Genomic DNA, 72089 nt, shown 5'->3' on the forward strand with positions numbered 1-72089 from the left:
CGGCACGGGGGCCAGCCGAGGCTGGCAACGGACGCAAACGGATGGTGCTTTTACGTGCCACCGACACGGTTGCCAGACAGAGCTGGCAAACGGCCACGAACGGACGGTGCTTTTATGTGTCACCGGCACGGGGGCCAGCCAAGGCTGGCAACGGACACGAACGGATGGTGCTTTTACGTGCCACCGACACAGGGCCAGACAGAGCTGGCAAACGGCCACGAACGGACGGTGCTTTTACGTGTCACCGACACGGGGCCAGGCGAGGCTGACAACGAACACGAACACGAACGGATGGTGCTTTTACGTGCCACCGACACGGGGGCCAGGCAGAGCTGGCAAACGGCCACGAGCGAATGGTGCTTTTACGTATCACCGGCACGGGTGCCAGACGAGGCTGACAGCGGACACGAACGGATGGGTCACTTAACCCCTGCTTTCTGATATATGATTTGATTTTGATTGTTCTCACTGGTCTTGCCGGGTCTTCTCACGCACAGCATACTTCCATAGGTCTCGGTCTCTGGTCATTTCCTTGGTGAGACCTAGAGTTCGAAGGTCGTGCTTCACCACCTCGACCCAGGTTTTCCTGGGTCTACCTCTTCCACAGGTCCCCTCAACTGCCAGGGTGTGGCACTTTTTCACACACCTATCTTCATCCATTCTCACCACATGACCATACCAGCGCAATCGTCTCTCTTGCACACAACATCTGATGCCTCTTAGGTCCAACTTTTCTCTCAAGGTACTTACACTCTGTCGACTATGAACACTGACATTACACATCCAACGGAGCATACTAGCTTCATTTCTCGCGAGCTTACGCATGTCCTCAGCAGTCACGGCCCATGTTTCACTGCCATGTAGCATGGCTGTTCGTACACATGCATCATACAGTCTGCCTTTTACTCTGAGCGAGAGGCCTTTAGTCACCAACAGAGGTAAGAGCTCCCTAAACTTTGCCTAGGCTATTCTTACTCTAGCCATTACACTTTCAGCACACCCACCCCCACTACTGACTGGGTCACCAAGATAACGGAAGCTATCAACTACTTCTAGTTTTTCCCCCTGGAAAGTGACGGAAGTTGTTTTCTGCAGATTTTCAGAGGTTAATGCTCCCGAGCATCTGCCACATACAAAAACCATCTTCCTAGTTAGCCTTCCTATGACATTGCTGCACCTCTTATGTGTCCATAGCTTACACTTGGTGCATCTTATAGAGTTTCTACCTACACCTTTTCTACAGATTGAGCAGGGCCATCTACCTGAAGGCGTTTGTGATTTGTCTACCTTCCTACTTATTAGGACTTTGGTTTTAGCTAGGTTGACTCTAAGGCCCTTCGATTCTAAACCATGCTTCCACACCTGAAACTTCTTCTCCAGTTCTGATAATGACTCAGCAATTAGAGCAAGGTCATCAGCATAGAGGAGCTCCCAGGGGCATCCTGTCTTGAATTCCTCCATTATTGCCTGGAGGACTATGATAAATAGGAGGGGGCTGAGGACTGAGCCTTGGTGGACCCCTACCTCTACCCGGAATTCTTCACTGTACTCATTGCCAAAATATATATATATATATGAATGTATATATATGTGCGTGTGTACATATATGTATACATGTATATATGTGTATGTGTGTATATATGTATGTATATAGCGATAATATGTGTATATAGATATGCACATATAGTCTCTATGTGGTAAGAAGTTTGCATCCTAATCATATGGTTTCAGATTCAGTCCCACTGTGTGGTACCTTGGGTAAGCATCTTCTGCTATAGCAGCCCCAAGCTAACCAAAACCTTCTTGATAGAAACAAGCTAATCTAGTGAATATGTATATCTAGCATTTAAGAGGCTATGCACTTCTCACCAGCATGTCTGCAGAGTCATCAACATTTCACAGAGGCATGAAACCAATGGTAGCATTCTGACCAGTTATATGTCATTACCTATAATATATATATATTAATCAATCATCATAGAGTAGATAGAGTAATAAATGTGTTGAATCCAGACCTGAAGATTGGGAATATGTCGATCTAATTGAGTATTGAAACTAGAGACCTTATATCACAAAAATACCGACTTACTGTCATGAAACATGTGTTGTCTTTAAAATGGAAAGTATGAGATTCTGAATAGATATAGTAAGTATCATATTTAATATTTTATGGCTTGGTCGGGTATAATATCTTTAAATATTGATTGAGTTGAGGATGGTTCTGTCTCTAAAACTAATTTTATATATATATATTATGTAGAAGGGTTAAAATCCAAGCTGTGTACTCTTGAAGTTCATGTGCTTGTTCTAATATTTCAAATGTTATATTTGTGTGAGGTATGTATAAGAGTTGAAAATTCTGGAAAATATTTTTGGCAGAGTAATTATATCTCAAAGCAGGAGATGAGAAAAAATTTTTGGTATTATTTATTCAACATTACACATGTTTCATTTGCTAATAAGAGTTACAAAATTGTACATGTCAGAGAAAAGTGTAAGATATCTCCTTCCAGAAATTCTTCAGACAGAAAATCAAATAATACCCTGGCATTATTTGAGTCTGCATTTGAAGAATTTCTAATACACTTTTCTCCGACATGTGCAATTTTATAACTGTTAGTAAATGTAACTTATGCAATGGTGAATAAATAATGCCAAAATCTTTTTCCAATCTTCTGTTTTGATTTATGTATATATATATATATATATATACACAATACAAATAAGAACATGGAGAAACAATTTAGTTGGTTTATCAGCTTTAGGATATTAGAATGTTGACTTATTTATTTAACAAAACGAGAACCATAATAACATATATATATAATTTGTAACAATCAAGTCTGAGTCAAAAATTCTGACACTGGGTATTGCTTCTAAGCAAAACATTATATACACACACGCACACACACACACACACACACATCTAACATAATTATTTTGGGTTCCATATGCAAAATCTTCTTTGAAGGATTTGATCAACCAAAGGATATTGCAGAAGATACTTGTTAGAGGTGCCATGTCACAGGACTGAATATGATACCTCATATATATGAAGCAAACTTCATATATACATACATATATATATATATATATATATCATCATCATCATCATCATCGTTTAACGTCTGTTTTCCGCGCTAGCACGGGTTGGACGGTTCGACCGGGGTCTTGGAAGCCAGGGGCTGCTCCAGGCTCCAGTCTGTTCTGGCAGAGTTTCTACGGCTGGATGCCCTTCCTAACGCCAACCACTCTGCGAGTGTAGTGGGTGCTTTTTACGTGCCACATATATATATATATATATATATATATATATATATATATATATATATATATATATATATATATATATATGCATGCATATGTACACACATACATATATGCATGAATACATTCATACATAGATATATACATAAATGAAGATGATTAGATACTGATAGTTTAATATATGCTACAAATGTTTCAATAGCATGCCAATTTATTTGCACTTAAGGAGTTACATCATTATTATTATATATGCTAAAATTACCATCAAATTTTCTCCATGTGAGGTCTTAAAGAGACATTCTTTTAGTCATTCAGATTCAACTCCAATGTCATTTCCACCACAATATTTCATCCACCAGCACCAAAGTCTTTAGGCAATAGCTCATCAACCAGAAATAGCAGTGAACTCTCACTTGAACCACACCATACTACCTTTGAAAGAGAGGTTCATTAGATATTGTAGCTCTAGAGAAATAATGTTCGTGAGAAGGATAAGATGGTCATGGGTGGAATGCATTCAATGAGACTAAACAACTACAGCATCAGAAGTATTATGCAATCTCTCTCTCTCTCTCTCTCTCTCTCTCTCTCTCTCTCTCTCTCTCTCTCTCTTTCCCTCTCTATCTTTATCACTCAATCTATCTATCTATCTCTTATGGAATCCTTTTGCTTACAATTTATTTATATTCTCCAAGTAACTTCAAACTATCCTTTACCAAACTTTATCTCAAGCAACATTTTCTTCTGAAAAATTTTCTTGGGAGGACATTTCTTAAAAAAACTATAAAATTAAAAATTAGTCTGTGCGGATGTTGTGAAGATATTAGTCATTTTTAATATTATTGTTGTTTTGTGTGTTCCTGATCAGTTCTGTTCAAGCAAAAATCTATAGTATGGTGGTAGGTGGTTTCATAAATCATCCCAACCAACCCTATGTTTATTCATAACCATTTATTTATTTATACATTGTATGTAGGACTTAAAGACACATTCTCATTCAAAAGAGAGTATTGATAAAATCATTTGAGCACTGGACAAAATGTTTGTGGCATCCAGTCACAAGCCCTTACATTCTAAGTTCAAATTACACCAGGGTCTGCTTTGCTTTTTATCCTTTGGTGCAGATAGGGGTGATAAAATTAAGTAATAGTGAAGTACTAGTATTGGTTTAATTTTCTCTAAAACAGCCATGGGCAAACTACAGCTCATGGGTTAGCTGCAGACTTTCTGAATGGCATACCTTTTAGTTGTGCAGCCCACATGATGATGAGCTATATTTCCTGCAGCACACAACTCAAAAAAGGTTGCCCAACCTGTTCTAAAGCTTTCTAGATGTGAATGGAGTTGTAACAGAAAAGAAGAGAGTTCAGTGGTGGTATTATTGCATAGATTGGAAGATGCATTTGGATTTGTAGCCATCTATGTTACAAAATATGTGTCTGATTCTTTCTAATGTCAATTTTTTAGTTTTTCTCAAAAGTAAGTTTGTAATCCATTGGTAAAATCCCTCTTCACATCTTAGCATTTAGGTCAGTTCTTCCTTTCATTTACATTTTCTTTACTTTCTTTAATCCTTATAGATCAAATGTTCTTTTAACTCATTTCTTACCAATTAAAGACTCTGATATCATTAGATACCAGGAAAAAATTCACCAGTTGTTTCTATAAGATGGCTGGCTCATGACCAACTATAGCAGTTGTTGGTAACTTAACTTAGATAACTTAGATTGGTTTTGGCTATTATCAGCCCAGGACATGACTAATGCAATAGCACCACCTGGAAAAGTCTTTTAATTAATTATTTTGGGACACCATGGACCACTCAAGCAGAGAGTTGTTGTTGGCTGAGACATATCCAGGTTTAAGTGGCTTATCCTATATTTCCTGGAGGAATTTTACCAGGTACCACTTGAAAGTTGTTGGGTCTTTTTCTACTTTAATTTCTTTCAGGATAACATTGAAAAGAGCAGGACCATTTGCACTGAAGAAATTGTGTCACAATGTTCTTATGTGATGTGATCTCAACATTTGTAGGAGGCACATTGCACAGGGTCCTAGTCTTGGGTGAATTCTAAACATAATACTGATATCATTTGGATAATATTGGTGGAATATTTTCCACATAGTGCAAATAATGTATCACTCACAATGGTATTGTAAAGAATAGAGCTTCAGCTGTTTAAGTCAAGCCCAATAATCAAGTCCTATCATGCCATTTATTTTTTTAGTGATTGATCTTTGTGGCACTTTGGTCCTCATTATGTCTTGTTTTTTGTAGGGAGACCACAATGGGCAGCAGTATTTGAGGTGGGACCTAGCAAATGTGGTGAAGAGAAGGATGATGGTTTTATGATACCTAAATTGAAAAGTTCTGAAGATCTATGAGCACATTCTGTGGGCAACATCAACATTTTTGTTGATGTGCACACTGCAGCTAAGGTAGCTGCTGACAATTACACCTAAGTCTCTGATATTATCCAACAGTTCAAGTAGGTCTCCTGACAGTAGTGTATATGGTTGTTTGAGTGTGCCCTCTTTTCCAAAGTGGATGAGCTCAAATTTTTCTTTGTTCAACTGCATACTGTTTTTTTTTTGTACCCACTAGGTTACTGCACAAAGATCTGATTGAAGCATTGTTCAATCATATGCTCCCTTAATGACTTTCTGAAGTTTAGAGTCATCTGCAAATATTTTAATGGTGCTATGTTCAATGGAATCTGCAATATCATTGACATAGACAATAAAAAGAAGTGGACCCAGCACAGTACCCTGTGGGATTCCATTGATGACTTTTGCTGGTCTTGAGTGGATGCCATCAACCACAACATGCTGGGTCCTGTTTGTTAGGAAATACTTAATCCATTGAAGTAACTTTCCACCAACTCCAGCATTGGATAGTTTCCTTAACAGTGTATTGAGGTCGACTCTGTCAAAGACCATGCTGAAATTAAGGTATATGACATCAGCATTGGTGAAGGAGCTGTGTTAGACAGTCCCTCCCACCACGCCATGCTGGTTGCAATTGAGATGATTTTGCTTTTGCTCTAGGAAAGCTGTTATTCTTGATCTCAACACTCTCTCAAATATTTTGATATGTGAGGTGAGTGAGATTGGATGATAGTTTACTGGGGGCAATTTATTCCTTTTTTTTAAAGATAGTAACGACTAACTGGGAGAGAAGGTTTTTTATTCTCTTGATGAGTGCTTTTCATTGTTTTGGAATCCTGCATTTATTGTTATTTATGAGGCGTGAGGGCGTATGTTTTGAGCACATGTGGGTGACTGTCTTCAAATAGGTGCCATGCATTTGAGTTTGTTATGGTATTAGAGGAAGCCAGAGTGAAGGACCAGCCCACTTGCAATAAGTCTTCAGTGATCGCACTCCAGTTTGACTTGTATAAATTCATATTATCAAATGGATGCACTGGAGTTAGTGATTTATGCCAAATTTTTGGATGCTGAAGATTGATTGAGGTTACAGAGTACTATGTCATGATCAGACAGGAGGGTTCTTTCCACTGTGATGTTATGGATACTGTTAGCATGATTGCTTAACGCTAGATCCAAGACACTTTGGTTGTTTCTGGTTGGTTCATGGATAAGTTGTGACAGGAAAAAATTATCCATAAATTTGAAAAGTAACTCCACTACTGCTTTGTCTGAGCTTGAGGTGAAGGTTCTTGGTCTAACAATATTAGTGGACCAATCTACAGAGGGTAGGTTAAAGTCGCCCATTATCAGAATATTTCCTGGATTACATTGCAGGAGGAAAGATTTGATCTTCTCAAGGCACTCTTGAAAATAGTGTAAGAGTGCTTACTATATAGAGAAGAATTTTAATCTGATTAGAATTAACTTGTACCAGTTATACACTGAGTACATATAATGAATTAATCAAGAAGTATAAAAGTTGTCCTCATTTCTATGTGGGTCATCATAGGAGGGTTTGGATGTTGTTCATGGCAACAGGTAGTAGAATCTTTCCACAACCACCACCAAACATTACTCTCTATCCCTGCTGCTACTACAACTACTACTAAAATCATTATACTACACCCCCAGCACTCTATTTCTCTTGCTTCTAAACCCCTCTCTTCTGCTACTGCTGCTACATCAACACCAACTATTCCCACCACCAGCATTATAGAATCCCACCCCACTACTACTACTATTACTACCACTGCCTCAACTACTGCTGCTGTTGTTGCTAGTTTATTAGGGTTCACCTCTTCTGATGGTTTGTAATAATAGAAGCCTCAAAGCTTGCATTGACAAATGAATTTATCATTCTAGTATAATCTGTAAAATTCAAGAAAGGCAAATAGTAGTGTGTGTTAGTGAGAGTTGTTCCCAAGAGGAGGTTCCTTCTTTGTTTTTTTTTACATAGTAAGAAAGAGAGGGGAGTGCTCCTTCATAGTCACTTGACCTGCTCAATATTCACCTCCTTTGACAAACTCCATATCTCTTTTAAATGGGAATGAGTTTAAGTCCTATGTACACCATATAAATAAACAAATGACCATAGCTACATCTGATGTTGATTTTTGAGTGTCTGACAAAATGCCTTATGTTATTTTTTCCAGTTATTTTACATTCCAAGTTCAAATTTCACTGAGATCAACTTTGCCTTTAAGCCTTTCAGAACAGATAAAATAAAGTACCAGTTAAATAATGGTGCCTAATCAATCAACTAAGCCCTCCCACTAAATTATAAAGAATAACAATAATATCAATACAAATCGTCATTATTATTATTGTAGTATTTACATTCTGAGTTCAAATTCACCAAGGTGAACTTTGCATTTCATCATTCCAGGGTCAATAAAACATAATGAAATAATTACTAGGGTTGATTTAATCAACTATCCCCCTCCCTACAAATTTCTGGCATTGTGCCTATATTAGGAAGGACTATGGTGGTGGTGGTGGTGGTGGTGGTGGTAGTAATAGTAGTAGTAGTAGTAGTAGTAGTAGTAGTAGTAGTAGTAGTAAACATGGATTATTATAGTTTCTATCAATAATACCATAATCTTGATATTCTTACATAAAAATATCCTACAACCAACTTTAAAATCAGGGTCATTTGTTTTAAAGCCCCTAAATCTTTGGATGCATACCCCGCCCCCCACCTTCAGTAAAGATACAATGACCAGAGTCTAGTCACTAGTCAAACACTCAAGTTCCATCTGAAATTATATGCTAACTTGCCCTCAGTCATCATATCAGTGCAACAACTTTGGCCACCTTTTTTAATTCAATATCAGTACCACTCATTAGCATTCTTATTAAATCAAAAATTAGTGTAGCACCCATGACTTCTGGAAACAGTTTTACATGCTCAGAATTGTTGAAGCATAGAATAAATGACCTGTGTCAGTTATTAGCTGTCAAGGCACTGCATTCTTAAAAAATTCCATGCTTCCTGAAATTTGCCAACAGTACTGGTGACGTATTTATACACTCTTTCCTTTTTATGGTTCTTTTCCATCTTGTGTTTTATCTTTTGGCTATCATAGCTGACTTTCTTCACTTCACTTATTGCTGCTTTCTATCCCTTCTTTTAACTTTTTCTGATGGGCTATAGTACACCTGAACACTGAAAGATAATAAACAGGCAGAATTGTTAGTATGTCAGACACAATGTTTTGCGGTATTTCTTCTGACTCTTTACATTTTGAGTTCAAATCCACCAAGGTCAACTTTGTATTTTACATAGAGCATTGAACATTGGCTTCAGGGTTTTCAACACTGCTAACTTTACTTTCCTTATTTAAAAGACCCAGTATTAATATTAATGTGTTTAAACTAGGATTCAATTTCTGACTGATTTAAAAAAAAAAAGATCGCTAGAAACCCTTGTCATTTCATTTGCCTCAACTAATTTGTACTTTTGCCACCCTCTTTTGAACAAGCTCTTCACACAAAGTAATGAACAATACCAGTTTTAAATATCTGAATTCATGAAATCCCTCAAATCCCCAAAATATGCTAAATGACAATTGTGGCTTTGCCTAAGCTGATAAAAAATTCTAGTCATAGCAGTGGTCACTGTCTAGTCATAGCAATCAATACTATCCATCTTTAATGTCTTCAACAAAAAGTGGATGAAGTTTTAACCTAGCTCTAGGAAAACAACATGTCACTGTGGCGTTTTTTGTGAGAGACAAACATATGTGTGGCTGTGACAGTTATTTGATAACCATGATTGTAGTGACACATATGTCAGCTACTGAACAGCAGTCACAACAACACTTGAGTCGTGACTGCTGTTCAGTAGCTGATATATGTGTCACAACAACCGTTACTTGACAGATAACATATGTGTGGCTATAGCTGCTAAAGAGTTAAGAATCAGAGGAAGAGAATGTTGTCCCAATAAGATACCCTAATGCTGCAAAGCTATTTTCTTTGAAAAACGGTACAATGGTTGAAGTATTAGAGAAAAATCACACATTTGTGCAGATAAAAGAATCAACATATCTAGTGACTCCACAGCAAACTGCAATACCTTTGACTCTCAGTTTATATTCACAAACACACGCAGGCAGGTGTGTGCATGCACACACACACAAATAAGTGTTTTCTCAATGCTTACTCTAGTTAGAATTTTTCAAAACTTAGCAAACACATCAAAACCGCCACTTCTTCAGACCAAAACAAAAGATCTGCATCAATGGACACCAACCATTTTTTACATCATGGACCAGTTTCATGCAAGACAATATTCCCACACACTGGAGGAATTAAATGCTTTTATTATTGTTACAGTTAGCTAGTGGGCTTAAGATATTGGTGCATACAGAAACCTGTGACAGGAAAGAGGCTCAGACAAAAGTGGTAGGTTTTTGAAAATAAAACATCCTACAGACTGTGATGATCAACAAAACAGAAATAAAATTTAGAACTTATTCCTTCTGTGTGGCCCAGTATCATACGGTCCATGGCCCAGTAGCGGTCTGCAGCCTGGTGGTTGGAGACCCCACTGGTCCAGGTGACATTCCATCCATCACCTCACCCCCAAAACCAAACTGTTAAACTCTTTTCCAACTTCTCCCAAGCTGTGTCATCTTTATCCCCCCCCCCCAAAAAAAAGCTTCAGTTCTGGAACATTGAAAACACAGAACATATCTGTATACTTTGTTCACAAAACAAATAACTGTTCTGACTGATTGAGCTTTCAATTCAACAATATCTAAGATGCCGTAGATGATAATATACCTTTTCAACACCTTAAACCACCATCATATTTTTATGTGATTTTTAAAAAGTCAATCATTGTACTCCAGTTGCCCTTTGCTACTCTAGATAGTTTTCATTCAAATCTGGATAAAACCCTGAACAAATTCACAGTTTTTAAAACTAGTTCTTGAATAAATATCATCATAACTGTTACCTGTATGTCAGTGTCATTAAAAGGAGCTCTTCATCTACTATTTTATTGCTCAGGTATTTGTCAAGAATCTGTAATTTCTGTGAATTGCTCTCTTATGTCAATGGCCTTCTTACAGACACTTTCAGCCAAATACTTCCCTAATTTCCACCTTCCCATTCCATTAATATTGTTTCAACTCATCAAATACAGAATCCAAAGACTCTGTTGTTGGTTGTGTCAGCAAAAGTAATCTAATGGAATAAAAGTATATTAAAAATAAAAGTAAAGTCAGAATCTTAAGGTGTGTAGACAAAAAAAAAAAGAAAAGGGAAATTATCAATGTTTCAAGCATAAACCTTTTTCTAAGATTGAAAGGAAAGAAATTAAGAAAAAGAGAAAAGGAGAAATGTATGTGTAGGGTTTCAGTGAGTCATGATGGTAATAGATGATAGAAGTGGATTGTTGGGGGTGTGGATTTTGAGTAAAGGAGAGTGGTGAGTAGAGATGATTGTTGAGAAAATGTCAGTAATGCACAAAAAGAAAATGGGAGGAGAGTAAACAGTTTCAGATAAGTGTTGATAAATATGCTAACGTGTGTGTGTGTATGTGAGCACGTGCGAGTGCATGCACATGAACAAGTGAGTGGAAGACTCAAACAACTTGAGTATATGTAGAGAAGGAAACAGAGAAAAAGTAATCAATTGTTAGCTCCAGCTGGAAGAAACACCTCCAAAATAAAATGGAATTGTTGTTCAGGAAGGAATCAAAGGATGGGTGTACCTCCAGAGTTAGAATGGACCAAACATTGAAAATGGGTATGGTAGGAATGGCCCATAGAATTGAAATGTTTTTAACAGGCTTAAGACATTTGGGTTTGTTACATTACACATCAAGCAATTATTATTTGAATTGAAATGCCAGCACACAGCCCCTTTCACCTACCTATATACAATGTATCCCCAAAGTTGGCATTTTATGCAATAAGTAATATTACTGGAGCTATAGATGAAATGGTCCACAAGTTGGAAAATAAACCTAAGACTATGCACAGTAGTGACACTAGGAATAAAAAGTGAAGTGTTACTACAGGTGGATATTGTAACAAGAACAAATGGCTGTTCCAGGCTGGATATAGCTGGGGCTGAAACAACTACTAACCAAAGGAGGATTAGTTTGTGATCACACCAAAAGGAGAGGAGAAATTAATGTGCAAGTGGCTGAGCAGTCCACAGACACATGTACCCTTAACATAGTTCTCATGGAGATCCAGCATGACACAGAATGTGACAAGGCTGGCCCTTTGAAAGACAGGTATTATTCACTTTTGCCAAGTGAGTGAACTGGAGCAATGTGAAATAAAGTGTCTTACTCAAGGACACAACACTTTGCCAGGAATCGAACTCACAACCTTACAAGCTGAATACCCTAACCAGAGTAGGAATGACCCCATGCAAAAATGGAGTGAAGTATTTGGTTGGACTTTGCCTCAGAATTAGTCTAAGCTGAAGATGCACCAGAGATGGAGGAATTGTGATAATAAGATAAATGATTTGGTGTAGATAGGGTGTGAGGAGGAGAAATTTTAAGATGAGTTGGAATTAGTAGATTTGTAAAAGATGAATGTGGAGAGATGAAGGTGATCAGTGGAAATAGAGGTATCTGAGAAATTGATTAAGGTATCAGAGATGGTAACTGACTGGTTATTGTTGGACAAAGAGTATAATCTACTGAACAGTCTCTGTTATATTACTAATATTTATTTTGTCGACACTAGTAACCTGGAGTGTAAAATAGCTTCCAACAGAATTTCAACATAAAACATAGAAGGAAGAAGCTAAATATTGTAATAGATTTACTATTGGTTCTCAACTGTCTTAATTAGCTACATCACCCATCATGAAATTTATTACTGTATTTTCTAGCATTCAAGTTAGACTCTTCAGACAAAATAGGTAGATTAACTTATACATGAAGATGACTTTGGAAGACCAAAACCTCCATGTGAAATGCAGCAGGATTTGGCAAGATATTAACAATGTCTGAATTGCATTTCGTGTTTACACTATATACTGCATCAACTTGAATGCCAGAAAATATGGTACTACACACAGCAAAAAAAATCATAATTGATCAAAACAAATTATTCAAATGACAATTTAAGTGGGTGAGATTCTTTTTGTTAACATTTTTTCTATTTTAATATTTTCTAATGGTTATTTCATTCTGAGTACAAATTCTGCTGAGGTCAACTTTGCTTTTCATCTTTTCGGGGTCAATAAATTAAGTACCAGTTGTGTACTGGGGTAAATTTAATCAACTGGCCCCCTCGCCAAAAATTTTGAGCCTTGTGCCTAGAGTAGAAAAGAATATTTTCTAATTGTTTTTTGTCTTTTCTGGAGAAAACCTGTTGTTTGTGAGTAATGTTATAAGATGTTGAATGACCTTTTATCTATAGTTTGGATAAATTGTGAAAAAAATAAACTAAAGGTATCATAAAGAGAGAAAGCAATAAAGTTTCTATACTAATTACGAAGCTGGTGTCAAAATGTTTAAAGTAATAAAGTCATTTCTACAATATCCTGTAGATTTTGCAAGTAATTCATTATGACATGACCAAATAAAAACAAATCTACTTTGCATAAAGAAACAAAAATATCAGAGACACTCAGAAAATATTTCACAACTTAAATATGTTTAGTGTTCAGAAGTTGGAAAACGATAATAAATCAAAGAATAACTTGTTCTTAACTTAAAAATTTTAAGTGAAATGAACAGTTTTCTCAATGGAAATGCAACAGTATTGATTTTTGTGTTTTTTAAGCAGAAAACTTATTTGCCAGTGACCAAGTATTTCCTTTTAGTTGTTTTGGTCATTGAACTGCAGCCATGCTGGAGCACTGTTTCGTAGGATTAGGTAAATCATCTTCAGTGCTAACTTTTAATATGCTAAGTCACACATACATGTAAATACACACACACATACACTCACACACACACCTACATGATGGGCTTCCTCTCAGTTTCTGTCTACCAAATTCACTCACAAGTTATTGATCAGCCTAAGACACTTGGCCAAGGTGCTACAGGTATAACTGAACTCGAAACCATGTAGTTGATAAGCAAACTTCTTGACCACACAGCTATGCAGTTATTTCATCAGCCCTAGAGCAATGGGTTTTAATCTCAGAATTGTAAAAGTGTGGTGGATTTCTCATTTTTTGATAATCTTCAGTATCCATAAGATATCCTGTAACTTATAGAATCAAAAGAGTACTTCTGGAAACATGATCTTCATGCAATGTGCCAAGAACAAGTAAACCTGTGGTAATTAGCCCATCCTTTTCCTAGTTATTTACTGCAGCTAAGTTCACAAGCATACTGTGTATGATTTTTGGTTAGCTATTAGACTTAGCAGCCAATTCTCCCTCAAATCACATCCTCCTGTTATTCATATTGGATAAAATATTCCAGGATTCACTATACCTGAAAAAAGAAGGGATTGTCATGGTTGGAATGTTTTTGATCATAGTCTGCTTGATCAGGGCCACCTTGAGGCAAGACAACAATAACAACAGTCCTGGGCAAATTGTAGCCTGTTTGGCATTCTGAATGTCACATCTAATTTCATGAAGGAAATGATGTTTATTAAAAATGTGCTTCTTTCATTTTGTTTTCACTTGTTCACTCATTCTCTCATTCAAAGCAGTTTGGAGAAGTTTGAGTTGAAAAGGAATAACCATTAAATATCTGGCTAACTTAACTTACATGTTAATGCTCGTTGCATTGTGGGTACACCAGTCAGAAAAATAAAAATGTCCATTATCACCAGTCATCCATTTAATTTTCAACATGTCTCAGAGTCAATTTGCAACCTTCCAATTTCCAAGCACTTTAAATTGGCATCTCTACTCAGAGAAGTACATCAATGAATAAAATCTATTGATATAACATTCAATTTCTGCTTTCACACTTCCAATAATTCAGCAACTCTAACAAGACGTGTTGTCAGGTAGAATTAACAAAACCTTACTGGAGAGGAAACATTTTTTGATGCTGGAGAGGAAACATTTTTTTTTTTTTCATTTTTTTGTATAGCTAAATGAGTAAATTAGAAACAAGTCTTACTACATTTTATGTACATTTTTATATCAACATTATCTTTCAATTTAACAGTGATCAATGAAATGATCTGATTGATAAATTTGCACCTATGAAAAAATATAGTCATAGTAAAATCTTGATGCATGGATTATGAAAATATTCAATATTTTCCTTCAATATATGGATCAGACAGAAATTCATATTTAAAACATTGATTTTTCAAATGTTCATATTTTTCTTTTATTTATTCCATAATGTATCATAGCAGCAGCATATGTTAATCACACTGTCACTGGTGATAACATATCAAGGCTTTAATGTTTTTAAATATAGAAAAATATCTTTTTGGCAAAAAGAAAAATAAATCAACTTTTCCCCATTTCTAAGCCATATGCATATGGTCTTCTGTAGCAAAAATGGCTGAAGTACCTTCAACAAAAATATTACCTTGAATTTTTTAGTAGTGTAGCCTACCTTATGATGCACCGAATCTCATGCAGTCCTCTACTCAAAATAGGATGCTCATGCCCGATCCATTGGAAGCTGTCCTGAAACTTGCAGCCAGACAAATATCCTCCTTCAGCCATTACCATATCTTGAAAGCCCTGCTTTTTTGGACATTGACATAATAAAGTTTCCTCATCAAGCAGCTGATTTAGTAGAAGGCCACAAGATTAGCCACCATCCTTCCAACAACTTTGGCTGCCTTTTTGAATTCAGTACCTCTACCATTTGCGGACATGCTTATAAAATAAAATAATAATGAAAAAACTTCCATGGTTGAAGTATGGAAGGACATTGCATCTTCCAAAATTTTCATGCTTTCTGAAATTTGCCAACTTTTCTCCTGATGCATCTATGCACCCTTGTCTCTTTATAGCTCTTTTACTGTTCCCTTTTCTGTCTTTTTTGTGTTTATTTTGTGTATTGTGCTAGTACTTTTGGCTGTCATTACTGACCATCTTCATTTGTATGACTTATTCCTACTTTCTGTCCCTTCTTTTACCATTCTCCACCATGTTGTAGTGCACCTGAGCACTCTAGTGAGACGTGGGCCCTGAATGCAGAAGACATGCATAGGTTAGAGAGGAATGAAGCTAGTCTGCTCCATTGGATGTGCAGGATCAGTGTGCATGTACAACTAAGTGCAAATGTGCTGAGAGAAAAGTTGGGCATAAGAGGAATCAAATGTAACATGGAAGCGAGAAGACTACATTGGTTTGGACATGTGATGCATATGAATGAAGATAGCTGTATAAAGAAGTGCTAATCACTTAAAGTGGATGGCACTCATGGAAGGGGGAGACCCATGAGGAAATGGGATGAAGTAGTGAGGATTGATCTCAGGATGTTGGGCCTCATGGAGGAGATGACAATGGACTGAGATGTCTGGCAATATGAAGTTCTTGAGAAAATCTGCTTACTTCAGTGAAACTGAGTTCTGGAAGTGCTGTGTGTTCTACACACATGTAACAATAAAAAAAAATTTCACATATCCTACCCTAATAAACCAAACTACATTTCCTCTTCTCTTCCTCACATTTCCTCTTTTTCATGCACTATGCTTATGTTTATCTCTCACTCTCCAATCCTGTCCTCACTACCCTGCCCACTGTATCATTGCTTTCCTGTGGTCTTCTACCTCTTCTATATACCCACTCTTTTCCATTCTTTCCTCTCTTGCATTCTCACTTTCACTCTCTCTCTCTCTTTTTCTCTATCTATCTATCTATCTATCTATCTATCTATCTATCTATCTATATATCTATCTATCTCATTCTTGACCACGTCTTTTCCTTGCTCTCTCTCCCTTTAGGTAACCATGTATCTCAGCCACAGCATGACTCCTGTTTTTGTCCCTCTGTCACACTTTAACCTCTCGTCACCTGGCACAAGGCCACCTCCTTCAATACCCCAACTCTCAAAGAATCTTTGTTTTGTGAATTACTTGGTGACCCCACCAGTGCTGGTGCTACATAAAAAGTACCTAGGTCACTCTGTAAAGTGGCTGGTATAAGGAAAGGTATCCAGCCATAAAATCTGTGCCAAAACATACAATGAAGCCTAGTGCAGTCTTCTGGCTAGCCAGCTCCTGTCAAACCATCTGACTCATGCCAGCATGGAAAACAGATGTTTAATTGTTGTTGTTGTTGTTGTTGACTGAATGTTATCTTTCTTGCTTTCTTCTTCTTCCTTTTCTTCTTTTTCTTTGTTACCAGTTATGAAAAAGCAAAAACTGATGATGTCACTTTGTCTAAAAAGGAATGCAAGATATCCCTGTTCATATTTTGAATTTCTACATTTCTGTGTATTTTCAGTTTTCGTTTTGAACCCAAGGAAGACACATATTGCTGAAATATTGTTCAGTTCAATAAACAGATTCAATCACCATTTATTACAAATCATATCACACTCTTCTTATTACTTATTATAATTGCCATTATTATTATTGAAGATGTCACATATATCTAGTATTGTGATGTTGTTGATTGAAGATATTGTGTGTACTAAAGATTTCTACTTTCTGTCAAGTCACAACAAGGACCTCAGACAGACAGTACTTTACTCAGTATGCATGCAGTTCCAAGTAAAGCCGATTTTCACAATACACCAAGGTTGTAGAGTATTTCTAAAGTGTCAAGATGTTTCTTCGGGTTGGTAGGGTATTGAACCCAATGCTCTGATAACAACAGGAACAATCTTTGTTTGACTCTCACAGCTGCCACATTTTGGCAATCCCAGTTTTCAGGTCTCTATATTTGTTGACCTCTTCTCTTTCATGATAATATGTTGATCTCTTGGCACTACCATGTCAATTATTAGGCACTTTTGCTTGTCCCTCCTAAAGGCATGGCACGTCGGACAAAATGCTTAGCGGTATTTCACCTGTCGCTATGTTCTGGGTTCAAATTCCGCCAAGGTCGACATTACCTTTCATCCTTTTGGGGTCACTAAAATAAGTACCAGTTGAACACTGAGATCAATGTAATCGACTAATCCCCTCCCCCAAAATTGCTGCCCTTGTAGCAAAATTTAAAAACCATTATTATTATTATTATTATTATTATTGAGTGAGAGAGCAGTTCATGCCATCAAAGTGACACTGGGGTGCAATATACGAAGCCCAATATACCCATCATGACTACCCGTCTGATAAGGGTACACCAGGCACATGCATCACAACCATATGTGCGTGACATGGTGATGTCATATCAAGATAGACAGCGCATGACCTTGCAGGCGGGGCCCAGTTAGAATTTTCTTCAGGTTGAGTAGCCCATCCCGCTCAAACGGTCCCTGAATAAGGGTCGTTTAAAGATGTTGAAAGAACCACCCATGTTTCCAGAGGTTAATTATTCAAACCCCAAAGAATCCCTCTCAACACATGGCTATGATGCTCCCCCACTACTTCTGCTCATGATCAGAGATGCACATATCGTCAGCCACTAAGGGACATGCTCAACTGGTTAAGGTCAAACAACTGACAAGCAAATCTGTGGTATTGAGCAGAATATTTGCTGTAGCCCATCTTTTATACCAAGGCAAAACAATGTACATGATAACACTTCCAATCGGTTAAGATCAGAAGCCATGAGAGCCACTGCCTGGTACTGCATCAGGGCATTTATTATTATTATTTTTATTATTATTATTATTATTATTATTATTATTATCGTGTTGTTGCTTTGTTTTATATGAACCATTCCAAGGTTCACCCAAAGACTTCAAGTAAGAGCCAGTGGGATGGTTTACTATGGGTGTTAGCTATGATTGACAGTGATATATTATTGGAACTACATGTTAAGAACTAAGATTCTGTTAAATTTATAATATTTTGACTTTGAAAGAATTTTAAGAGAATCAGGTATTTTCAGGTTGACAGTTATTTTCTTAGAATGTGAACAATACTCATGAGAACAATTTTTTGTGGTTCTGAGGGTTGATAAAATAAGAATCACTCAGACACTGGAGTCAATGTAATAGAATATCCCCTACTCCTAAATTTCAGGCTTTGTGCCTATAGTAGAAAAAGCCAGTTTTTGCAATACACCTAGATTGTAGGATACTTCTAAAGTTTCCAGATATTTCTTCAGGTTGGGTAGTATTGAAACCAATGCTTCAATGACAACAGGGACAACCTTTGTGTTTGACTCTTGCAGAAGCCACATCTTGGTTATCTTAATTTTCAGGTTTCCATATTTATCAATCTTTTCTCTTTCTTTCATGATAGTATGTTGATCTCTTGGTACTGCCATGTCAATTATTAGGCATTCTTGTTTGTCCCTCCGAAAGGTTACTATATCCAGCTCTAACACCTTGTCTGTTTGGAAGTCAAAGTCTCAGTGGAATTTTGCCTTTCTCTTTCTGACCATTACCTTTTCTGGTGTATGTTGGTACCAAACACCCATTACCTCATGTTGCATAGTAGCCAGTGAAGGTTTTGGGCAACCTTGTCATGTCTTCACTTGTACTCTTTCTATGCAATACTTTCACAAGCACTAACAATGTGAGTCACGCTTTCGACCCTCTTCCCACACATTCTGCAGTTATATCTTCCATTGTTATATATACGCTGGTCCTGTTGTGGAGACTCCAGGCAATGGAATTTCAATCTCACAGAATGAGTTCATTCAGCATCATGGTTGTGGGAAACATCTTGCTCCAGATGGTATTCCAAAATTGGCAGGTTTCTTCTGCTTCAGGAGGAATGTTATCCTTTGTATCTCTGCCTAAGCTCTTAAAAAACTGCCTCTCATTATTTGAAAATAACCTGTTTTGCTGGAACTGTCATATGTGATCAGTGTAGCATAGCATAATGTTTTTGCCCGCACACATTGTTTTAAGGTTTCGATAACAGATTTGAACCCTTTCTTTTTTATTTGGTATTTTGCATCAAGATATGCCCTGTTGAATCAAGATATGTCTAGCAAGGTTTGTTCATGGCACTTTATTGCCTTTTTGTTCAAATCAACAGACCACTTGCATTTGCAAGCACGTTCCATATTTTGATCAGAACGTTGGAGAGGAATGGGTTTCTGTCCTCATTCCTTTCAGTCTTGTTCACCAGACAACCTCTTTCACCACAGCCACCAGGTAAATGAAAACTGCCTTGCCTGCCTGATTTTTTTCAAGTTTCACTAACTTTTTCAAGTTTCACTTGAAAAGGAAAGTGAGGAAGGAGAGGGAGATGCTGTCCTTGAGTGAATTTACGAAAAGGTGGGTGAAAGTTGTGAAAATAGCAAGAGTGGATGGTATCACTCTCAGTGTAGACCTGTGAGTTGGAAGAAAGGAGTTGGAGAGGGCTCTCGTCATTGGTATTCAGGGTGATCTTGGATGGTGGGGGTTCCTTGATTATCCCTAGAGGTCCTCCTGTATCAAGGGAACCCCATTTCTATTATTTTTTCTTCCTTCTTTTTCTAGAGTTGTATACTATGTATACTTCCCTTCTTCTAATGTATAGAATGTATGCTTTTTATTTTATCATTCCATTATATGTAAACCACCAGACTTTATGTCTGTGTTTGTATTGTCCCCTCAATTTTTGCCCTGATGGCAAATAAAAGAAATTATTATTATTATTATTTCAGTTCTACAAACTCCACTGAGTTTGACTTTGCCTTTCATCCTTTCAGGGTCGATAAAATAAGTACTAGTTAAGCACTGGAGTCATAATCGACTGTACCCCTCCCCACAAGTTCCAAGCTGTGTGCCTATAGTAGAAAGGATTATTATTACTATTATTATTCTTTCTTTTTTTTCTTTTTTTTTTAATTTGCACCATACTACAATATCTGAAGGAAAAATGGAAAACGATGGATGGTTATGTCTGAAATGTATTTGATCATAAATCCTCTTGATCAGAACTGGTCTGGAACTAAAAAAACAGAAGGATGTCTGAAAAGAAGATTTAAAAACTATAGGTCCTGCCCACTCTTGTGACTAAAATATAATTAAAAAAACGTTTATTTATTTTATTATTTACTATCACTAACATAAGGTGTCCGAAGTGTCATGTTTTGAGGCATAGCGTAATGCTTCTACACCACTGGAATTGGACCAGAAATTTGATATATTTTCCTTCAGATTTTTCGTCTGTATAAATTCATATGATTTAAACCAGTAATTCCTTAGTTTATCTGTGGCAGAACTCTTATGCAATTTTTCAACAAACTGTGGGCCCTTCACTTCTCGTCACCCTAATTTTGATAATGCTTTAAATGAAGCGAAGAAAATTAAGTCGCGTAAAAAAAAAAGAAGCATATAATAAGTTATTATTATGAAAATGATATAATTTCTACAAAATAAATTTCTATTAGATTTTATTAAAAGTGATTATCTCGCTTTTAATAAACACGTATTAAAAAATAGCGAAGACAAATTTAAATTCAAGGGGGAATAACTAAAGTATTTACAAAATAGAGTTGTTTTTCATTGTCACAAATCTTGAGATCCCCATTGGTAGAAAGAAGAACCTTTTAAAATTTCATTTATGTTTTATTGACTATCGCAGTCCGTAGGATATTTCTTCATTATAATAATTTTAAATTATATATTACGCATTTTATTGTGGTTTGTTATGCGAGTGATCCGCCGATCTGGGCAAAAAAAGGTTGATGAACAGCTGATATACAGTGCTCAGGTGCACTACAATTCATTGGTAAAAGGTAAATGTGGGACAGGGAGCAGTAGCAAGTCAAGTAAAGAAAATAACGAAAGCCAAAAGCCAGAAAAAAAAAAACACTCACACACACACACACACACTCAAAACGACAGAAAAGAGAACAGTAAGTAAAAGTGAAAAAAATAAAAGAACCATAACGAAGAAAGAGTGCACAGGCATATCAGGAATAGTGTTGGAGAATATCGAGAAGCATGGATTGGTGGTGTTGTTTCGACATTCAATAAACTCCAAACATAACAATGACAGTGTAGTTTCCTGTAAACCAAGGCTTCGATTTGTAGTTAGACCGTTCATAAACTCTATCTTGTAAAATCTCTGTTCTATACAGTCGTAATGGAATTATTTTCTCTTCATTGTTCAGTGTATAAATACTTACAGCGCTTAAATCAGTTGTTCTCAATCAGGGTCCACGCACTAACGTATCTAGAGTGTGTGCTGTCCGGGGTAGCCCTTCCATTTGCCGCCCCGGACCCCACAAAAAAAAATAAATAAAAAACATATTGCCTACAGCAGACCCAAAAGTACCGCCCCTTTGAATGTGCAGCCCGGAGCTGACCACTACTACCGCCCCGCCCACCAGCTATGCTAGTGGGTCCACGCAACAAAATAGTAAATTGGAGATCCACAATAGTATTTTAAGGGTCCATAGATAAAAGGGGACCATAAGAGGTCCATAGATAAAAATGATTGAGAAACCCTGGCTTAAACAGATTGGGCACAATATAACGATTGCATCTACTCACCAAGTAACCTACCTACCTACCTACCTACCTACCTACCTACATACATACATACATACATACATACATACATACATACATACATACATACATACATACATACATACATACATACATACATACATACATACATACATACATACATACATACATACATACATACATACATACATACATACATACATACATACATACATACATACATACATACATACATACATACATATTTAAACATCTAACTTTTTAAATTTAGCACGCTTTGTTTGGGTCGAAAATAATTTGAAACGGAAAAATGGTACTCTCAATGGCTGCTTGTCGCTTGGGTAGTGGAGAAATGAAGATATATTTTGATGGTTGCGTGGATAATAACTAAAGTAAACTTGTGAACATTCAGGTGAAATATTTATTGTTGAACATAAAGATATTTGGTGTTGGCTATTTACAAAGAACAATATTAATAATTGCCGGATGGAAGAGAAACAGACTGTCCTGAAATTATAGAAAGCTATCTGTGTGAGCAACATGAAGTTGGTCCAAAACATACTAAGTCAAGTGTGCAAATATCCATGGCGAAAGAGGTCCGTTGGCAGTTTTGCTTTAAGCTACACGCCAAACGGTTTTTATAGGGGACCAGAAGCCAAAGTCTAGAACGTTCGAGAAAACCATATCACGCCACAGCCTCACGCTGATTGGTCAATTAATAGACCATTCACGTGAACCTATGGTCGATGGTTCACCTGTGGAGTCAGACCGAGTATCTCGCGATTAAGTTTTGAATCACCGCTACAGTATCCATCCTTCCTTTTTTGAATTATTAAAATCTACCGAAAAATTTAGCACAAATCTTGGAAAGATTAATATTTCAGAACAATGGTGAAAACTAACTTGAATTCCATTTATAAAATCCATATAAGCGAAACTCTAAATACATAGAAGCCTCTTATTTATATCAATATGCTTAATATACAGGACAAGAAAACTCAGGTTCGACTACACTTTGGGATCATTTTCGTCATATATGAGCTTAAATTTTATATCTTTAATTGCACGGAAGAACAGGCAGTAGTTATGGCCACTGCAAATTCCCTGAAACCGTTGAAATTGACACTGTTGATTCTCAATTACAGTGAGGCCTAGTTGTAGCAATTTTGAAGATTCTAGTTCATGTTTTAGGGGAATTGGAGTATAATATTGTTTGATTGGTATATGAGTGAATGTGCCTGTGCTGTTGAAGGAGACAAGATTGCATAACTGGAGAATGTTTTCGAGGTTTCTGTTCATAGAGGATGTGCAAATTTGGTGTTGGGAGTCTAGATTGCATGTAGATGGGGAAAATTAGAATGAAGGTGTCATCTGCTAGGACTAGGCGTTGTTGGAGGTGACATCGTTGATGTTTCGGAGGAAAAGTGTAGGATAATACAGTATGAGTCAAAGAGAGCTCCATCACCACACGCAGGGATGATGCTGACAGGAAACCTCCAATCCGAAAAGCAAAAGACACATGGAGCCTATAGACAGATAGTCCACCCCAGAAGATCCACATACTAGACACATTCCGGCATGCAAGAACCAAGAAGTGATATGACCGTTGCAGTCACTGAAGACATTAATTACGGAGAGCGACGAAGTCAGATACATGTTTTCTTTATAGGACATGTTCCTGCCATCATTGGTAGTTGGAGGGATTTGAGGAGTGACAGAAGTAACTGTTCTATTTAGAGGAATGGAAAAGGGAAACTTTGAACCAGAGAAATGAAAAAGATTGAAAATTGGCAGCCAAACAGAAAAGATCCATGGCTGTATTATATCATATTAATACTAATATTATTTTTTAACCTAAACACAAAGTTGATAATCCCCAAAACACTAAGATATCAAACTAAGTTCACATAAAGCAGCCAAGCTTAAATAATTAATTTTTCTAATAAAAAAGAGCAAAAATTAATATCACGTGAACGAAGGAGTTTCTACACTGTCGCTCAGCCTGCTAGAAATAGCAGCCAATTCTTCCTCAAATTATACCCTACTATAGGCGCAGGAGTGAGTGTGTACTGAGTAGCTTGCTTACCAACCACATGGTTCTGGGTTCAGTCTCATAGCGTGGCACCTTGGACTAGTGTCTTCTACCATAGCCTTGGGCCGACCAAAGCCTTGTGAGTGGATTTGGTAGACAGAAACTGAAAGAAGCCCGTCGTATATATATATATATATATATATATATAATGTGTTTGTGTGTCTGTGTTTGTCCCCCCAAACATCGCTTGACAACCGATGCTGGTGTGTTTACGTCCCCGTAACTTAGCGGTTCGACAAATAGACCGATAGAATAAGTACTAGGCTTACAAAGAATAAGTTCTGTGGTCGATTTTCTCGACTAAAGGGGGTGCTCCAGCATGGCCACAGTCAAATGACAGAAACAAGTGAAAGAGTACTAAAAAAAAGGCAATGTTTCGTTTGTCGTAGCACACGTTTCCGTCAATTTCCGTAAAAAATGTAAACACTGAATCGGCCATACATACATACATACATACATACACACACATACACACACACATACATAGATACATACACACACACACATACATGCAGACATACATATACACATACACCGAGTAAAAAATTACACTGAATCGGCCATACACACACACATACTTACACACACACACATACATAGATACATACACACACACACATACATATACACATACACCGAGTAAAAAATTTCAGTTATCTCTCTCTTTCACACATTACTCTCTTTGTCTCTTCGCACACACTAACAGAAGCACTTCACTTACACAACATACTGTTTGTCTCCCACACCCCATCAAACACACACACGGGGACTTCAAAAAGAAATTCCCTCGTCATAAAATCGCTTCCTCTTAGTCTCTTTCGCTCTCATTACTTCAAATATTCCCGCAAAGCCATACTCTTTACTCTTTTACTTGTTTCAGTCATTTGACTGCGGCCATGCTGGAGCACCGCCTTTAGTCGAGCAAATCGACCCCGGGACTTATTCTTTGTAAGCCCAGTACTTATTCTATCGGTCTCTTTTGCCGAACCGCTAAGTGACGGGGACGTAAACACACCAGCATCGGTTGTCAAGCAATGCTAGGGGGACAAACACAGACACACAAACATATACACACATATATATATATACATATATACGACAGTTTCCGTCTACCAAATCCACTCACAAGGCATTGGTCGGCCCGAGGCTATAGCAGAAGACACTTGCCCAAGATGCCACGCAGTGGGACTGAACCCGGAACGATGTGGTTGGTTAGCATATGTAAAAAAATAAAAGTTTTTTACGGAAATCGACGGAAACGTGTGCTAAAAAACGAAAAAGATGGGGTGCATGTCCGACATCTCCCCCTTTCGCGAGCGCGCATTTTTTTCATGATAGTCGTTTAGAGCAAGTTGTTTTACACCTATTACGCTGTTTTTGTTTTTGTTTTTGTGCCCGGTTCAGACGCTTTCGGAAATTCCCGATATAAATATTCCGAGGCCTCTCCCCCACCCCTCTTTCGCGAGAGCGCATTTTTTTTTGTCATATTCGTTTAGAGCAAGTTGTTTTACACATATTACACTATTTTTTTTTTGTTTTGGTGCCCGGGTCAGCTCCTCAGACGCTTTCGGAACTTCCCGATGTGAATTTTCCGAGGCCTCTCCCCCACCCCCCTTTCGCGTGCGCGAATTTTTTTTTTCATATTCGTTCATAGGAAGTTGTTTTACACCTATTACACACATTTTTTTTTTGATTTTCTGATATTTGTTACGCCCTATATTAACCGAAATTTCATTTCCACTGTGTTATATTTTAGTTTCAACACACGATCTCAAATCAAATCCCTCATCAAACATACATAACTTCGAAATATACAAAAGAAAAATAAACTTGAGCCAGCAACTGTCACTATAAAATACAGGATAAACAAATTTATCTCCCTTCATGTGTTGGAACTCTCCAATAAGCGATTGAGGCGCTTCATTTAAATTCAAAACTGAGCAACAAGAAAAGTGTTTGAGACGGTTTGAGTGAAAGGAGGTGAGTTGTATATATTTGCTATTGTTGAAAATTAATTTTTTTTACTTGTAAAGTCTAATACATAAAACACCGGAGTTATTAACTGTGTTCGTGTTTATTAAATCAAGATATGTTATGGTTGTCTTGATAATTTATAGCGAAAACAAAAATTGTTTTACTTTGTTTTTGTGTCTGGTTTGCATGATTCTTTATGTGTCTTAATTAAAATTTTTCTTGCTCTTAGCACAAGGCCTTGAAATTTTGCGGGGGGGGGGGAGGCTTTTCAATTACATTGACTCCAGTGCGTAACTGGTACTTATTTCATCGACCTCGAAAGGATGAAAGGCAAAGTCGACCTCGGCAGTACGTCAATAATACTCTCCCTAGACGCAACAGAAATTGTTTTCTGGTGTTGTTTAATCCCCAATTCAGACTGAATTTTGTATATTCAGGACAACGCATCATTTAAAATGTTAAACGGCATTATTAGAACTTTGTTGGTACCCTTTTAATATTAATAACAATATATAAGGTTTGACAGAATAAGTTGGCCAACGGTTAAAAATGCCAGCAGGCATTCAGCTACGCTTTAACTTCTAATTTCAAATCTCACCAAGGTTAGCTTAGCTTCTCAATCAACTGCAGTCAATAAAAATGAAAAATGAAGTGCCAATGATGTACTGTGCCAGTGTAATCGCTTGTACTCATCGCCTCTTATTTACATAGAATGAAACAAAAGCCTTACTGTGTTGTATAATTTCAAATACAGTCCTTGCTACAATATTATTAATAAAAAAAAAATACTGGCGGAGTTTCGGATCAGGACGCCCACGTAAGCTAGATTGTCTCCGTTTTGACTTTTTCAATTTTTATTCCCTTCGCTCCTGAAAATGATATGGCGGAGGCAGCTTTTTATGAAATACATTTTTGAAAATTTATTTTATTTCACCTCTGGACCGATTTTGGCCAATTTTTTTTTTTTTTTGTACAATGCATTTAAAAACTATGGGAGAAAGCCTTTTCAGTAAAAAAAAAAAAAATTTGAAAATATTTTCAGACGTAAAGGTGAGTTATTTAAGGGAAATTTAGCTGTTGTTTCTAGCCCATCCCACGACCACCTTCCTCGTTTCTTTGTCACTAACATGTATTACTCTTTTATTTGCTGGAGCACTGCCTTTAGTCGAGCAAATCGACTCCAAGACTTATTCTATCGGTCTTTTACCGCTAAGTTACGAGGACGTAAACACACCAGCATCGGTCGTCAAGCGATGTTGGGGGGGGGACAAACACAGACACATATATATATATATATATATATATATATATATATAATATATATATATATACAGGGCCTTAGTCGGCCCCAGGCTATAGTGGAAGACACTTCAGTGTGACTGAACCCGGAACCATGTAGTTGGTAAGCAAGCTACTTACCACACAGCCACTCCTACGCCTTGATATTTTTCTCTCCATAAACACTTTTTATGCAATGATGAGGTGGAAGTAACATGCAGGTGGTTCATTACTGGGATGTAAACAACAAAAATACCTTCCCTTACCCGCACCAAGTGAGGCCATGTATGTGTGTGTGAGTGTATGTAAAAAAAACATTACTAACAAAAAAGTATGCTATTAAAATAAATTATCTTTTACATACCTTTTTAAAGTCGGTAGATAAATTCCAGCAATGACCTCAGGCTCTCAGATATGTTTAAATTATTAACAGAAATAAGTGGGGAATGGAGGAGTTGAAAAAGAATTATAAATTTTTTTCTTTTAATAGCATTAATCTGTTCATGGGGAGAAAAATATAGAAAAACATCAATACATGTCAGTGATTCTTTGAATCACACACCTTTTCGTTCGAAAATATTTTCAAAGCTTTCTTTTTTTTTACCATAATGACTTCTCTCTTGGTGTTCAAGTACATAGTACAAAAGAAAAATTAGACAAAATCGATCTAGAGGGATATGGTGAGGCTCAGTGGGAAAAAAATCATAAATTTCTAAAAGCTTTTTTCATACAAAGCTGCCCCACATCATTTCCAAGGGTTTAGTGAAAAAAAAAATCCCTGTCAAACTGCAGAAAATCCAACTTAAGTGGGTGTCCTGATCCGAAACTCCACCAAAACAGAATTTCTTTTGTTACTTTAGTGATATTTCTAATGGACATTTTTATTCTGTAGCTTAAAACTAAAATAAACTTTTAAATAGTTGCCCATTTAAAATGCAACTTTTTAAAATATTCTGTTTAAATACTGTATTTTGAAAGCTAATAAATTTACCAATATTTTCATTTCCAGACAAATAGATGGTAGATGCTTTTTAACTGGATAAGTTATTGAAATTTAGGTTGTGGTTCTCAGATAAGGTCTAATAAATGGAGGCGGGGTAAATTTGTAACGGGCAAAATGAATAATTTCTGATTTCTTGTTATTTTCTTCCTACTTGTTTTAAACCAATACATTGTAAATATTGCACCATCTTTCGAAAGTTAAAATTGATCGGCATAGTTGTTTTTGAAGTCAAAAGTTTGAAACATAGGTAGGTGACAGGTGCATTCTTTTCAAGAAATTTTTCAACTTTGACTCGATTGTAGTTGAGGTTGCAAATAAAATATATGGATAATTTTTAATGTTTAACAATCAATTTTTTTTTTAATTGTAGGATTCCAAGTCAATTTTTTTCTACAATGTCTAATTTGATCATTTTCAGTTTAAAAATAAATGTCTGAACTGGGGCAAAATGAGTAATGACTAATTTCAATTTTTTCTCTTTAACTACATGATTAATATATTGTGAAGAAGCTATGGAGAATATTTTCTGTTGAATTCTTTTAGATTTAGATGAGTTTTGTTAATTTCATATCGTGTACCATTTTTCCAAGATCCTCTTTCATTTGACTTAGATATTATAAATTTTTGTTGCATTTCTGATTTCTAAGAATGGATATTGATGTGTATGTCTTTTCTCAAATGTAATTCTGGAGAATTGACAGGGCAAATTTACCTTATCTTATTCAGGTAAATTTGGCTAAATTTGTCTTTTATATTCTCAAAGAGAATGGAGATAATTTTCTGAAATAGCATTCAGGTTATGCTATAATGCTTTTAATACATTTACAGAAGGTCATTTGCTTAGCTGATTTAGTTTTCGTAAGGTACTGAGCATTTGTACCAAAAGAATTTTTTTTTTCAAAGTCAAACAGTAAATCTTATTGTGTCCCACTCCATCCCTAATCTTTTGATATTGTTTTACTAAAAGCATTTATTTTTAAAATATTCTTTTTTCATATTCTGTAAACTTTGTATATACATTGTACAATATTTACACTTATTTAGATGACTTCCCCATAAATTATATTCCTAATCAAGGTTCTGTTTTTGATTCATTTTGACTCGAAATTTGTCAACAAACTACTCGGTAATTTTTGTGGCTGTATCAAAGTGGAAAGAGAAAGCTAATGGGCTGTACATGTGTGCTTGTTCTGTGTGTGTGTGTGTGTGTGTGTGTGTGTACTTTGTCTTGTGTGTGTGTGTGCACATGCTTGTTCATGTGTGTGTGGAGGGGGTGCTTGTTCCTCTCTTCTCTCACCAGAAATCCCCTCCCTCACTGGTGGTATCCTCTATCATATCTGCAATTTTATCTCCCTCTCGCTCTCCCAGGACAAATGCAACTAGTTTAGCTGCCCACCTACTTAATCTAACATTGGCATTTTGATATTCATATTCTCCTTTATCTATCTTTACTGATTTACTTACTTATATCTGCAACACCAGTAATGCTTAAATTTACAATTTTACAATGTCCATAATGTTTATACTTACAAAACCACTAACACCTACTCCTACCCCCAGTAGGGGCAACAATCATAACATGCTTGAATGTTTGAATGATGACAGGACGAAAGTGAGAACAGGTGTTGTATGTCTATCAAGCGAACATGAAAACCTTCTTCTTTTCAGGCACTAAATAACATCTCCACTCCCCATGCCTCTTCCCACATTCCTTTCCCAGATTTTAGAGTTGGCACTGTCAATGTAGGCACACTGAAAGGTAGGTCTAGTGAGATTGTAGAGATGCTTGAACAGAGACGTGTTGATGTATGCTGCATGCAAGAGGTAAGGTGGAGAGGAGTTTCAGCCAGGGTCCTCGCAGGCAAGGCACATAAGTATAAAATCTTCTGGAAATGTAACAGTGATGGAGTAAAGGGTATAGGCATACACCTCATAGAGAAACAGGTGGATAAGGTCATAGAGGTGGTCAGGGTATGCGATAGAGTACTTAAGCTTAGGCTAGTCCTGCAGAATAGTATAGCTACAATTATCTCTGCCTACACCCCACAAGCAGGCCTACTAAATGATCAGAAGGACCACCTTTATGATACCCTTCTACAAGCTACCTCAAAGACGAGTAGTAATGATCTCATCTTTGTGGCTGGAGATTTTTATGGTCATGTTGGACAGCAATCCAGTATCTTCCATGGTGTTCATGGGGCCCATGAAATTGGTTCCCGAAAGGAAGAGGGAACTAGGCTACTGGAGTTCTGTGATGCATGCAACCTAATAATCTGCAACACTAACTTCAAGAAGCCAGACAGCCACCTGATAACCTATCAATCAGGCGACTCTGCTAGCCAGATTGATTTCATCCTCACCAGACATACAATGTTACAAGGTTGCTCTTTAATACAAAGACCCTCCCTGGTGAAGAATGTACCCCTCAGCGTAGATTAATAGTGACTTTAGACTTGAGGCCAGAAGGATGTCAAGTAGCAGACATTTCCAGAAAAAAAGTATTTGGAAGCTAAAGAACCCTTCTCATGGTCACAGATTTAGGGACATCCTCATTGAGAAATTTGATGAGAGGGAGGAGCTACAGACTCCGGACATAGAGGGTAACTGGAAATTCCCGTGGGACAGCTTACTGAGCACCACAGACCAAATCTGTAGCTGGTGCAAAGTCCCTGCCAGACCTAGAGTAACGTGGTAGTGGAATAATATGGTAGACAAGGCCATTAGAGCAAAGAAACAAGCCTGGAAAGTCTGGAAGAGTTGGAGTAGCAGGGAACTGTACCAGATAACCAGAAGGGAGGCTGGGCAACAGGTATACATAGCCAAGGACGAAGCAGAAAAGAAGTTTGCCAATGTCCAGTGACGTGAGGACCAAAGAACTGAAGTATTTCAGATTGCAAGACAGTATGTGAGAGAAAATTGTGATGTCACAGGAGAGAAATGTGTCCGCATGGATGATGGTGTACTTGCTTTTAATGATTCTGAAAAGAAATAAGGTTGGAGAAGCCATATAGAAGGCTGCTAAATGTGGAGAATGAATGGGAGGAAGAGAGCCTGCCAAATGTTGACCCAGTAGAGGGACCAGCTACCCAAATAGATAGCACCCTGGTAGATAAAGCAATTAAAGATATGAAGTCAGGAAAAGCCCCCAGCCCATCAGGAATCACTGCTGAGATGCTTAAAATATCTGGTGGTGTGGGTCATGGCCCTGTCACCCATATTGTAAACCAGGTAGTTCACGAAGGAGTCATACCCAATGGCTGGCGTAGCAGCATCATAGTCAACTGCTACAAAGGTAAAGGTGATGCTTTAGATAGAACATAACTTTTCACCTTGTTGTTTTTCTCAATCATCACATAAGCATATGTAGATGTGTTTTAATCCAAATGAAAATAAAAATTATAACACATACTCTCACATAGTTACATCCGTATAGTAAGAGAGACACATACAGACATACATTCACACATGTCAGTCATCACATATATATATATATATGTGTGTGTAGTTGATAATGTATGTAATGTGGAAACATGCACACAGACACATACACACTCATATACAAAATGTGACGTCATCATGGTATGAAATGTCCTGTACTATAGTTGACTATAGAAAGATTATCTGTATAAAATGTTATATTGTTTTAATTGATATTGTAACGAACTTAATGTGAGTGAATATCTTCGTGCACTTTTGGGGTGCACAAAGCAATCACTCACTAGCCGTTGCTTTAATAATCCAGAATCTCTACTAGTCAGAAACAACAAGACGCAGACGTAAAATATACATATAACTACTTTATTCTCTTTCTTGGTAAACAATAACAATACTGGTGTTATCTGATGTCCTTGATTCTGGGCGCGCAAGGCTGAAAGTTAATAGATTGTAATATTTACAATCTTCAGCCCAAAAACAGAAAAGGATTCAAGATGGCGTCGAACAATGGAGACGATGTTGGTCTGCAACAATTTGGTAAGGACTGCTAGAAGCTAGTTCCAACGGAGAGAAAATATATCGCGTGACGTCGCCTTCAATCGCTGGGTCCCAAGTCCTCGATGACTGCTGCTAGTGGTCAAACGTTCTACGACCCCCTTGCCTCGCTAACTACCACGATAGGCAAGCGGGTCGTGCTTCCGGTGGTTCGCGCATGCGCGAGAGGGCCCTTCCTTTCTCTGCCTTGGTAAAGGCACCAACACGTGCGAAATACAAATGGACGGCGCGCGCACCGTTATAATATCACTACAAGGCTCCCCTCCAGTGCGTACGCACGAAAGGAAACTTATTGTAGTGACTGCAAAACTCAAGGTGGACACCAGATAACCAAATAGCACACAATAATATAATGGCAAAATTTATAACATACACAAGAAATTTACTAAAGGAAAAAGAGAAAAAATACTCAATGAGCAAAATCAAGAGTGCATGCATGAAAGTGTATACGTCACAAAGTATAGAGCCTTCCGCTGTAGGAAGCGGAGGGAATGCAAAACTCACAGTTAATGAACCTAGGCGAAATTAAAATCCAACTTCTCTAAAGGTGGTTGATCCTGCGAAATAGCAGTTAAATCAATTGCTGCAGGAGAGGAAATGGAATTGGCAGAAGCTCGCTAGTAACACAAAAGGCAAAGGTGCAAACATGCTGGTGTGATGCGCGACACAGATAATTTTCTGTTAATTACGTGACCAACAGTGGTCTAACAGGGAAAAATAATTACGCCCATACATAGGCGCAGCGCATGTGAACATCTGACATTCTATGAGTTGGGAAAAGAATTAGGCTAACGCACGTGTTGCAAAAACAAGGCAAGTACATGTGCGAAGCAAAAAACACATGAAATGCAATGGTGCTTGCCAGACCGAAAAAACAGCAAATGAATATGCCAGTGGTTAAGCGATTATATGCTTCGTTCGTATAGGAACAAAAGTATGACATGCTGGCGCGTTATAATGGACAAACAACCCTCTCTATGTATACGTGACCGACCTAGGGTCTATAGAAATGAGGGGTGTCCACAAAAGGCAAATTTAGCATGGAACAAACAAGCGAGAAAAGCATGTGTGACGTATGTATGTGAGAGAGAGCATTTATGTGTGTGTACGTGTGTGCGACAGAAATACATACAAGGTGAATGCGAGCAAAATATAAAAACAGCGCATAGAAAAAATGTCTCTCATGTGCTATTCCAGACAAGAGTTAATTTACCAGTCTGTAATAGCCTGATGTACAATAGCAGTTCGTTCCGTAACAGAAATGTTGAAATCACAAAATGCAGATGCCAGTTGAACACATATCGTGTAGCGGTTGTGGCTTCAATGCTGTGACAGGTTAACTGGAACAGAAGAATCTCGTAGATAGACGGTGCTGTTTATCCTTGGTGTGCATATGCACAAACGGCAAGTGGACCAAACTTCCGCGAGTTGCTATGTACATCTTGGTGGAGGTCGACGGTGTTGAAAGGCGACGGTGGTGGAAGGCGACTGTAGTGGACTTGGGACAACATCGTTCTTAGTGATGATGGCGACGACGTGAAGTAGACAGACGACGATGATGATGGCGAAGGCAGAGAAATAGCATCGATGATGTGATGGCGTCCGTCATCATGTTGAAGAATAAAAGGGCTCCTTCTATAACGGTCCGAGAGGACGGAAACAAATCGTCGAAAGTTGATGCGTAGAGTTAAATCGTGTTCCGACTTCGCAGAAAAACTGGATTTTTTTTTGTTGTTAAGTGATCTCTGGTTTTAGACCAGAATCACGTCGGGAGGTCACCACTGTAACGAACTTAATGTGAGTGAATATCTTCGTGCACTTTTGGGGTGCACAAAGCAATCACTCACTAGCCGTTGCTTTAATAATCCAGAATCTCTACTAGTCAGAAACAACAAGACGCAGACGTAAAATATACATATAACTACTTTATTCTCTTTCTTGGTAAACAATAACAATACTGGTGTTATCTGATGTCCTTGATTCTGGGCGCGCAAGGCTGAAAGTTAATAGATTGTAATATTTACAATCTTCAGCCCAAAAACAGAAAAGGATTCAAGATGGCGTCGAACAATGGAGACGATGTTGGTCTGCAACAATTTGGTAAGGACTGCTAGAAGCTAGTTCCAACGGAGAGAAAATATATCACGTGACGTCGCCTTCAATCGCTGGGTCCCAAGTCCTCGATGACTGCTGCTAGTGGTCAAACGTTCTACGACCCCCTTGCCTCGCTAACTACCATGATAGGCAAGCGGGTCGTGCTTCCGGTGGTTCGCGCATGTGCGAGAGGGCCCTTCCTTTCTCTGCCTTGGTAAAGGCACCAACATGCGCGAAATACAAATGGACGGCGCGCGCGCGCACCGTTATAATATCACTACAATATAAAAAAAAATTACATGTTGACATTTGCGGGTGATGTAATACTATTGTAAAAGACAGAGACAAGGAATTTTAGACACACATAGACATACATTTATGCATGTCAGTTGTCTCATATGTATATGTATGTGTAGATGTGTGTGTGTGTGTGTTTAATGTATCTAATGCAAAAACACACTCAGACATACACTTACACACATACACTCATATACAAAATGTGATGTTGTCATCGTCATCCTCATGGTTGAGCAGTTTGCAAATGCATAGGGAACAGACAGAATGCATGTCAGTCATCACATATATGTGTGTTTAATAATGTATCTTACGTGGAAACAGACACACTCACAGACACATACACACTCATATACAAAATGTAACATTGTCATCGTCGATGTGATATAAAATGTCCTGTAATATAGCTGACTATAGAAAGATTATCTCTAAAATGTTATATTGTTTCAATCAAAGTGAAAAAAAGAATTACATGTTGATACTCATGGGATGTAATGATTTGATTTGGTCGAGCCATTTGAGAAGGCATAGGGAATTGACAGACAGGCAGACAAAGGTTTTATATATATATATATATAGGTAAGGAATGTTTTCGGGATTTTTTTCTTTTAATTTCATAGTTGTATACCAATATTATTGGCAGAGGTGTTAAACATGCACCACATCCCTTTACCCTTTACATAAAAAAAAAAACAAACAGAAGGTGGCATGCATGTTTAACATCTCTACTGAATCATCCAAGGAGAAATAACATATTTACTTTATGAACAGCACCATAGACAGTTTTACTGATTATTTTACTCAAAAGTAAGTAAATTCAAGTGATAGAAGGAACTACATTCAATAAATTGAAATTAACTGTTTTACTAACTGAAGGTTTTAATAACTCTGTTGCTATTTTTTTATTACCATTTCTGTTTTATTTTAGTCTCTCCATCTTAGTCTTTTATTTGCTGTTACTTTTTATCACTCAGTCCAGCTATTTCCAGTAGGTTAAGCGGTCACTTACAATTTCCTTAAGAGAGCCAGATAGGGCATTCAATGTATTAGACAGACAATATGTTGTCTGTTTTTCTAGATGCTCATCTGTTTTAAATGTACCAATTATGACCATCACATCCATTGGGGGGGGGGGCTAAATACAGTGTTCTCCACCCAACCTCACCTTGTAACTGTTTTTAATGATGCATAATTTTGCATGTGCAAAAGGTTCAAGAAATCTATTTTCTGCTTGGAAAATTTTTCAGTTTTAGATCTTAAACTGGGATATCCAAGCATCCTTGATAGAGCATTTGAGAGAAGTATGAATGCCACAGCTGCATTTCCCCATCACTATAATATCCTTTCCCTTGTAACCTCCAGAGAAATTGTAAGATACCAACTTCTGTTTTGATTCAAGAATATATATTTTATTGTTGCTTATGGTATTTAGGTCAAATAGGTCAAACCCTGATCAAGCAGAAAATTTATCGCAGGCATTCTAGTCAACCATCTTGTCTTTCCCTTTTATTTTTAGTTGTAGTCATCTGAGATTGCATTATCCAATATTAAATAATGACGTATTCTCATTTCATATAAAGGATCATTTGGTATAATCATACAGCCAAATATTCTTGGCTTTGAATAAAGTTTGCTGATCTGTCCATCTTAGGCTGGCATTAATAGAATGGTTTGTTCACTTAAGCATTGCTTAATTGTTTGAATAAATATCAATGTTAAGGTTTGCTAGATTCAAATTGAGTATATGAAAAATATACAGGAATCTTTATCTATAATTGATTTTGATTTAACTTTTTTTTTCAGCTTAATGAAACATTGTTATATAGCAAGAACATAATGCTAATATATTTTCTTATTGTATATCTTTTCAGTCAAAATGAGTTTAATGGATGAATTAGTATCAGCAGGGGTTGACTCAAATGAGTTTTTGGGCAATCCTCTGAAGTATGACGATTTTGTTGCAACAAATAATTTGGATGATTCCTCTTTGTCACATTCAGTTTGTGAGGACTTTACAGTGGACTTCACTGACATGAAAGATATTTACCCTGGCAGTAGATGTAAAAATTTATATGGTAATGTTGATACAACTAACAATAATAATTCTTTGTTTGAAAACTGTACCATGAATTTGGAGCAAGAACTTGAGCAAGCAGTGACTTTAACTGGTTCCTCAATGGCAACTACTTCAAACTTGGTTACTAGTATTAAAGACCATGATGGAGATAATATTGGTAATGATGTTACCAATAATAGTAATGACCATGGAGATAATGAAATTGACAACAATCATAACAGTGATTATGGGGATGATGGCTCCAAATTCTTATGTGGAAATTTAGTTGATGAATATGATGTTACTGCAGAGACAGACAAAGATATCTCGAGTGTTGTAAATAACTTCAGTCTTGAAAGAAACATGGAAAAAGAATGTACTTTGATAAAGGATGAAATTAATGATGGAAACAGTTTGGGAAGTCATCTTATTGATACAGAAAAGACAAGACTTTCTACTGAAATTGCTGTTGATGTTGATATGACAGAGAGCCCCACTAAAATTACCAATGATGTGGATATGATAAAGACTAGGTCCCCTACCAAAATTGACCTTGATGTGGATAGGATAAAGACTGAATCCTCTACAGAAATTGACATTGATGTGGATATGATAAAGACCAGGTCCCCTACTGAAATTGACCTTGATATGGATAGAATAAAGACTGAATCCTCTACAGAAATTGACATTGATGTCGATATGATAGAGACTGAATCCCCTGTCAAAAATTCTAACACTATAAATAGTTTTGCTGCTGAAGAAACTCTCAATGCTAGTATAAAGACAGAGCCAGCTTACAAAGTTACCGTTGACTGTAACAATGCAAACAGTGTGACAATGTCATCTATAAAGAGCGAGACTGACCATACAAATAAAAGTGTAGTTGTACAATCAGCACAGGATTCACAGTTAGAGGCCTGTGAATCATTTGAAGATTTATATCTGCAAGAAAAGTTTTTAAAGAAAGAAAGAGAAGTGGATTCTTTAAGAAAGCAGTTAGATGATAAACAAAAAGGGATTCATCATGCTGTGAATTTTGGTAAGCAACTTCTTGAAGAAAATGAGGAACTCAAAGAAAAAGTGCACAAACTTGAGCAGAAAATGATTACAATTGATGAGGTAATGTATTCTTTAGATAATCATGAATAAAGGCATGAGTTTGCAGTACTGAAAGTATATAGATGCTAGTAAATATACTCATTTTCTACATGCATACAAGTGCATGTATATATTAGTATGTAAATATTAGCATGTAGTTGCATGCTGAGTTATATATGTTATAATTTTAGCATCAGGTGGTATATAACAGATTTAAATATAATACTGTGATTTAATCATTCACTAAATACTATTATCCATTCACTCAATTACTTTCTACCATTTTCAAATATAGTAAAAAAAATCAGGTCAAATCTTAGCAAAGCATATTCTATACTGTTGGTAAAACTATTGCATGTGTGTACATATATATATATGTATATATAGTGTGTAGCTTTCACCTGTTGACTTAAAGACTAGATGTACTTTTACATTGAATTCTTTACAGTTTTTTTCAATTTCAGTTACTTGATTTTTAGACTTGTTTCTATTACTTTATTTTTTTTAACACTCTCAGAAGGAATTTTTGTCAATAATTTCAATTTATCAAAATTTTCTCTGTGCACTATACTACATTTGTGAGTCTATCATATTTGTATTTAGTAAGTAGAATGCTCTTCTGAACCATATTATTGATATTCATTACATTCTCTGTGTATGTATTTGTATGTGAATATAAATATACATAAAATATAGGGTAGTGAGTTTTTTTAATAGAAATTTCACTACCATTGGCCTAGCATGTATAAAAAGTTAATAGACAGCATATTCTCAATATGAAATAGTGTACATTTAAACACAAGAGAAACTGCCTTCAACAAGCAGTTTTACACACTAGAAGTAGTCAAAACGACCAAAGCCACATTTAAGAGCAATCTTCAAAAGGTAAAAGTTTTTATTTTTCATTCCTTTTGAAGATTACTCTTAAATGTGGTTTTGGTCATTTTGACTACTTCTAGTGTGTAAAACTGCTTGTTGAAGGCAGTTTCTCTTGTGTTTAAATGTACACTATATATATATATATATATATATATATATATATACACACACACATACAAAAATGGGACAAGAACGCAAAACATCCAGACAGATGATACAAAGAAAACAAAGACGGATCATTCGAAGTTTTCTATCCTCAGTCGAGTTCCAGATTATCTTTGCAATAACCAGAGAAATGTTATACAATTGCAATTAACAAGACATACCACCAGGTGTCTTTTGACTAAGGACAAATTAAATTAAGCTGGCATGTGTGGAAATATCACCTAACTGTCTGGATGTTTTGCGTTCTTGTCCCATTTTTGTATTTTTTTTATATATATAAAATATAGCGGTGTACATACGCTTCAGACTCTTGTACACACACACACACACACACACACACACACACACACAAGGGGGTGCTGAAAAGTTCCTGGCTTTGGGTAAAAGAAAATACAGGAGGATCAGTATTCAACATATTCCCCTCTCAGATTCACACACTTATTACAGCTGTCCTTCAGTTTTTCTATGCCCTGTAAAAGAACTGGTTGGGCCTCCAACCAGGCTCTTTGCAATACCTTTAAAGCTAGGAACTTTTCACCACCCCCTCATATATATGAATTAATCTTAGTGTTACCTGCTAAGTAGAATATGCTTTTCTAAAAAGGTATAACAAAACTAAAACCGGTCTTTTGTGTTCATAAGTTGTTTTGGAAACCCTGTCCACTCTCATATTGAATTTCCATTATTCCAAAACATTTATTGTAGACTTTTTCTCTTAGATTTTAAACATCGTTAGAGGTGTAGGCATGGCTGTATGATTAGAAAGTTTACTTCCTAACCAGATGGTTTGGTGTTCAGCCTCATCACTTAGCCAAGTGTCTTCTACCCTGACTCCAAGCTGACCAAGCCTTGTAAATGGATTCAGTAGACTGAAACTGAAAGGAGTGCATCATATACTTACATATATTATATAGAAACCATGATTCAAATAAACAGATAAAACCTTGGGTCTCAATATACAAAATATGTATACGTGTGTGTGTGTGTGTGTGTGTATATATATATATATATATATATATATATATATACATGTAAAAAGGACGGCAGATTTAAAATTTTCAGATGATTAACAATCCAGTATAAATATAAACATATTTTTCAATAGACCAAGCTTACTCAGATTACATAAACTCAAAGAATTAGAGGGACAAAAGTGTTACAAGTCCGACAGCTGTTTCTGAGGGCTCAGAGTTACTTCATAATGTTGGCAGATGTAGGTCATCAGAAATTTGCAGCCAGTAATGGAAACAAATAAACATTGGTAAAATCCAGAGCCTCCTTCATCAGGGTGGATAGATAAGAATATACATTATATATGTATGTGAGTGTGTGTTTACGGTTTGAATTCTATGAAAGTTGCTCAATTCAAGTAGCTTTGTTGTTACTTCTATCTACAAATTGCCTGCTCCTTCGCATTGAAGGCATGTAAATTAGATATCCCTTACTTGATAAACAAGTAAGGATTAGCAATGGGGGCATCTTGCTGAAAAACAATAGCTTAATGATATAACCATCTAACCCATGCTAGCATATGAAAATGAACTGAGAGAAAGTTTATATCTATTTTATTGATAATCTCAGTTAATCTATTTTTCAGCTCACTATATTACATATGTGAGATCTACTTTACTTAGTAGTCTTTGTGTGTGCCTATTCTAGTTTGCTAAATCTGATTATATTCTCAGTTTTATTGAAATCTTTGATAGTAAAACACAGCTACCTACTAGCCACACTGCATGAAATCTTTCTTCAGAACATTCAGCTCATTTGTATACATGGAACTTAGAATGGTTTTGTTTCCAGTATCTTCCTTTCTCTTCCTTTATAGGCTGTGTGTAAGAACTAAAGTGGTTGATTAGTATTATCACCACAAGATATTCTTGATCTATTTGTTGATTTAATCCTCAGATATATTGAAATCTTTTAATTACTACATTCCGTTCTGTTTGTCTTGCAGGAACTGAAAAATGAGATACATTCTACAAAATTGAAGTTAGAATCCAAAGAGTACATGGAAAAGCAATACAATGAAGAAATTTCTCTGCTCCAAAATGAAATAACTCAATTTAAAACAGAGGTGGATTCATACCAGAAACAAGAAGCTACTTTGAAAAGAGAAGTAAGTTAAATAGTTTTGTATGTGAATATATATACTCCCTGAATTTTGTAAACTCATCAGCTTCATGATTAATGATATACAGCTTTGTTTTGTGGGAGGAGAAGATATACTTATGCAATCATATATGTGCAGAATCTGTAATGACCGGAACCAAAGTTTCACAATTATGAAAATTCAAGGAAGGTCAAAATCATGTGATCTGGTGGTCTCAGCATTAGACATGGTAGGGATTTATCCTCCTGCTAGCGATATAAACAAGAATGCATTTTGCACTAAAAGCCAATATGAGAGGTTATCTCCTGCAGTATAATTTGTTCTAACAGAACATCCATGTTTAAGTGGGCATAAATATTACCTTTCAGTATTGATGTTGCCTCTGTTAATATTATGAACATTATGCCCATAGTAGAACTGGATTTTGAAGTGGAGTGCCAAAGTGGTGTACAGAATAGACAAAGAACTTAGATTCTTGAGGCCCCATTAACAGTTCTGCTATACTAGAACATGGGTGACTAGGTGATCTATATGTTGTGGTTGTAGAAGTATTCAAGTTAAAGTTAGGCAAATTACTCAGGAAGAGCTTATCCATACCACCTGTAATTCTGAAACCAAAGGAATAAGTTACATCTTCATACACTTCCTCTTCATCAAAAACCAGTCATTGTAATTTATACCTTTTCCAAGCTGGCATGAGAGAGGTGAGTCTGCAGTACACCATATTGTCGTTCCTGTCAATTTTATGGTATTTTGGTTGTGAGGCCTAACATACTGAGGTCCAATCCCACCATTTCTTCCCTTGACTTCCTTTATCTTTAGCATTTATCAAGTCACCATTACATATTCATACTAACAGTCCCCTATCCTGCAATGCTTTTAATGCCCAGCTGTTCCTTCAACCAACTTGTTCCCTGCTTGTCAAGAAAAATGTTTCATACTCAAATCAATTCTCTGGCCATTGCAGATTTTCTGAATTGAATGCACCATCATATTTCTTACATATAAAAAAGGTAGTTTATATAAAACCACCTTTTTGTCTATATAAAACATATGTACCATGTTACCAACAAAAATAACTCCAAATGAACCTCTTTCACTTCAGTCCTACTCCAGCACAAAGTAAGTTACATATGTAACAAACCATCAGTTATATCTCAGTGAGCCATGTGGGTACTATATGTACAACATTTCACTGGTACTCCAACTGCTATCTTGCACAGCTGAAGTCTTGTTCTCTTGTTTATTTACCAGAAATCATTATACTTTTTTGAATATCCATTGCATGCATTGAGTACACATAAAGTTGCTCTCTACTCTCTTCTAATATATTGAGCAAGGCCATTTTTCAACTGGTACTAGGATTTTGTTCTCCTTATTTATGATTAGTACTCTGCTTTATCCCATGTTTGCCTAACAATGAACTACATTTGTGCTATGGTGAAACCATAGCTGGAACACTGAAACCTATACAAAATACAAGAAAGAATATATACCTACTTATTTAATGTGATCAAAAGTCTCTCCAAACTCAAGAAATTTTTGCTGTAAGTACATGGGCTCTGTCATGTCAATCAACCTCTCGTAAAAATTGCTGTGCTTTGTACCTAAATAAGAAATCCTTGTTTAGTCTAAAGAGATACAATAAAAATCCTCAACCTTTTGAGGACTTCATTAATTGGGATATAGTAACAGTTGGGGCATGGCTATTCATGTTTAGTTTGTACTTCAGGAGGTATTTGATGGTAAAAACACAAAGATAGTGGGGGAAATTCCAGAAGGGTACTATTTCAAAGAAGAAAAATCTAACAACATGCCTAATTCTGGGTCTGGTGAGATGTAGCTGGGGTAACTGGAGGAAGAGAGATTGTCAAGATTAATTTAGATAAGTTCAGAGGATTGCCTACTATAGTAGCTGCCAACTTTTTCAGAATATTTTAGACAGCAGTTATGATAAATCTGATTGAACACTTCTTTTTTTTACACATCATAACACTGAAGAAAAAAATTGCATATTAGTCATCAGATATTTTTGTCGGATTTTACATCTCATAATTAGTGATATGCATTAGACATGAATAAATATAATATTTATATAGGTGCTGATGTAGCTGTGTGGTTAAGAAATTTGTTTCATAGCCAGATGGTTCTGTGTTCAATTTCACTACATGGCACCTATGGCAAGTGTTTTCTGTATCAAAGCCTCAAGTTTTACTCATTCTTTGTGAGTAAAATTTAGTAAGCAGAAACTACAGAAGCCTTTCATGTGCATGTATGTTTGTAAATTTTTTGTGGAATTTACTTACACCTGAAAAAGAGATTGAGTTTACTTTGAATCAATAAAATGAGTACCAGACTAATACTGAAGTCAGTATAATAGATGGAAACCCTTGAAGATAGTACCCGAGTATAGCCACAGTTCAGTTACTCAAATCAGTGAAAAAGTATGTATTGATTATTATTGTAGATATATATATTGTTTGTTATTGCTGTAACATGGAATGCAATCTTTCTTTATATTTGCATACAATTTGAATTAAATGATGCAGTTGAGAAACAAAGATGACTTACTTGAACAGTCAAATTTAAAGGAAGAACAATTAACTGCAGCAATTAAAAATTTAGAAAAACTACTACTTGAGAAAGCTGAAGAAGTTTCACATTATCCATCTCAAAGTTTATGTGATGATAATCAACAGCAAGTTGTACTGGAGAAAGAGGTGTTAGAACTTCAAACTGAATGTGTAAGTATCCCTTTTTTTTTTATTTGAAAAATTGGCAACTAAAGAACCATTGAACATAATGTCATTCTTATGTAAAATATTACAATTGAATAATCAAACAAAAAGATTCATGCGAGGTCGTTGCCAGTACCGCCTGACTGGCCCCTTGCTGGTGGCACATAAAAGCACCCATTACACTCTCGGAGTGGTTGGCGTTAGGAAGGGCATCCAGCTGTAGAAACTCTGCCAGATCAAGATTGGAGCCTGGTGCAGCCATCTGGTTCGCCAGCCCTCAGCCAAATCGTTCAACCCATGCTAGCATGGAAAGTGGTCTTTAAACAATGATGATGATGATGAATAAAATCCAATAAGCCATTTTGGATTTGTTTATTTAGAAGCATTCAGAAGTTATTTAATCTTTTCATCATTGTAATACATCATGCTAATGAAAAGTCATTGATTATGGGACCAAGATTAAAAATAATTTATTAGTATCTTAAAATGAAACAGTAGAGAAGGTCAAGGCAATACAGTGTCAGATTAAATCTTAATGTGGTTATCACTTCTAAACCCATTATATCTTTCCTTTAAATATTTGTCTGCTACTACTGTTGAAAAAAAAAACATTCCAGGTATGAAAAAAAAAGCAAATAAATGTTAAAATAAGATCTGCTCGGAAGTGATGTTTAAATATAATGACTTATAACATATCTCTCTCTCTCTCTCTCTCTCTCTCTTTTACTCAATATTGCTTTACAGACAAATTTGAAAATTAAAATTACCAGCAGTCATGCTAACACAAATCGAGTGGAGGAGGAGTTGTTGAGGGTTAAAAGAAGACTTGATGAAAAACAGCTAGAATATGAAGAAGTAAGAAGTGAAATGAACTCCTATCAAAAAACTCTTGAGGTATGCTTTGTAAAGCCATTTACTTGATGTAAAGAATTAATTAAATTAGCTTCGTGAGTTTCATCATAAAATATCAACTTTATTTGAGTGAATAGTTTGGTGAATTGCACCCTTGAAATTGAAGAAGTCATTTATTTTTAACCCTGTAGCATTTAAACCAGCCTCATCTGGCCCAAATATTCTGTTTTATGTTCGAACTGGCCAAATCTGGCCTACCATGTCATTCTGAAAAATAAACAATCTCATCAACGACTTGTCAAAGATCCAAGATAATGCATGATTAATTCAAAACTGTGAATAAAATATGAATAACATTTGACAGAGTAATGTGAATGCTAAAGGGTTAAAGTTTAATGACTGATGATTTAATAAATCCAAATTACTCTTATAATATCTCATATGTTTTAGCGTTATATCATTATTGTAATATAATATTGCTATTTTCCATGAAATTAGCTATATAATATCTAATTTTATATTTCTCTTGATGTAGGTATCTCAAAGAGAAATCCTTGACTTAAAGGCTCAGTTGTATGCTGCTCAGGTTGAGAACATGAATCGGCAAGACAGAGGCAATTCTCTTTTCTCTGAGGTAACTACATTACAGCCTTATTAATTTATCTTAAAAATTGAGTGCAAACGATTAGCTTGTAAGAAGTGTTCAAGCACTGTATAAGGAAAAGCTGTTGCAAAAAATGTAAAGTCGTGTATGAATGAAATGTGAGTAATAGATGAACAGGGTATTCTAATGTGATCCACTGAATGTACTACAAGTTTCAACATTGGTGAATTAAGAGAGAATGATGATTATTGGTATTGCATATTAAAGGTTCAATATTAAATTGCACAGGTTAGTGGTTGAAAGTGCATTAAAGTGGAGATGAGTTGATGCAAGATTGAGACTTGTGTGAGAAAAAAAAAAACTTTTTCAGACTCTTTCAACCAGTTCAGCATAATAAAATGGTTATGATAATGATGTTAATGTTTGATATTGAGGAATTATATTTAAAACAGTCAAACTTTGTTGTATCAAATTTGTAATAAACTGGCTATTAATAGAATATTATAGGCTATACTTAAATGTCACCATCATATATGCTTTTGCAGCACGTTGATGACACCACGACAAAAGTCTTCCTGATTAACCATGAATTCTCCAATCAGATAAAATCATAGTGTTACTTCATTCTGGCTTTCATAGTATTTTCTTGGCAGAGATATTGGGATGGTTTGCCATTGCCTTCCACAGCTGGCTGGCTGTTAGCCCACAAGGAGCCCATCCACCCTTCAACAGGTCTTGTTTCTAGTCTTATCAGGTGTCCAGACATCCTCATCACAAGAGTTGTAAGCTACTCGAATTGGGGATCCAGTTCAGTTGCCGACCACTTGACCATAGAAGAGGTAATACTGGTTTACATGGTATCTCTGACATGACTCGTATAAATGGCTGTTATAAAAATTAATGTAATCTTTTTATATGGTGTATTAGATCCATAATCCCTTAAAGACTTAGTTATTATACTGTGTATTTAGGATGTCATCCAATACAACTCTGTTATAACCTTGGGAAGTGTTGAATTAAGTATTTACAAACTAACCAACAAGAGTGTCTCTACATACTGTGAAACAGTGAAATTTTTCTTAAACCACAATTTAAATTTTCAAAGTTACATAAGAAAAGGGAAGGACACATTAACTAAGGTATTCATGGATACATTGTCTGAAAATCAGATCGTGTAGTTATAGCTGAAACTCTTTGATTGTAGGTATTGTTGTTCAGAACTGACTTGGGGATAAACAGTACTCAAAGTATTTATAGTAGTGTGAATGTTGTATAATCAATGAGTACTTGTAATATTCACAACTAGGTCATTGAAATCTCTGCCATTAACATGTCACAAGTGGTCACAGGTTATGAATTATTAATTGGTAGTCCAACTGACCATCATCATTTAACATCCGTTTTCTATGCTGCCATGGTTTGGACGGTTTGACAGCTGCCAGCAAATCCATGCCATGTTCTACTGTCTGCTTTAGCATGGTTTCTATAGCTGAATGCCTTCCTAATGCCAACCACTCTACAGAGAATACTGGGTGCTTGCTACATGGCATCAGCAGCAGTAAAGTTGCCAAATAGCTTCAAACTGAGTAGGAAGTAGTGTTGAGGTGAGTGGCTTTGTACCAAGTGATGAAAGGTTAGGATATAAATAGAGTGACTGAACTAGCTATCTTGCAGTAAAGGAGACACATGGTTACGCCTTGGTAGGAAACAGACTGGAGATGATGATGATGATGTGATGGTTGGGTACACTCAAGTTACAGAGTGGTGTATATAAGTGAAGAGGACCTAAGAATTGGGTAAGGTGGGTGGGTGGGTGAGTAAGTTCGTGAGATTGCAAAAGGAGAGTAGGTGTTGGAGGGGGGAGAATATTGTGAGTGAACACAGAGGGAGGGGGTATTAGGTAGATATCTCATGGGAAAGAGATTGAACAGGGACACACTGTGGTGCAGGTAGGTTCGTGGGGGTACAAAAGGAGAATGGGAGATTGAGGGAATACAGTGAATGGTGAACTTAGGTGAGGAGATGTAGGAAGTGTTGGGAAGATGGGTTGTGTGGGAAAGATTTGTCAGGGACAGACTGTGCAGAATGACATACCTTTATGACCTTCATTTTACTTATCTGGACTGGTCTTCTCAAGCACAGGAAATCACCAATCATCTCCATCCTTTGTCATCTCTTCTGTAAGGCTCAACATATGAAGATCATTTTTCACCACTTCATCCCACATCTTTGTGGATCTTACTCTTCCACAGATTTCCTCCACATTTAGAGATCAGCGTTTCTTAATGCAGTTGTCTTCATTTGCATCACATGACCATACCAGTGCTGTCTTCTCTCTCAACACATTGGTCTTTGTTAAATTAACTCTGAGGTACTTTGATTCCAGGCCTTGTTTTCTTCTTTACTTCTATAGATTCATCTATAAGAACAAGATTCATCAGCATAGAGAAGCTCCCATGGGCAACCAGCTTTAAAATTATTTTATGGCCTGGAGGACTATAATAAGCAAAAACCTAAGAACTGAGCCTTGGTGATCTACCTGCTCATTAAACTTGTTAACACACTCATTACTGACTTTCACTTTAATAATAGCATCCCTGTACATGGCTTGGACTGCTTTCAGCATATCAACAAATACCAATTACAGCAGTTTATTTTTGGCTAAATGCTTCTGTTGTAGTTACCTTACTTGGAAGATAGCATCAGTAGTGTTTATCCTGGCACAAAACCAAACTGCATCTCATCTAGGTTGATTCTCTTCCTAATTAGTTGAGCTATGACCCTTTTTATAACTTTCCTAAACTGGTCCAGAAATTTGATACCTCTATAATTACTTCTTTACCTTTGAGCAGTTGACTATGATGCTGCTACTCCTTTCTGGATGAAATGATTAACTATACAGGTGACTAGGATGTATCCCACTCTGCCAGGTATTTAAAGCATCTGTGGTGATTCCTGATGGATCAGGAACTTCCCCTTCATATCATTAATTATCTATCATACAGTTGTCACCTTGGATAGCTGATCCCTCTGTTGGGTACATATTGGGAAGGCCTTCCTTTTCCCATGCATTCCCCACAGTGAACTGTCTTTCATAAGGACACTGCCTAGCCACTTTCTTTTCAGAGTCACTAAGTGCAAGTGTACCAACATTCATTCAAACACATCTCTCCAGCATCACAATTTTTTCTGACACACTGTTTTGCAATCCGAAACACCTCAATCCTCTAGTCCTTATACCACTGACAAACTTTTTCCTTTCTGCTTCTCCCCTAGCTAAATTTACCTGTCATGAAGCTTCTCTTCTAGCTACCTGGTATAGTTCTTTGCTCCCCCAGCTCTTCCAGTCCTTCCACACTTGTTTCCTTGCTCTTTGGCACTATCTATTTCACTGTTCTACCACCATGTTACACTAGATCTGGCTGGAACTTTACTCAAATCCCTCCAGGTGCTAAATGCCTTAAGCCTCTGAAGAAAGACTCCTGTTATATACCTTCATCAAATCAACATAATAGTTCGACTTTTTCCAGACCTTATTCAGAAAGGAGTTGAACTTAGTACTACCAGCTAATTACTTTTTTAACTTTTAGCATTACTACTCATTTTGGAGACTGTTCCTTCTAAGTTGTAAAACTAGGTTGATTGGGTCATTTGCAAGTTAAGTGTCTTGTTCATACACAGAGGATGTGCATTGATAACATTTGCGGCTTTTGTACAATATCCTATCCGCTAAGTTGCCTATTCGCTCAGATTATTTAATCTTATTAGATTAAATGAAAAGTCTTATTCTAATATGTCAAGTTGTAGTTATCTCCCTTGGAATAACAAATTGCAGCGAAAGTTTGACGTAGTTATTGATTCAGCAGGGGAAATATTTATTGCCCACATCATGTCAAAATTGATGAGGTCTCTAATCATTTACTACCTCTGATTATATTTATCTGGAACAAGCAAGAGTTTGAATTTTGTTTTTGTATGATTTTATAGATACAGTTTTGGGGTTATATATTTTACCTTTTATTCGTTCAGTCATTAGGCTGCAGCCATGCCAGGGCACCACCTAGAAATTTTAGTCGAAGGAATCAACTTCTTTTTTAAGTCTGGTACTTATTTTATCAGTCTCTTTTGCCAAACCGCTAAGTTATGGGGGAGCCCCAAAAAGACCAACACCAGTTGTCAAGCAGTCATGGGGGCTTAAACACAGACTCATATACTTATGAATGTGACAGGCTTCTTTCAGTTTGTCTACCAAATCCATTCACAAGGCTTTGGCTAGCCAAAAGTTGTAAGTGGAACGATGCCACACAGTGGGACTGAACCCAGAACCATGTGATTGGGAAGCAAATTTTACCACACGGCCATGCCTAATATATATTTATTAGTTATGGGGTTTTGAAAGGACAGTGAAATGGAGTTGGAGTATTGAATGAAGGTATAAATCGTTATAATGTAATGACTATTGTGGTTAGGGCTTAATAAAAACTCAGCCAGTTTAGAATTTCTAACTTAGAGGTTTCACTTGTTCAATCATCTGAACTGCCTGCTCAATGATTTTATGTACAAATAGCTGACTATTCCACAGACATAATCCTCAATTGGATTCAATGTGACACAGCTGGACTGAATTACAGGTAAAATACATCCAAAGACAGCCATACAGTTTCCGTCTACCCAATATCATTCACTAAGTTTGGGTTGAACAGTAGATATGGTAAGACACTTGCCTAAAATTTGCTGTAGTGATCTTGAAACTGGGACTTCATGATTGCAAAACAAAGTTGTTAACCATTTGGCCATGATGCCTGTATATTAGGAACTTTAATGATGATTTAAGGTTGCATTGAACAGATCCATGACTATTAATAGTTGGGATCAACTTTTTTTTTTTTTTGCTTATGAAATCTTTTTAGTCTGAGTTGGGAAAGCAATTCTTATAATTTTTACAGGTCCTTCTAGATTGAAAGATAAACACGGCTGGAGTTCTTAACCCTTTAGTATCAGAATTATAGGTGATTTTCTTTTTCTCTCTTTTTTTTTTAAATACCCACTGTTCTAACAATAGTGTTGGTAAAATCTACTCAGCAATACAAGCAGTTGTTTAGCTTGCAAAATGGATATCTTGAAATAAGGTAATAGTGACAGTCCCATATTGTTGCCCAAGATAAATTGTCATAAACATTTATTGACTTCGTGAACGAGATTTTTTTTTTTCTAAATTAAAGTACTAAATCTTGTAAAATGGTTCAACAAGCTAAATGTGAGATTCTTAAAACTTATGTCCATAACATAATGTGAGATTCTTAAGACTTGAGTCCATAACAGTTAATCTAAGAGCTATTACAAATGTATCCTAGACTACACTTAGGCAAAAATTGTCCACCCTTGTGATTTTATCTTTAAAATGTGACATTGTTGCAGATTTTACTGTCACTACCAAAGAATTTTTTTTTATTTTTGCTTATAAGCTTCTGTTTTATTTTTTTTATTTCAAAGTGAATAAAGAATGCAATTTATTTTCTTACTAGGTGGAAGATCGCCGAATTTCTGTTGAAAAAACATTAATGGCTCTACAAGAAAATTACCAAGTCTTGAAAGAGAAACATAATTTGGAAAAGCAACAAAATTATAAACTCAAAGTATGGAATAATATTTTCATATTTTATGTTTAAGCAGAGCAGAATGTTTACCTGTTCTTTAACAACAGTGTAGGACAAACACCTTTCTTTGTATTTAAAACATTCCCAATATACTATAACTGTTCGATTGGGCATTCTGAATGTTTTCAGTACCATCTAGCAACTCATTGAAACTTACAAATTAAGTATAAAAATTACTTTTTAAAAAGTAAACAATTTGTATGTTTTACACATAGTCAGTCCTAATGCATTTCATATTTATATTAACTATTTTTGGAGTGTTGGTTTTCATAATTTCCTCGTTCTTACCAACAGATGCAAAATATGTCGTATCAAATGGACTCCAGCAAAGAAAATGAAACTGGACTGGAGTATCTCGATTACAAGTTATCACAATCACAGTATGAGATTAAACAGTTGCAAGAAAAAATTAAACACATGGAAAAGCATGAGGTAAGTTTAAGGCTAAAGATTTCTTGAATCTATTCATGGAAACTTTCTTATACCATAGTCATCTTCATTTAACGTCCCTTTTTCCATGCTGGTATGGGTTAGATAATTCGGCATGAACAAACTAGGCAGAGGGCTGTGCCTGGTTGTAATGTCTGCTTTGGCATGGTTTCTGCAGCTTGATACCACCTACTTCACAGTGTACTTAGTGCTTTTTACATGACACCAACACTGAAAATATATAAGTAGGCATTATTTAAATTAAATATTTGAGATCATGGAGCATTAAAATTTTGTATTTCTAATATCTACTTAAGTTAGATAAACTAGATGACACGTTTTAATTTATGACCAAGTTCTTAGTATTATTATGTTCATCTTCGAGGATTTAAGCTGGCAGATGCCAGGCTGATTAGTTAAAATATGACAATTCACTTTACCTCATAAGAGGTTTAAAGTCTCTCAGTTCACTTAATTGCAAATATGTTGCATAGTTAGGTAGAACTCACTGCTGTAAGCAGTAGGGTTCAATTTTTTTTTTTTTTTTTTTTATAGCTTAAGGACAAATGAGTAATGTTCAGTCTTTGCAACAACTGCAACTCATCAAGTACAGTCCATCTGATGAACTTCTATACAATTTCCACTATATGACTTGGGTTGACTTGAATTGTGATAGAAGGTTACTTACCCAAAGTACCACTTCAGACTAGTAACCGTGTGATTACTCAAGTACTTGACCATTCAGCCATGCTTGCACCCACCAGTGCCACATGCTGAAGAGTTTTATTAATATTTATTAATTAGCTTTTTAGTTCACTTGAAATTATAGCTAGATAAAGAGTCTCCACCAGATGTATTACATGAAAATTTTGTCATTAATGGCATTCTTAGATTCTTCAGAGTACCTGACTGCTTCAATAATTTACACGCATTTAAGAAATTAACAATGGAAATCATCATAATGAAGAAAATTATACTTTATCCAGTAATTCGGTTTTAATAAAACTGAATAATGAAATGAAATATTGACAAACAGCTTTCAAGCAATCCTGAGTGAGGGTATTTGAAGTTAACTATGACACCTTATTGCTATGCAAATTTTTAATGAGTTGTCTTTCATGTATTGATGAATATCTTGTAAATGTACTGTTATTTCTATGTTTTGGGAAACATCTGGATGTTTATCTTTACTTTTTAGTCACAACAGATTGACCAACTGACAGATATTCAAAAGACATTTGGAACCAATGAAAATCAAGGCTTAATCGACTTTTTGAAGCTTTTAAATGATAAAAAACAGTAAGTTGTCTTATGTCTATGCTTCCATTGTTGTATGCAATAAACAGGTCTGCTAAACTGCTGTTCTAATTTCCATGGTCATTGTATTTGTTAATTATAAACATAGAACAATTTCTGCCAATCCTCAATCTAGTTTTTATAATCATGTATTTTATATACATGTTTACATGAATACTAAAATTATGTAATTTAATCGCATTATTTATGTTGTTAGGCACAACTTGTATCTGCAAATATCTCTTACAGGAATGACTTACAGGTTACTCAAGAAAAACTAAACAATCTACAAATGCAGTATTTCCAAGAATCAGATAAAGTCGTTGACTATATCAAGAAATTACGCCTGGCTGAAGAGCAGATAAAGGCTTTACGTTACAGAAACATGAAGTTGAAGTTACAAACTGATGAACTTATCTCAAAATATAAACCAGGTATTTGAATTTTGTATTTTGTTGGTGGGAGGGTGCTATCTCAATTTATACAGTGCAAAGCTTTATAAGTCATGAAATGCTCCATGCCCTAGAGTAATATAGTATTACACTATGCTTATTGTTTCGATTTACCTTTTCCATTTTTTTTACCAATTTTATCTCTAACGTTATAATTATTATTATTCATTGAATTTAATTTCAAAATACTTTTCTTTAACCAGTGCCAAACCTATAAAAGTTGGAAGAGGTTTCCTTTTCCTGCTTTGACAGATACAACTGCTTGTTGTATATATAACCAGTTTGGCAATAGCCATGACTCTATTGTATTGATTCAGTTACAAAGACCTTTTCAAACTCTTGTAAATTTTAGAATTAATTTTAAGGTATGATTTCCTTTTCATTAACAGATGAAATTGGTAATGTTAGAAATGACCGGAAAACTAGAACTGAAAAGATCCCATTAAGTTCTTCAGAGAATTTTCCTGAAAAATTGAAATCTCAAAAAGAACCTAGCAAACCGGAACAAAAGCTCCCTGCTCAAAACCACTCGATGACCCACCGAAGAAAATTAGAGCTTGCTCGTTATGGTCTTATCAATCCACTTGATGTACTTGATGGGTCTCCAAAAGCAAAGAAAACAGTCAGCATGTCTCATGATGTAGAAATAATTGACCAGAATGTAAATAAGGAACAGAAACTTGCCTCAACACCCTCAGCTGTTTCCCAACAAACAAAGAGGAAATCTAAAGGCAAACTTATTCCTCGCAAAATTATTGAAGTAAAAGCTCCACCTGATACTAATGGAGTGGAATGTGCACAGCAATAGAATAATGTAATATATAATGAAACATTTCTTTGAAGAAATTGTATATTAAAAACTATATTCACGATTTTAATTTTTGGTTTGCCAATAATAAAAAGTTACACTGTGTCAAAACGGAGCATAACCATTTTGTCTGATAAAAAGATGTTGCCAATCACTTCGAATTGTTGATAACTATTATTGATTTGGTATCATTATGAAGTTGCACAAGTGCTTTTTGTAAATTAAATGTAGGTTTATAAAATCGATTTTACATAATAAATTTAAATTACCAGGAATGTTGCTTGCTTGTTTGTTTGTTTGTTGAAGACAGGTTCAAGAGATGCAGTTGATATTCATATCATAAATGGGTGAGATTAGAATGGTTAATGCTTGATTTAGTCCACGATAATGTATTTGACAATTTTAATGTGAAGTACTAATATTTTTAATAGATTTAGATGGTGGAAACAAATACATCATGTTACTAGCTAGCATCAGGTAAAATTTTATTAGGACATACCACCTTGTAATCATAGCATTTAAACAATTGTCTCTGGAGGAGGGACAATAAGGCTGCTATTTCTCAATGGTTTAGAGGCCAACAATCAGGTTTAGGGTGGTAAAGCAAAGACCATAGATTACATTTGTCTATGGTGTGTAAAGTATCATTCAATTTAATCCATTTGAATTCAATTTTTGTCTTGCCTATATTTGTTTTAAGATACAATTTTTGTCTGAACTCAATAAAATTTTCATAAAATTGGTGCTTGCAAGACATTTAAAATTTTATAGATAAACCATCTTAGGTAGATTGGTATCAAAAGGATAAGCATGACATCTTGTAATTAACATGCATGTAAAAAGATTTTTGTGCAAACTAGCCATCAGGATTATACAGGGTGTTAAGTGTTTGGACAAAGAAAAGCTGAATTTGGCTCCACATGATTTAGTATTTTAAAATCTACAAAAGGGTCTGACTGAATTGCAAATGCAGAGTATACTTCAAAGGTGGTTGGGTGGGTGTAAATATGAAATGATCATGTTTTCCTAAAATTATAAAGAATGTCAAGTTCATATTCATAACCTGGGATCATCCCTAATTATGGATTAAATGACACATTGTCTACCATAACCAGCTTAGAACAATGCATATTTTACATTAATCTATAATCTTTTTGTTACCATATATTGAAAGGTTTTAGTTTAAACCCCAGAATTTGTATCAAATCATTGGAAAAAGAATAATCGGTTAAAGACGGTTGGACATAATCTGAGGATCTGGTTGCAAATTCTAACTGGCAAAGTAGTTCGTTACCCATCTAAAGTAATAACACTTCCACAAATTCTTTAAAATGAAAGCAACTTTAGGCTAGTCTGGTGGGGTATCAATTGTTTATTACAAATTTTGTCAAACCTTTAGTCACTAAATACTATAGCCTGCTATTTGAATTTACCAATATGACAGGTTATGCAAATGGTTTAAAACCATCCCAAGTCAAAAAAATTGAAATATAGGCACAGGAGTGGCTGTGGTAAGTAGCTTGCTTACCAACATGGTTCCAGGTTCATTCCCACTACATGGCACCTTTGGCAAGTGTCTACTATAGCCTCGGGCTGACGAAAGCCCTGAGTGAATTTGGCAAACAGAAACTGAAAGAAGCCTGTTGTATATGTGTGTGTATATTTTTGTCTCCCCAGCATTGCTTGACAACCAATGGTGTTTACTTCCCCTAACTTGGCAGTTCAGCAAGAGAGAATAAGTACTAGGCTTCCAAAGAATAAGTCCCGTGGTCAATTTACTGAACTAAAGGTGGTGCTCCAGCATGACCAGTCAAATGAATGAAACAAAAGGAGTATAGTGTACACCGATTTTCTAGCATCTCATTCCAGTCCTGGCAATTTTCAACTACCAAACCTTCACAACACATTCAGTATTAAAGCTGGAAACTTTCTGTAGATACAATTGTAGCAATATGCAGGAAAAAAAATGTTGAAAACTAGCTTAAGTAACACCTAACGATCCTTTCTTTGATAAGAATCAAAAAGTCTGCTTGAAGATAAGCTTCAAGATAGGCAACTAGGAGGTTGGTATGTCTTCAAATTTTAATTGAATGTTTAACACTGAAAAAACATGTGACAAAGAATAAAAATGGCACAAGTTAATAAAATCAAGTAATTTGCTTAACCAACAGCTTTCAGCTAGAATATATTAAATGAAATTAAAATCAATTTCCTTCTGCCACTTAGACTACACACAGATTAGGGGTGCTTGAGTAGATATTAGATGTCAACTATTGATGCTTAAAACGAGTCAAGTCTGAGGAAAAACTGCTGCTTTAAATGCTTGCCAAGCCTACCTTGTATATTTATGCTAATGCTTCAGATACTAAAACAGTCAATATACTGCAACATTCGTCTATTAAAACAGTTATTTACAGAATAATAATAATGAAATTATTGTATAGTGCTCAGGTGCACCACAACTTGTCAGAAAGTGCATATAAAGTACATGTAGAAATGTCTGGAAAGTGAACATACTTGTGTGTGAATGGAGGGGAGAAAAATCAAGTGTAGTGTTGGCGAATCTCAGGAAGCATGGAAGTCTAGAAGGATGCAGTGCTCCGACAACTAACAACCGATGCCGGCAGTTTGTTCCACACTTCAGCAACTCTCAGCGTGAAAAAATGTTTCCTGAAGTCATGGGAGCTGTGCTGTTTTCTTACTTTGTAAATATGTCCACGGGTGTTAGATGGGTGGAGTTTGAAGCACCTAGAAGTAAACTGTTGACCTTCCTATAAAAGGAAATACTATACACGCTAGCACACTATGTAATAGCAACATGTCCTAATACACACTTCCCAACTTTAACTACTTTTAGGGCAAATTTGAACACCCATAAATTAGACAAGAGTTGATACCTTTTAAGATTTTCAAAATGCAGCCCAGAGTTATTTGTACTAGAATTGATTGCTTTGGTGCCATTCCAAGTCCTAGTAAAGAGTACTCATTTAAAGACCAAGTTTTACTCTTGTAAGAAATATCCAATTCAAAAGTAAAAGTTACAAATAGATTTTACTTAAGTTTTTCAGAGAGAAGAGTCAAATCATATGCAGATGAACTGCTTAAATGGCTTATTTTATAATCCTCAGTCAGTATTGTTTGCATTGTGCTCCATTGCTAATACAGACACCAAGATTTTCTCTAATATAGAAAAATTTTATTAGCACTTACTTGAAGTGCTGAAAAGATTTGATTCCCTTATCTACCAGGTCTGAACTTCAAAACATTACGAAGTACTGTTTTAGTTAAGTACAGAGCAATATATAAATTACCAAACATCTTTCCTGGAAAATATAACTAGATAAACCACAGAAGCTACAGCAGCTGAAAGTGGTGTTCAGTCTTAAGTTTACCATGCAAATTATAAACTTACAATAATGCTACAAAGTCGACTACAATTTCCAGTATATGACAGATGAAACTAGGTTTGTGGTTGGCTTCGACTGAAGTGCTGGCTCTGAGTACAAATGTCTTGTTTTCATAAGTTTTGAATTAAAATATTCCAAACCTTAGTCGCAATTTGTTCCTAACATTAGCTTAATGATAACTAAGCTATTTTACTAAATTCTTTGTTATAGTTAAAGTAATTGAAAGAAACACAGAGCATCACAAAATAAATACAGTAACAAAAGGGTTAATCACGTCAATTGTCGAAATATTTGTTCTCATAGCATTTACTCATCTAAGTATTTTTCTAATTAGGTCTTATTTGGAATGAGCCGCAGGTTCTAAAAAATGTACTGCACAACATAGCTGAATAGTAATTAGAGATGGTGAGGATACTGAGCATGTAAATACCTAAAAGGTTTATCAAATCCTCTCAGTTACTCAAACACCTGCCTGTGGCAATAAAAAATGGCATTTAAAACAAAAGGCCTTGACTCCTTTATAGTTCTTAAAATAAGACTTAAAACACACCTTACACATCCTTTCAACAGAAACTAAGTTGTATAGTACGAACCTTAAACATTAAAAGCAGTTATGTGACATGCGGCATTACCCACTCTACGTTGGATGTCTAAAGAAATTTTGCAGCCATTTTATCAAAACAGCATGGATAAAAATTGTAAATTTTAGATGCTTTCCAGATGACTGAGCCAAGCAGAATATGCTAAAATGTTTAATTTACTTTAGCATATTTAAAGCTAATGGCATTATTTTCAGATCAATGAAATTGAAAACCAAACACCAAATTAATTATTATGCATTTATTTTTAGCAGGAATAGCTATTTGCCATAATTCAAAGCAACAAGTGCAAAAAGCTTAAATCCATTTTAGTACTAAATACTCAAATTAGCAATATAACAATTTTGCAGAGAAACTGAAGCCAATAATTTGAGGAATAAAGGGAACAAAGAAACTTGAATATGTAAAAACTGAAATGTGCTTGGTAGCTTACTTCTACACGAGCCATTTTAACAAAAAACATCAAGATATTAGAAGTTGAAACACTGAATATTTTGTCAATGAGATGCTAATTTACAAATCAAGTTAAAATGCAATGAATTGTAAAATAGCAGTTTCATAAGTCAAATAAAGCATTTCACAAATGCTTTTTATGCTTTATTTCACTGAAGAAAAAATAATGTACACAGTAGCAAAGATGTGTCTATACAACTGCATACATTTTACTTTATACTCAAGCTGCTACGAAGCAGCAATAAATCGAGTGAAAAAACATTCAGAATTTAAACTCAACAACCTAAGGTGCTTTATGGCTAAGATCAAAAAATGACATCCTTAAATTACTTCAGAACCTAAAAGCATTAAGATTCAGAGAAATTCCAAGTTATGGATCAATAATTGTACTACCAATGCAAAAAGAAATCATTGATAAAACTAAAAAACTTAAAATTTTGAAGAAAAAAAATAAAACTTAATTCATGATATAGTTCAATTTTATTTAAGCAAACATTAGATTTGCACAAAATAGACCTAGTCTGTGGAAAATTTATATACAGAAAATCCACAGGTTAAAAGGATCAAATTTTTGTAAAGTCAAATGGGGGCTTTAGGCAAATAGGGAAATGATTCTTTTAAAAACCACCTCTCAACCATAATACAAAATGGAGAGTAGATTCTTTCTGACTGTTGGACAAAGTATGATCATCCTCTGGCAGTTTGCAGGCATTGTGGTCTTCCATGAAATTTTCTGCGAAGATTTGCATACCACCTCTCAATCGAAGTACAAGATGGAGGGTAGATTCTTTCTGGATATTGTAATCTGAGAGAGTACGACCATCTTCCAGCTGTTTTCCTGCAAAAATCAGACGCTGTTGATCTGGGGGAATACCTTCTTTGTCTTGAATTTTGGCTTTTACATTTTCAATAGTGTCGGAAGGTTCTACTTCCAATGTGATGGTTTTTCCTGTAAGTGTTTTCACAAAAATTTGCATACCACCTCTCAGTCGAAGTACAAGATGGAGGGTAGATTCTTTCTGGATGTTGTAATCTGAGAGAGTGCGACCATCTTCCAGCTGTTTTCCTGCAAAAATCAGACGCTGTTGATCTGGGGGAATACCTTCTTTGTCTTGAATTTTGGCTTTTACATTTTCAATGGTATCTGAAGGTTCTACTTCCAATGTGATGGTTTTTCCAGTAAGTGTTTTTACAAAAATTTGCATACCACCTCTCAATCGGAGTACAAGATGGAGAGTAGATTCTTTTTGGATGTTATAATCTGACAAAGTACGACCATCTTCCAACTGTTTCCCTGCAAAAATCAGACGCTGTTGATCTGGAGGAATACCTTCTTTGTCTTGAATTTTGGCTTTTACATTTTCAATTGTATCTGAAGGTTCTACTTCTAATGTGATGGTTTTTCCTGTAAGTGTTTTCACAAAAATTTGCATACCACCTCTCAGTCGGAGTACAAGATGGAGGGTAGATTCTTTCTGGATATTGTAATCTGACAATGTACGACCATCTTCTAACTGTTTCCCTGCAAAAATAAGACGCTGTTGATCTGGGGGAATACCTTCTTTGTCTTGAATTTTGGCTTTTACATTTTCAATGGTATCTGAAGGTTCTACTTCCAATGTGATGGTTTTTCCAGTGAGTGTTTTTACAAAAATTTGCATACCACCTCTCAATCGGAGTACAAGATGGAGCGTAGATTCTTTCTGGATATTGTAATCTGACAAAGTACGACCATCTTCCAGCTGTTTCCCTGCAAAAATCAGACGCTGTTGATCTGGAGGAATACCTTCTTTGTCTTGGATCTTTGCCTTTACATTTTCAATGGTATCTGAAGGTTCTACTTCCAATGTGATGGTTTTTCCTGTAAGTGTTTTCACAAAAATTTGCATACCACCTCTCAATCGAAGAACAAGATGGAGGGTAGATTCTTTTTGGATATTGTAATCTGAGAGAGTACGACCATCTTCCAGCTGTTTCCCTGCAAAAATCAGACGCTGTTGATCTGGAGGAATACCTTCTTTGTCTTGGATCTTTGCCTTTACATTTTCAATGGTATCTGAAGGTTCTACTTCCAATGTGATGGTTTTTCCAGTGAGTGTTTTCACAAAAATTTGCATACCACCTCTCAATCGGAGTACAAGATGGAGGGTAGATTCTTTTTGGATGTTATAATCTGACAGAGTACGACCATCTTCCAGCTGTTTCCCTGCAAAAATCAGACGCTGTTGATCTGGAGGAATACCTTCTTTGTCTTGAATTTTGGCTTTTACATTTTCAATGGTATCTGAAGGTTCTACTTCCAATGTGATGGTTTTTCCTGTAAGTGTTTTCACAAAAATTTGCATACCACCTCTCAATCGGAGTACAAGATGGAGGGTAGATTCTTTTTGGATGTTATAATCTGACAAAGTACGACCATCTTCCAGCTGTTTCCCTGCAAAAATCAGACGCTGTTGATCTGGAGGAATACCTTCTTTGTCTTGGATCTTTGCCTTTACATTTTCAATGGTATCTGAAGGTTCTACTTCCAATGTGATGGTTTTTCCTGTAAGTGTTTTCACAAAAATTTGCATACCACCTCTCAATCGGAGTACAAGATGGAGGGTAGATTCTTTCTGGATGTTGTAATCTGACAGAGTACGACCATCTTCCAGCTGTTTCCCTGCAAAAATCAGACGCTGTTGATCTGGGGGAATACCTTCTTTGTCTTGGATCTTTGCCTTTACATTTTCAATGGTATCTGAAGGTTCTACTTCCAAAGTGATGGTTTTTCCAGTGAGTGTTTTTACAAAAATTTGCATACCACCTCTCAATCGGAGTACAAGATGGAGGGTAGATTCTTTTTGGATGTTATAATCTGACAAAGTACGACCATCTTCCAACTGTTTCCCTGCAAAAATCAAACGCTGTTGATCTGGAGGAATACCTTCTTTGTCTTGGATCTTTGCCTTTACATTTTCAATTGTATCAGACGGTTCCACCTCCAAAGTAATGGTCTTTCCCGTCAGTGTTTTTACAAAAATTTGCATTTTGCTGTAAAGAAAAAAAATACATAACTTTCAATATTCGATATATAATTTTTACGAGAATAAAATTTTTACCATGTATGCATTACAAAAAGAAAAAAAAAAAAAAAAATCGACATTTACATAAAAATTCATTATTCAAGATGGAAGGGCGTGGGGTGGAGCCTGCTTGAAAAACTAGAACGTATGATCTAATTTTAGTTTGTCTGCCAAGTTAGTAAATGTATCAATGTCAGTCATTTATTTTAGCGGTAACAAATGTTTTCCGTAAACCATCTGCAGTTACCTAATGTACTGCCATGACTTGCTCGTGGTTCAATATTTTTAATCCTTTGTTACTTTTAGTTGTGACGTAAAAACATTTAAGAAAAACGATAAGAATGCCGACCACTGATGTGTTGCTCCAAACATTAGCCTTAAAGATTACAAATCGACTAGATAATCTTAAAATAGGTGTTACTATTTTTAAGCTTTCGAAATTCAAGATTTACACCAAGTTTGTATGCTTTCAGTTTTGAACTAATTCTCGTACGGATAAATTATGGTAAATACCGGACAAACTAACAACTGCTAAGATTAAGACGTTTGGGTGGTTCAAAAACAATACAAAATGATTTTCTAAACGCTTCAAATAATTTGGAAAAAATTTAATATTGTTTGATCCAATATAGTAGAGACTGCTGTAAAGATAAAACAATCTTGTAACTCAGAAAATCTGCAGTCACTATTTACAACATTGGAACAAACGCTAACTTTAATATTTATACAATTACAGCTGTTATAAAAACATTCAAGTATACCGATTCCGAGTACTATACAAAATATATTCGCGTTTTGTATTGTTTTGTTACAGCCGTAATATAATAAAGAAGCGCCATTAAGTTTCTACACATTTCCACAAAGATATCAAGCCACAATGAAGTGATCACAGAAAAATATTTAGGTTTGACCTTGCTGGTAGGTCACTTTAGAAACCCCAGCTGATTATCTTGTTAAAAAAGGTCGAGAGATTTTGCAGAAATCAAAATATTGTCATATGTCGCATTGTGTGTAATTAACAGCTGGAATATTGAGAATATCTAAATGATTACATCGCCCAATACTCAGAAAATGGAAGCCATTGGACGATGAACTAGTTTCCGCTGTTCCAACTGTTGAATAAAAATATCAATATATGGACTTCAAAACCAGTAGTAGTAATTGTACTTAAGTGTGATAGGTGACATCATGGACTAGCTTTGCTGGCGTAGATTAAGACCAAGAAAACGATTCTAGTAGTTTCGTGTTTTAAACTTAATCGTAAAAAGCACCGACTTGGCAAATAAAAGCAGGTCTACAAGGTTTCTTTCAATGGTGTAACTAAATGCTGGTTGCAAGGGGGGAAAATGCCCGATAGGACTATCACAACTTTTTTTCAACAGTTCTCGCAAGATTTTAAGCAAAGACAAATTGCTTGAAAATATTTTACGCCGTTGAAAATGTTAGCCGAAAATATATGCTAACTACGTAATCAAATAGAGTCAACTCTCACTAACAGCATCGCCATTTCTGACTTCTTTAATGAACACAAATTTAAGATTCTACATTGCTTTTAGTAGCTTACAATTTCAATATCAAATTTGTAGTTTAGACAAAAGCCAGAGTGACCAGATCAGTTATGAAAATAGTGTGACCATCCCGACTTTGTACAATAGTATCCTGGACCAAATTTTTTAATATGTCCTTTCTGCTACCAAGATAGAGGCTCCATAGTCAGTCAAGGAAAATGTTTTAAGATTTCAGAAACTAATACGTTGTTTTAGGTAATTAATTATGTTTCATAATAAAATCATAGGCTACCAGAGAAGCTTGAAATTGCAATACTTAATATGTCGCGAACATTCCAGAATTTTTCTTTGTCAATTCCGAGAGAAGCTACGACAAATTTTTTCGTCAATAGTTGAAAAATGAACGCCAACAATGATGCATATTACATGCCGGAATTAAAGCAAATGAAATATGGCTTAAATTTAGAACGATAAATTTACATGGTTACAAGAAAAAGTAAATCGGGTTGTAACTAATGGAATAATTTATCGGTTTACGCTAAGAACGAGATAGTTTCACAACAGAAAAAGAAAGGAAACCCTATAAATACACTTGAAATACAAAAAAAGAGCCAAACCTATAAAGTTATATTAAACTTCAAAGCGGTTTCTGATATGTTGCTAGAGAAAGTCTAAACACTAAACCAAACAGCACAAACAATGGACGCCCTTAGTTTCAAAAAAACAGAACGACCGTTGTCACTCATCACGTCCCTCGACATTTTAGTATCGCGAACATTTTACGGTATTCATCAGGTGCTTTTTGACGGAGAAATTTCCCTTGAATTATTTTTTAATGCCCCCCACTATAGTTTTATTACTAAAAATTTAAAAAGAAACCTAGAATCTTCTAAATGAACAGGTAAAGAACATCTAGTCGTTCTTTTTCCCTATGAAAGTTCCATACATAACCCAACTAATTAATTTTTAAGTGATAATCTCTTTAACTACCCGAATATAAAGAATATCTTTTTTGCCCGTATCCGAGAAACAATGAGATATACGATTACTAATTTTCATCAAGCTAGAGAAATTTATACAGCCATTTTGAGTGGGAAGATACCAGTAGAGGAAGAATAGCAAGGAGAATAAGTCTTGTTACAAACAATTCTGTTTCTTAATAAGCGTGCCAATTATAATGCATGTAACAAATGAAAGAAAAAAAATTCAATTAAATGGAAATGAATATATCAAATAATTTCCCTCTTTCGATACAATGAACAATATGTCCGACTTTTGAAAAAAAGAAAAAAAAACGCAAGCAGGAAAATAGTGTAGAGTTGCAGAAATCACTTAAATATCAATACAATTATAACTGGTGTAGTTTTCTACCATTACAAAAACAGTGAATTACATATATTATATATATGTATACATACATACAATTATTTAACAAATATCACTCTATTTCACAAATCATTTTAAAATGGAAGGTGTAAAAAAATTCGTTGAATTGAAAATATTTTCTTTTTTCTTTTAGAGGGAAAACAATATGGCTGAAATACTCAAATAAATAGATCCAGAAAATTCTAGTCATACTTACAAGGACGTGAAGTGATCTTCGTGTTATGATTAATAAGAAAGCTGCAATTCTTCTTAACCACAATCCAAATTAAGCAATGGCCGATAGCAGTTGTATTTATATTATAAAGCCACTGTTCTGATTGGTTGATTTATTTCAAACACACACACATACACACACGTATAAGGGAGGTTCGACTTCACACATACTTACACTCACATATAGATAAGCTTGAACGCAAGCAAATATACATAATCTGATAGGCGAGGTAGATCTATTTGATTCTTTATTACCCACTAGGGGCGACACAGAGGGGAACACCAAAAGACATGGGGACATAGAACATTATAATTAAAATTTATGAAAATGAATTGTTAAACGAAAAAAATGATAAAATGAAAGCGATACCAAGGCGAGGTAGATCTATTGCGTACACACACACTCACATTATATATACATATATAACGCAATCATATATTCACATGATCTGACGGACATATACACATATAGACACACACCCAGATGATGCGGCAACTTTCTAGGAAACACATACATATACGCACTTAGACATACACACACACACACACACACACTGACCTACGTAGACGTATGTATGTACACACCTACATGTACTGAGACTACTTTTCGATATCTACGTTCTCACAACTTCTAGACAACACCTCGAACGTTCACTCATCTGATTGTTTGGGTTTTATTTTTTTTTAAATGTACTGGAGTGGATTGAGATGGGAAAAAAGAGAAACACCAAGCTTGCTTTGTTTTGATTTATAATTAGCGTCAATAACTGTGACTATTGGGTTTACGTAATACTTTTTTTTTTCCTTTTAACACCTGCTAGTTGATTCATTATTTTTTAATATATATTTACGTAAACAAATATGTATATAAATAATTCAAACTATAACTTTGTTCCTCAAACACTATTGTCTCAGATTAAAAGTGTCTAAATATATATGATGGGCCCCTACATAGACTGATAAAACGTGTGTATATATATATATACATAAACACACAAGAGATGTGTGCTGCCGTTCGATCTCCTATAAATAGCCCCCATATCTCCCTATTGCCTTCAAAAGGAGAAAGGTGTTCGATAATGCAGTCCTAGGTAACGATATCATTAAAAATGCGGATTCAGGTAAAATGTTTTTAATCATAGTTCCGCTCATCCTAGATTAACCTGAACAAAACAACTACATGTTTAGATTTACGTGAGTGACCATTTATTTCATTAGGCACTTGAGAAGAACATTATCTGCCTCAGAGACATCCCAGTTGATCAAGGTCTTCGAAAGTAAAAGACAAAAAAAAAATCAAAATAAATGGTCCGCTTTCAAATTTTCTACTTGAGAATGCGCGTAAATCAAAAATAAAAAACAGGAAAAAAACAACAAAGTCAATTAGACAAAGAATATATTGATACACAGTGAAAAATTTTTTTATAGGAAAATAGGAGTGGACACGACATTTCGAGCATGACACTTCATTGAAAAGAGGAATGTTGACCTGCTCACCAGGTCAACGTGATGTAAAGTGCATTGTGGTCAGTGATATATAACAACATCCAAAATAGGTGCAGGCATGGTTGTGTGGTAAGAACTTTGAGTTCTGCCAGCTCGCAGCAAGACGGCAAGCTAGTAGAAACGTTAGCACGATGGGCGAGTCGCTACGTTCTGAGTTCAAATTCCGCCGAGGTCAACTTTGTCTTACATCCTTTTGGGGTCAATTAAATAAGTACCAGTTACGCACTGGGGTAGATATAATCAACTTAATCTGTTTGTCTGTCCTTGTTTGTCCCCTCTGTGTGTAGCCCCAGCCCCTTGTGGGCAGTAAAGAAATAAGAAGTTTGATTCTCAACCATACGGTTTGAGTTCCTGTTGTGTGGCATTTTGGGCAAGTGATTTCTATTATAGCTTCAGACCAACAAAAGACCTGTAAGTGGAATTTGTAAATGGAAACTGAAAGAATTCCATCATTATATATATATATATATATATATATGTATGTGGGTTGTTGGTGTGTTTACGTCTCCATAACTTAGCATAAGAAACCAATGGGTTAAGTACCAGGCTTAAGAAATAAATCCTGGTGTGGGGGGTTCAGTCTTTTTCAACTAAAGTTTTTCAAGGTGGTGCCCAAGCATGCCTGCAGTCTAATGAGTGAAACATGTAAAAGACCTCTTGGGAGAATCTGGCCCCCAGGCCATTCCATGTTTGGGAAGTTAAGGTCACCCAAAAGAAATACATTAATGTATTTTTCAAGTTTGAGGAGAACTTCTATCTTTGCTAGGCAGTCTTCAAATTTGCCTGTATGACTCGGAGCATCTGGTGGACGATATGTAGTACATATAACAATATTAACTTTGTCTTATGTGTACAATTTGAGTGTCACACACTGAATTTGAATATGACAGCAGGACCTGGGGTGTGAGGACCTCTCAGATGTACACAACAACTCCACCATATTTATGTATATATATATCATCAGCATCATCGTCATTTAACGTCCACTTTCCATGCTGGCATGGGTTGGACGATTTGACTGAGGACTGGTGAGCCAGAAGGCTGCACCAGGCTCAGTCTGATCTAGCAAAGTTTCTACAGCTGAATGCCCTTCCTAATGCCAACCACTCTGAGAGTGTAGTGGGTGGTCTTACATGCCACCAGCACGTGGGTCAGTCAGGCGGTTCTGGCAACAACCATGCTTGAAAGGTGTTTTTTATGTGCTACCTGCATGGGGGGCAGTCCAGCGGCACTGGCAACGACAACGCTCATCTTGAATTCAATTCTGCTCTTAAGTATTTTGTTATGTCCCTGGGCAATCATCATCATCATTATTATTTAACATCCATTGTCCATGCTGGCATGGGTTGGAAATAGTCACTAACTTCATTGGACATGTTACTTACAAGAGATAAAAATTCTGATCAGGTGTATTACTCACGACTTGATGCTATAAAATTAGAGCTGCACACTAGCTCTCAATTTAGAGGATACATGCTACAGAAACTAGTACACAAATGGAACAAAACTTATTGTTCTTTTTACAAGTGCTTGTTTCATTGATAGTTATTTAGTTCCAGAACAAGTAAGCACATTATGGAAAAGCATTCAAATCACAATCACCCATTATACACTGTAATACCTATGCATGTATATATATATATATGTATGTATGTGTATATATATATATATATATATATATATATATATATATATATATAATATGTATATTATATATATATTATATATAATATATATATATATATATGTATATATATATATATATATATAGTATATATATATATATATATATATGTATATGTATATATATATATATATATATATATATGGGTGTGTGTGATTGTGTATAGAAGAATATATTAATAAAAAGAATTCCAACCTTGTCTGATTTTCACGTTTTATTTACAATCTTATAATGATATATTATAAGATAATATATTATAATTGAATAAAATAAAATGAAATAGTAGAATGTTAAATATTCATTCTGATTGAACTAGTACTTTCATGCATTGAATTCTGCAATCTTCGGGTTCATGTAGTAGTGTTGACAGTCATGCTTCACAATTTTTGACTGTAGCAAGATGATTGATTCTGTGCTATAAATACAGCTGGGTAGGCTCCAGAGTGCTAGGTTTTGCAAACAGTATTCTGACCAATCAGTGTGTAGTATCACTCAATTACTTAAGCTGATTGGTTGGTTGAGCTGATTGGTTTAGGCGTCACGCTTTGTTGGACATGTCAAGAGTCCTGTATCTTGACCCTGGCCGAAGCAGCAATTGTTGGGTTATTTTTAGAAATGTTGTAAATATCCTTTGTCAGAGATTTTTATATTTTTATATTTCAATTGTCATCATCATCATTGTCAGCACCTTAATTATTGTTGCTAGTGGTGATGGTTATGGCAATAGAACTTTTAACCCTAAATAAGATAATTTTCCTGCTATCTTCGTCTTGATCACCTTTAGTATTGTTGTTGTTGTTAGTGGTCATGGTCGTAGCAGTGGAAGTAATACCTCTAAGTATTATTATTATTATTATTGCTTATTTAGCTTGGGTTCGAATTTTCAATAAAATCTTTTCTCTGATTTTCCTCTCGATTTCACTGGGGCTGTGTAATTTGTAGAATGGAAATATTATATATATTTTCCGACCACATGTTGCTAGGTGGTTACTCAAAGGTATCTGACGGACCTCTGGGTCTCTAATCTGTTGCCGGTGTACACGTGAGCGTTCTAATAGTGCGTTTCCCGTCTGACCTACATATATTTCTTCATTAATATATTCTTCTATACACAATCACACACACCCATATATATATATTCTATATTCCTATTGTGTATATGCCAACATGTCTGGAAAGCAACAAACAAAATTAACAGAATCAGAAAGAATTCTAATGGAAATTTCATCGAAATTATCAACACTCATCACGATGATTGACACACAATCCTCTATTTTAAAGGAAATAGAAAAACAGTCTACAGACGGAAAACTTGGAAATGAACACATAAACTCTGAAATTAAGAATTTAGCTGAAATGATACCAACAATTATAAAATCTACAAGAGAAGCCTACCACAACCTCCTTGGATGTCAGAAATAAACGAAAGAAATCTGGAAAAAGAGGCACACCGAAAAAGAGAAGAGATACAGAAGACATGGAAAAAACTCCTTAACATAAGAAAACAAAACTTCTGGAAGGCATATAAATGCGAAAAATATGCTGAAATACATTCGAAATGGATATCTTTAGCGGCACCCATACTTCCTCGGAAGTACCTAATTAAAGAAATTGCAGGAGAACCAGAGGAAGAAACTAAACTTCGATGGGACCTTAGTTTGATAAAATTCAGGACCGACATCTCCATTACCCTGTCTAAACAATCCCGCTACAAAGCCAAATACGAAGCTATCGATGATCAAATCAGAGATGAAATATCCAAACTAACGACCGGCAATATAGCAGAAAAAATGCGAGAACTATGGATCAGAGATATCTCAAAAGAAGAAAGCAGATCAAGAAAGTTTTGGCAGCGGAAACAATTATTTCTCGACAAATATGCTACTAACTACGGTAAAGACAACAGAGCTCCGAGAAATAGCATTAAAAGTGGACAACCTCACCAACGCAACATACACCAGAACACGTGGCAACATGAACACCTGTTTCACCACGAATCGAAGACGAACTACGGTAAGAACTCTTCCCATTTTGTATGCAAACACCCCAATGCACACAACATGAACAAAAAGCACAAACAAAATAGATATTGTTTTGAACAGACCATTAGCAGTAGAAATAACAGGAGATCATTTTCAAGACCTCAACAGAGATTACCCACAAGAAACTGGACAAAAAACCGATCTAGATCTAGAAGTAAACCCAGATCATTTCTCCAGGTGGTTAAAAACAATGCTAACAAGAAATTGAAAAGTAGCATACATAATACCAAAAACAAGACAGAAAACATAACGAAACCAAGTAAAGTACCACAACCAAAACGCAAAATTCATCAAGCAAACATCAACAGGAATATAAATCATAACCGAAAAAAATCCATTTTTTTACGTCAGGACAACAAACACCGGAGAAAGAAAAAATCCAAGAGGAAACATACCCCAAACAACTGAACGTATAGATCCTAAAATAATTAATTTATCAAAAAGAGATCTTGACAATGATGAAATCCAACTTCTGTCAAAAGGACTGAAATTCACACCTACACCAACAGCCAACCACCAAGAATTAAAGGAGGATATCCAAATTCTGTCGAAAATTACGACTTGTAGAATTCTTCGCTAACAAAAGTAATGAGATTGATGAATCCCTAGTAAGGAATAAATCAAATTTCACCCCACCAAAAGGAAAATAACTACCTTGACCAATACATTGATATCCTGTCTAAATTTCCCCTTAGACGCAATACCAATGTTAGGCCAAACATTAGCAAATCAGAGATGTCTGCATGTAAACGTATACAAAACGATCAAACAATAATAATTAAACAAGCAGATAAAGGTGGTGCAATTGTTATTATGGATACCGAATACTATAAGGATTTGGTTGAAGACCAACTGAAGGATACAACCTTCTATTGTGAAATACCCGCAAATATAGACCACCACATCATGAAAAAGATCAACAACCTGATTTCAACACACCACAACTCACTTACGGATAATGAAAAAGACTACATCACCAATTTTGAACCAAAACCCAGCAACTTCTACGGCTTACCAAAAATACACAAATCAAAAAACATTCAACAGGCAGTAAAAGAACAAGAAAGTGAGTACATAAAATTATTACATCCAAAAGACCTAAAACTTAGACCTATTATAGCTGGTCCAGCATGCCCTACACACCGTCTAAGCAATTTTATTGACATTGTTTTGAAACCACTATGTACTTACATACCAAGTTTCATCAGGGATGACATCGACTTCCTGTCCCATCTTCCCAAAACAACAGAAACAAATTCAGTTTTACTAAGTTTTGATGTGGTAAGCCTCTACACCAATATTCCACACGATTTAGGAATAAAGGCGATTAAATACTGGTTAGAAAAACATAGAGAAGTGATTCCAGCAGATTCACAGTGCCTTTTATATTAGACACAGTCAAGCTTATTCTAGAAAATAACACATTCTTCTTCAATGGAAAGAATTACATCCAAATTAGAGGCACGGCGATGGGAACGAGGTTTGCTCCCGTTTACGCCAACTCTGTAATGGGATACTTAGAAGAACAACTCTACCAAGAGGTGGAGGTAAACTATGGCACTGGGTTTAGAAAGTATATTGAAAAGGCATGGAAGAGATACCTAGACGACTGTTTCATAATCTGGACAGAATCTCTAAATACTCTGGAAGAGTTCAATATCCTCCTGAACAACCTACACCCATCTCTCCAATTTACAAAGGAGATGAGTAGTACCAAATTACCATTCCTGGATATAATGGTAATTAAAAAAGACACCACCATCACCACAGATATATACTATAAACACACAGACACACATCAATACCTAAATTTTAAGTCGTGCCATCCACCACATACAAAACGTAACATCCCATACTGCCTAGCCAGAAGAATTTGTACTATTGTAGAAGATGCAAATATCAGGAACAGGAACCGCCTAATAGAACTAAGAGAATTTTTGCTCAAACAAAAATACCCATCTCTACTTATAGAAAATGGCATACAGCGGGCTATAAAAATACCTATACAACAACTTAGGACAACCCAAGGAAGAGGAAAACAAGAACAAGTCATACCATTCATAGTGACACACAACCCATGTCACCAGAATATCTTCAACATTGCCAAAGCAAACCTACCAATCATTGCCCAAAGTAATGAATTAAAAGACATAATCACGGATCGAGCTATGGTGCTTAGTAAAAGACAGCCTAAAAACTTGAAAACATTA

General features: G+C 35.8%; 2 protein-coding genes and 1 long non-coding RNA gene across 6 annotated transcripts; 2 read left to right on the plus strand and 1 right to left on the minus strand.

Moving 5' to 3' along the window:
- The first annotated feature begins 17316 nt into the window (after nucleotides 1-17316).
- Nucleotides 17317-18894, plus strand: LOC118762541. Its single transcript, XR_004998295.1, has 3 exons — nucleotides 17317-17327; nucleotides 18283-18292; nucleotides 18778-18894. It is a non-coding gene; the product is annotated as an uncharacterized LOC118762541 (long non-coding RNA).
- A 7100-nt stretch (nucleotides 18895-25994) lies between these two features.
- On the plus strand, nucleotides 25995-54291 carry LOC115209364 (protein Spindly). Of its 4 annotated transcripts, none has more exons than XM_036501231.1 (12): nucleotides 25995-26216; nucleotides 36741-37529; nucleotides 37575-38044; nucleotides 41025-41186; nucleotides 43730-43924; nucleotides 44663-44812; nucleotides 45306-45404; nucleotides 50900-51010; nucleotides 51326-51463; nucleotides 52659-52759; nucleotides 53006-53190; nucleotides 53598-54291. In XM_036501231.1, exons 2-12 carry the CDS (start codon nucleotides 36746-36748, stop codon nucleotides 54014-54016), a joined length of 2814 nt encoding a protein of 937 aa, XP_036357124.1. In that variant the 5' UTR covers nucleotides 25995-26216; nucleotides 36741-36745; the 3' UTR covers nucleotides 54017-54291. The 4 variants fall into 4 exon arrangements, with proteins under 4 accessions (XP_036357124.1, XP_036357126.1, XP_036357125.1 ...); XM_036501233.1 differs by having other exon boundaries at nucleotides 36741-37522; nucleotides 37613-38044; XM_036501232.1 differs by having other exon boundaries at nucleotides 36741-37438; nucleotides 37529-38044.
- A 4645-nt stretch (nucleotides 54292-58936) lies between these two features.
- On the minus strand, nucleotides 58937-64774 carry LOC115209752 (polyubiquitin-C). The gene is made up of 2 exons (XM_029778262.2): nucleotides 64631-64774; nucleotides 58937-61508 (listed from the first exon to the last, which is right to left on the minus strand). The coding sequence occupies exon 2, from the start codon at nucleotides 61502-61504 to the stop codon at nucleotides 59093-59095; it is 2412 nt and encodes an 803-aa protein (XP_029634122.1). The 5' UTR covers nucleotides 61505-61508; nucleotides 64631-64774; the 3' UTR covers nucleotides 58937-59092.
- Between the last annotated feature and the right edge of the window lie 7315 nt (nucleotides 64775-72089).

This window comes from Octopus sinensis, linkage group LG3 (assembly GCF_006345805.1).
Source record: "Octopus sinensis linkage group LG3, ASM634580v1, whole genome shotgun sequence".
Classification (NCBI taxonomy): domain Eukaryota; kingdom Metazoa; phylum Mollusca; class Cephalopoda; order Octopoda; family Octopodidae; genus Octopus; species Octopus sinensis.

Bases quoted from the DNA above. Each gene is read 5' to 3' on its own strand.
- LOC115209364 (XM_029777738.2), top strand. From the start codon at position 36,746: ATGAGTTTAATGGATGAATTAGTATCAGCAGGGGTTGACTCAAATGAG. The intron at 38,045-41,024 runs GTAATGTATTCT...TTTGTCTTGCAG, and splicing joins AAATGATTACAATTGATGAG to GAACTGAAAAATGAGATACA. The intron at 53,191-53,597 runs GTATTTGAATTT...TTTCATTAACAG, and splicing joins TATCTCAAAATATAAACCAG to ATGAAATTGGTAATGTTAGA.
- LOC115209752 (XM_029778262.2), bottom strand. From the start codon at position 61,504: ATGCAAATTTTTGTAAAAACACTGACGGGAAAGACCATTACTTTGGAG.